The sequence below is a fragment of the Pseudorasbora parva genome, unplaced genomic scaffold (assembly GCF_024679245.1).
Source record: "Pseudorasbora parva isolate DD20220531a unplaced genomic scaffold, ASM2467924v1 scaffold_53, whole genome shotgun sequence".
NCBI lineage: Eukaryota > Metazoa > Chordata > Actinopteri > Cypriniformes > Gobionidae > Pseudorasbora > Pseudorasbora parva.
The window spans coordinates 66,804-138,892 of NW_027125107.1; the positions used below are offsets into that span (position 1 = coordinate 66,804).

Below are 72,089 nucleotides of genomic sequence, written 5' to 3' on the forward strand. Positions count from 1 at the left end.
GTATCTGGCAGCCAGGTTTGGGTTCGCTGGGCTTTCTCCGAGCAGGAGTGGGAGTTTGTCCATATCTGATAATTGAAGGAAGTCTTTCTGATGTCACTCTCTCTCTCTCTCTCTCTCGCTCTCTCTCTCTCTATATATATAAAAAAACATATATATATATTTTTTTTTTTGAAAGTCATTGCAAAAGTGACAATTAGTGGCCTACTCCAGGCTACTACCTTACATTTACATTTTTTGTAATTATCTCTATAGGTCTGCGACACGATCCTGGGACACAGTAGGGAGCGTTTCTCCTTCACAGACCACCTTGTTGCAGGGGGACAGGTTTGATGAGTACAAGGATACCTGTCCTGAAGATGCATTGAGCAGCACCATTAAAGCATACCCGATGCTCAGTGGAAACACGCTGAAGACAGAGCTCAGTCTCATCTACAGCAAGGAAGAATTCAAAGCCTGCCATGCTGCTGTGGACCTATTCCATATTTATGGAGAATAATCTCGAAGAAGTCCTTTCTGAAACCGTGACTCTCCTAAAAATTCTCATTACCACACCCATGACCACGGCTGAAGCTGAGAGGAGACACCAAGAGGCTGGAGAGGCTGAATGCACTTGCATTGCTGTCCATGGAAAAGAGACTTGTCACTGAGATGACTGACTTTAATCAGAGAGTAATTGAGACATTTGCTGGCCAGAGAGAAAGGAGAGCAAAATTTATGTTCAAGTAACGTTAGTCAACATGCCAGTCTGTTGTTGCTACTTTTGCTTTTTCCTTTCCTTGTTCAATTATATATGGGAAATAAATATGTAAAAAGATAAAAAGTGCAGACACTGTTTTCTCTTTAATGCTTGAATTAAGTCAACATGCTTCTTGGTACTGCTTTGTATTTATTTTACTTATTTGATTTATAAATAAGTAAAATAATTTATAAGTAAATTATACTTAAATTAACATAATTATTCTTAAATATACGTAAATTACCCCCCCCCCTCCCAAAAAAAAAAAAAAAAAAAAAAAAAAACCAGCCGCCACGACCAAATAGTGAACATTGATTCAACGTTGAAATTTGATCGACGACTGATACTGACCTTTACAACCAAAAATCAACGTTGAAAAGACGTCTGTTTGCTATCTGGGAGGTCTTTGCGGGAGGAAATAGGGACGTTACAAAGCGGATCAAATGCGAACTAAACAGATTTTCGCAGCGTCCGGTGGAAAGTCCCCTGTTTGCTGAGAAAAAGAAGAAACCGAAAGTGAAAGTCTGCCTTCATCTTCAGATAAGAGACGCAGTTTGAGCCCCGTGAACGTCTATTGGTAAGTTTAGTGATCCTCCTCATAATAACTCAAACATGATGTGTGATGTGTGTGTGTGTGTGTGTGTGTGTGTCTGCATTAGACGAGGTTATATCGAATGAGCACGACTGTGTGTTAGATTATGGGAGGAAAGACTGAATGAGCTGTAAATGCCCTTCATGTTCAGGCTTCAGGAGAATAATATAGCGCTGGTAAATCCAATTTATTCTATTGAATTGAATACATTGATGTGAATAAATTGATATTAATAAATTGATGTTGAATTGAATAAATTGAATTGAATAAATTGAACTCTTTTGATGTGAAGCTTTGGAAAGTGATTCATTCAAGAGAATCGGTTCATCTAGACGGTCCTCCTTTGATGTGAAGCTTTGGAAAGTTTGATTCATTCTAGAGAATCGGTTCATCTGAACGGTCTTCTTGCTCTAATGTGAAGCTTTGTGGAAAGTCTGATTCATTCTAGAGAATCGGTTCATCTGAACGGTCTTCCTACTTTTATTTTTTTTATTTATTTTTTTTATTCAACATTATAAAACATTACAATATCAAAGCATTACATATAGACATGGAAACACACACACAAAAAGAGACAATGAGATACAGAGACAAATAAGCTGCCAGGGTAACATAAAAAAATAAAAAACTACATAAAAAAACCCTACACCTTAAAGGGATAGTTCACTTTGAAATTAAATGTTGACATGTTTTAGCTAACCTCATGGGCATCCGAGATGTAGGAGTATTTGTTTCCCCAGTCGTTTCAATTTTGATCATTTTAGGTCAAACCGTTCTTGTCTGTGCCTCACATAATGCAGGTCTATGGTCACCACCTCAAAGAGCAGACACAGAGAAGTCCAAATTAAACAATCCCCCCATCGTAAGTACACACTGATGGCCTAAGACACAAAACCAGCGGTGTGTGTGAGAAAACCAACAGTATTTATATTGTTTTTACCTCTTGTACACCACTACGCCCGACTGATCCGAGGGCGTGCGTGTGTGTTTCCTGTGGTGTACAGGAAGTTTCCATATACTTCTCTAGATCATCTTTGAATAGAGAAAAGAGAGGTTTAGAGCCAGGAAATGTTTGCTTATGTATGTGGAATTTAGCTAGTAAGAAACTCAAATGAATGATATATATATTAATGATAATATTTCCCTATGCTCTCTTTTGAGTAGTCAAACAAACCAAAGAAAACGTCTTTAAAACAGAAAGAAAAGTCACTCACAAAATAAGACTGAATAAATATTAACAAATCTGACCAACATTTCTCAGTGTGAGTACATTGCCAAAACAAGTGAATGACATCTTCCTCAGAAGAGTGGCAGAAACTGCAATCCACTACAATGTCTGACTTATATTTACTAAGATTGACTTTGGTTGGGTACTATTTGTGAATTAATTTATGTTATTTCTTTTACTTAGTAAGCAGATACTTATGAGACAAAGACCATACTTTCTCCCACTGTAAATTCTCTACAATATTATTCCAGTATGGTATTATATAAGGAATTGTTATTATCTCTCTCTGGAAGAGAGCTCTGATTTTATGATTCTTTTTCTGTCGCTCTACAGAAAAGCATACATTTCCGACCATTGTGTCAGTTACGTTTAAAGAGTAAGTACATGGCCATGGAAATGCAGAACCTTGCAGAAGAAAACACACTCCAGAGGGAATAGCATTGAAGACAACAGCATATTCATTAGCAGTTATAGGAATGTTATATTTCTGTAAGAAATCTGAATAATTATAAAGTCTGCCCTGTGAGTTAAAAAGCTGTCCAACTAAAAGAAGGTCATTTTTGAACCAGTTGTCAAAGAAAAGTGATTTATTCTTGTAGAGAATATCCTTATTGTTCCATCAGTAATATCTGTGTGGAGAAAAGTTATGTTTGTACATTAGAGACCATGCCAAGAGCATCTGCTTATGGAAATTAGAAAGTGTAATAGGGATCTTTGTAACATTGCAGTTACAGAGTAGAAGAAATTCAGGCCACCAACTTTAGGGAAATTTTTTTTTAGTGATAATATTCCAAAGTGTGGGATTATTAAGGAAATTTCTAAGCCAATTAGTTTTTAAAGTGTTGTTTAAGGTAGGAAAAATCGAAATAAATGATATTATTTATGATGAGGATGAATCCCCCCCCCCCCCCGTTTTAATGGATTCATCATTACTGATTTTCTAATAAAGTGGGTTTTATTTTTCCAAACTAAATTATTTAACATGCTATCAACCTTTTTTAAAGTAACTTTATCATCCTCCAAGGAGAGAGATATATACGTTAGTCTGGACAATCCTTCAGCTTTAGAGAGAAAAATTCTTCCTCTTATAGAGGCATAGAGGTATGAAGAAGACGTACATAATATAATATAAACACTCTTTTTATTCTGGGCTCCGGGGAGTAATAATAATAATAATAATAATAATAATAATAATAATAATAATAATAATAATAATAACTGTAATTTATATAGTGCCTTTCACAAAACCCAAGGACGCTTAACAAACAGCAAGGGAAGGGGAGGGGGGCAGGGAGAGAAAACCGAGCAGCTATGGTCCATAGGCCTCAGTGAAAAGATGTGTTTTAAGCTGTTTCTTAAAGGTTGCTAGAGATGACGCAGAGCGGATGGAATGAGGAAGCTTGTTCCAGAGTGAAGGAGCACCAACACAGAAAGCTCTATCACCAAACGTCCATAGCCTGGACTTTGGGACAGCGAGCAGGTCCTTGTCTGAGAACCGCAGGGACCGGGCTTGGTTGTAAGGATGGAGTAGATCAGTCAGATACTGTGGTACAAGTCCATTTAGAGATTTGTACGTCATGAGGAGAAATTTATATTTGATCCTTAATTTAACTGGCAGCCAGTGAAGTTTTTTGAGGATTGGAGTACTATGAGATCCAAGTTTTGTGTGAGTAAGCATCCTGGCCGCAGAGTTCTGTACATACTGTAGTCTGTCAGTAGCTTTGCTAGGCAGACCAAACAGGATACCATTACAGTAATCAAGTCGGGACGTGATGAAAGAGTGGATTAGGGTCTCGGCTACAGAGTCAGAGAGGCAGTGCCGGAGTCTAGAGATGTTCTTGAGATGGTAAAATGCTGTTTTAGTAGTGTGCTTAATGTGTTGCTGGAAGGACAGAGTGGAATCCATAATTACGCCTTGGTTGCATACTTGAGGAGATGCTGATATTGAACAGCCATCCACATCAAGTCTGAAGTCATCAACTTTCTTGAGAAGTGACTGTGGAGCAAACACTAAGAGTTCTATTTTGTCTTTATTGAGTTTAAGAAGGTTACTGTCCAGCCAGAGTTGTATGTCCCTCAGGCAGTTGATGGGTGGCAGTGGTGGGAGAGGAGTGGAAGGCTTAGTACTGATGTAGAGCTGGGTATCGTCAGCATAGCAATGAAAATGTAAACCATGTTTACGGATGATCATCCCAAGAGGCAACAAATAGATATTAAACAATAGAGGGCCAAGTACCGATCCTTGTGGCACACCATGTAAGACCGGCGCCAATCCAGAGCAAATATCCTTAAGGGTGATGTATTGTTGCCTGTTGGTAAGATAGGATTTGAACCAGGAGTACACAGTGCCAGTGAGGCCAATGAGAGTTGAGAGGCGATTGAGAAGCATCCCATATGAAAAAAACCTATATGGTTCATATATAGCGACCATATATGTTTCTTACTTAAATCAGCCAGAATTATCTTATATGTTTAATGTAAGTCCCATATATGTCATACACAAAATCAGACCGTTTATGGCCCATTTCATACTAAAAAACACACAGAAAACTTTTGGGTCATGTATGAATACTGCAAAAATCTTATATGAGTTTTACATGTAAACTGTATGCAATGGTATATGGTATTAGTAGAAAATACATGATATTCATATACAAATCATATAAAGTTCTTATACTGAATTATATGCTAGTCATATTAAAGTCATATAGGATTTATTTATATTTTGTGTCATTTGTTTATATGCTTTTTATACAGATTTCATATTTTTTTAATAGGGAAATGGTGTGTTAGCTCTTCAAGTTTATATAATATACATATAAACTACATATAATAATCATACATGATTTCATATACTAACCATATATGATTTCAGTCAATATTACAACATCTCTGCATATACTAACCATATATGATTTCAATCAATGACATGCACAAATTTGTGATGGACACTTTTATTTCAACACAAAATGAAATAATCAAATTATACTCCACATGAGTCATTTACAATTCCAACTTGATAGCAAACTGAACTTTGCTCAGGAAAAAAACAAAACCCAAAAAACAACAACAAAATACACTGAACACAGTGTCATGGCCATCAATCAAAGATAATGAACGGATTAGTTCACACCAAAATGAAAAACCCCCATCTCATCCAAGATGTTCATGTCTTTATTTCTTCAGTGGAAAAGAAATTAAGTTTCTTGAAGAAAACGTTCCAGGATTGTTCATCATATAATGCTTTTCAGTTACAACCAAAATGTTGAAGGTCCAGATCAACGCCGTTTCAAAGGGCTTCATAGCCTCTGCGTAATCCCAGATGAGGAATAGGGTCTTATCTAGTCAAACGATCAGTCATTTAAAAAAATGAATATACTTTTCAACCTTAATTGTTCAACTTGCTCAGCTCTGCGAGGTTTGGTTGCAACTAAAAAGCATTATATGATGAACAATCCTGGAATATTTTCTTCAAAAAACTGAATTTCTTTTCGACTGAAGAAAGAAAGACATGAACATCTTGGATGAGATGGGGGTGAGTAAATTATCAGGACATTTTAAAAAAAATCATTTAATAAAGGCCTTCTGAAGAGAAGCTATGCATTTTTTATTAGAAAAATATCCATATTTTTGACTTTAGACTAAAATATCTATCTTCCGGCAGTCAACCGTGTGTGTCTACTTAGGCCAAAAGAGTGACCTCTGACCTGAAGCATGATGTATTGATGAATGCGGTTATGCAGAGAATAGAGGAAAACAAAACACTGGTCACGAATTTGAATTTAAAGAGGATTCGATAAAAGAGAAGCGCTTGATTTTGTTGCCCAGAGAGACGTTGAAGCTTACGCTACTCCTACATCGCATCACTCAGGTCACTCTCTGGTCGCAAGTCGTCTGCCATGAGCTGGTTATTTTAGTCAATAAGGTTATAAATATGGATATCTATATCAGTATCTATATCAATTACTATATTAACTTATTTCACATAGTAATTATAGTACACATATTAAAGCTTTATTAGTTGTGTTCTGAAAATAAATGAACGTCTTATGGGTTTGGAACGACATGAGGGTCATTTTAACAACATGCATTTTTGGGTGAACTAAACGTTAAAAATGGACAAAGTTTAAGAAATACTGTAAAATGTATTGCTCATTGTTAGTTCATGTTAGTTAATACATTACAATAAAGTCTCATTTGTTAACATCAGTTCAAGTCTTACAACCCACATTACATAAACTTCTTCAACACTTCCGCTTCAGAACTGAACCAGTCCTCATGGGATATTATATATTTATATATATATATATTTAAATATTGCTGATATTGCTGTTAACAAATAGTTTGTATGGGTAGAACATTACAAAACAAATATATGGGAATATACTGCAATTATATGCAAAATAGCCTATATTAAAGGAAATATAAAGGAATAAAGGAAACTAAAGCCTTTTTTAATATAGCTACTGCAATGTATGCATATTGACTATATTTATAAAATATGGCTATATTTTAACACATACAATATTTAGTAATTAAGATATAAATAGTATTACATGTAATATCCATTAAGTTGTATCCTTTATTGTGTAGCCTTACTGTAGATTGAATTTCCCATATTAATGTGAATGCATGTACACACACATAAACACTTTTACAGAATGAGTTACAACTAATTTCTACTTCCCATCATGCTTTACTTCTGATTTAAAGGCGGTTAAATGTTAAAATTAATTGTTATTTGATGTGTTTTTGCTCAATTTAAAAACCTGTAAAACTGTGTCACGTCACAGACAAGGGAAAATGGTGCGAGGACTCAAGTGCAGAAAATAATATATTTATTTATAACAAATAAAACAAACTCAAAACAAAACCCACGAGGGGGAAAAACACATAATAGAATAATAACATATAAACTTAAACAAACCAACAGAATCACGGGGAGGACGGAGGACGGAAGACGCAGACATTACACAAGGATCCAACACAGACTGACAAACACAAGGAGCTTATAAAGGGAAGAAATCAAGAGGGAACAGGTGGGAGAAATCAACACTAATCAGATAACAAGGGGGAGGGATCAGACAATGACAGGAGCACATGCAAGACATGACAAAACCCACATGTGCACACAAGACAGGACAGGCATGTGACATTACCCCCTCCTTAAGGAGCGGCTACCAGACGCTCCACTAGGGACGGGCGGGACAGACCAGGGCGGGACGGGAGGGACAGACCAGGGCGGGACGGGAGGGACAGACCAGGGCGGGACGGGAGGGACAGACCAGGGCGGGACGGGAGGGACAGACCAGGGGGGCACGGGAGGGACAGACCAGGGGGGCACGGGAGGGACAGACCAGGGGGGCACGGGAGGGACAGACCAGGGGGGCACGGGAGGGACAGACCAGGGGGGCACGGGAGGGACAGACCAGGGGGGCACGGGAGGGACAGACCAGGGGGGCACGGGAGGGACAGACCAGGGGGGCACGGGAGGGACAGACCAGGGCGGCACGGGAGGGACAGACCAGGGCGGCACGGGTGGGACAGACCAGGGCGGGACAGGGGAAACAAACAAGGAAGGAACAGACAAGGGAGGGGTCAACAAGGGAAACATGGGGAAAACAAAAAGTTCAGGAGGCCATGGTGGCACACAAAGTTCGAATGACCAGGGCGGCCCGCCGAAGTCGGGAGGCCCACCGAGTTCAGGTGGCCGGGGCGGCCCGCAGAGTTCAGGCGGCCAGGGCGGCATGGGTAGAGCAGGGCGCCAGGGAGGCGCGGTGAGAGCAGGACTCCTGGGTGGTGCGGTCAGTGCAGGGAGCGCCAGGGAGGTGCGGTGAGAGCAGGACGCCTCAGCGGCGCGGTGAGAGCAGGACGCCTCAGAGTCGCACGGAGAGCAGGACGCCTCAGCGGCGCACGGAGAGCAGGACGCCTCAGCGGCGCACGGAGAGCAGGACGCCTCAGCGGCGCACGGAGAGCAGGACGCCTCAGCGGCGCACGGAGAGCAGGACGCCTCAGCGGCGCACGGAGAGCAGGACGCCTCAGCGGCGCACGGAGAGCAGGACGCCTCAGCGGCGCACGGAGAGCAGGACGCCTCAGCGGCGCACGGAGAGCAGGACGCCTCAGCGGCGCACGGAGAGCAGGACGCCTCAGCGGCGCACGGAGAGCAGGACGCCTCAGCGGCGAACGGAGAGCAGGACGCCTCAGCGGCGAACGGAGAGCAGGACGCCTCAGCGGCGAACGGAGAGCAGGACGCCTCAGCGGCGCACGGAGAGCAGGGCGCCTCAGCGGCGCACGGAGAGCAGGGCGCCTCAGCGGCGCACGGAGACCAGGACTGCTCAGGGGCGCAGGGAGAGCAGGGAGCCTCAGGGGCGCAGGGAGAGCAGGGCGCCTCAGGGGCGCAGGGAGAGCAGGGCGCCTCAGCGGCGCAGGCAGGGCGTTGGGGAAACTTCTCCAGTCCAGCAGTATCCACCGGCACTGGGACCACCGGAATACGATCTGCTGGCATTGGGACCACCGGAACATGATCTGCCGGAACTGGGACCACCGGAACACGATCCACCGGCACAGGGACCACCGGAACACGATCCACCGGCACAGGGACCACCGGAACACGATCCGCCGGAACTGAGACCACCGGCACACGATCCACCGGAACTGGGACCACCGGAACTGCCTCCGGGGCTTCGGATAAAGCCCTGTGCTCCTTCCACGCATGCAGGACTGCCACCACAAAGCATCCCATCACAGCCCTCCAGGCCGTTTCCGGACTCGGGACCACCGGAACGGAGTCCACCGGCACAGGGACCACCGGAACACGATCCACCGGCACAGGGACCACCGGAACACGATCCACCGGCACAGGGACCACCGGAACACGATCCACCGGCACAGGGACCACCGGAGCACGATCCACCGGCACAGGGACCACCGGAGCACGATCCACCGGCACAGGGACTACCAGAGCACGATCCACCGGCAAAGGGACCATCGGAGCATGATCCACCGGCACAGGGACCACCGGAGCACGATCCACCGGCACAGGGACCACCGGCACATGATCCACCGGCACAGGGACCACCGGAGCACGATCCACCGGAACTGGGACCACCGGAGTGGTGGATGACACCCTGTGCTTTTCCCAAGCATGCAGGACTGCCACCACAAACCCTCCCATTACGGCCCTCCAGGCCATGTCTGGACTCGGGATTCCCGGACTCGGGACCCCCGGAACTGGCACCGAGGGAGAACTTCTCTGCTGAGTCCTCATAGTATGGTTGGATCCTTCTGTCACGTCACAGACAAGGGAAAATGGTGCGAGGACTCAAGTGCAGAAAATAATATATTTATTTATAACAAATAAAACAAACTCAAAACAAAACCCACGAGGGGGAAAAACACATAATAGAATAATAACATATAAACTTAAACAAACCAACAGAATCACGGGGAGGACGGAGGACGGAAGACGCAGACATTACACAAGGATCCAACACAGACTGACAAACACAAGGAGCTTATAAAGGGAAGAAATCAAGAGGGAACAGGTGGGAGAAATCAACACTAATCAGATAACAAGGGGGAGGGATCAGACAATGACAGGAGCACATGCAAGACATGACAAAACCCACATGTGCACACAAGACAGGACAGGCATGTGACAAACTGTTACTTTTATTAACAATAATGTCGGTGCACTTTTCAGCAGTTACAGCTCTTTGCTAAATATGTAGGAACATGCCAGTGTGCTTGACTTGTGTTATTGTTAACTGTGTGTGTGTGTCTATATATATATATATATTTTATTTTTTTGCGTTAGGGTTACCCATTTTTATTCGTTTTACTTGCTAATTCATTTACTAAAGTAAAATCTCACTGATTTGCAGGGGTTGTGTTTAACACAATCCACCATATATATTTTTTACAGTGTAGGACATATATGATGTATATGTGGTTTTTGCAGCATATATGATCCTTATAGTTTTCTGTTGGAACATATAAGAATCACATATGTTTTTAGCAAGACTTTTCCATATGGGATGACATGTGAAACCGTATCAAAGGCAGCAGAGAGGTCAAGAAGTATTAAAATGCTGACATGCCCAGAATCAGCTGCCATGAGAAGATCATTGGTTATTTTGATTAGGGCAGTCTCAGTACTGTGCTGTGTCCTGAAACCAGATTGGAATGGCTCATGGAGGTTGTGCTGTAGCATATGATGCGTGAGTTGGGAAGCCACAGCCCTTTCCAATAGCTTGGCGATGAATGGTAAGTTGGAGATAGGGCGGTAGTGACTTGGATCTTCGTGGTTCAAACCAGGCTTTTTAATTGTAGGGATTACCGCAGCAGTTTTAAAGCTGACGGGGACCACCCCAGAAGACAATGAGGTGTTGATGATGTTGACACGGGTGGGAGCCAGAGTTGGAAGGCAAGCCTTAACCAGTACGGTTGGCATTGGATCCTGTTTGCAGGTCGTAGCCTTTGCCTTTGACACTAGCTCCAGAACTTGTGCTGTGTTGAGCATGGTGAAACAGGAAAAGGAGTCCTCCGGTGTGAAGACAGTTGTGAAGTTTGTGTCAGGCAGTGGGAGGGATGTTGAATGTGAGGAGCTGGACTGCTGTAGCTGCTGGTGAATAGAATCCACCTTTTCCTGGAAGTAATCCTTAAAACTGGAACATAATCCAGGAACGTCAGATGGCATAGGGTTGTCAAGTGGGCGGAGTAGACGATTGATAGTGGAAAAGAGCTGTTTATGTTGATGCTGTAGGTTGCCAATGAATGTAGAGTAGTAGTTATTTTTGGCCTTGGACAGAGCATCTTTGTAGCTCCTAAGACACATCTTTTCCAATTGCACTTGACCAATACAGAATAGCACTTACCGATCACCACTGCAACAACCAAAAAGCGCACACTGCTGGATCATATCTACGTCTCTCATCCGGATTTGTGCCCTCAGGCGGGTGTGTTACATAACTATCATAATCCGGTGTTCTGTATTTTGCGTACGTGAGTTTTTGTTGTAGATGGCTATTGCTGCGCGTTTAGCTAGAATGCCATACAAAACCAACCCATTGGGCCACTGAATCCGCATTAACGACAACAGCTGGGGCAACAGCCTTAGGGTGTACTCACACTAAGCACAGTTGCCATGAACTGGGCCCGAGTACAAATGTCCCCCCTCCCCACTCCCCCGCTGGCCTGCACTCACATAGGGTTTCAGCATTCGTGTCGGAGCACGCTAACGTCATTATGGTGCGGCGGTTTGGGGTTTCAGCATTCGTGCCGGAGCACGCTTACGTCATTATGGTGCGGCGGTTTGGGGTTTCAGCATTCGTGCCGGAGCACGCTTACGTCATTATGGTGCGGCGGTTTCAGGTTTCAGCATTCGTGCCGGAGCACGCTTACGTCATTATGGTGCGGCGGTTTCAGGTTTCAGCATTCGTGCCGGAGCACGCTTACGTCATTATGGTGCGGCGGTTTCGGGTTTCAGCATTCGTGCCGGAGCACGCTAACGTCATTATGGTGCGGCGGTTTCGGGTTTCAGCATTCGTGCCGGAGCACGCTTACGTCATTATGGTGCGACGGTTTCGGGTTTCAGCATTCGTGTCGGAGCACGCTAACGTCATTATGGTGCGGCGGTTTGGGGTTTCAGCATTTGTGCCGGAGCACGCTTACGTCATTATGGTGCGGCGGTTTGGGGTTTCAGCATTCGTGCCGGAGCACGCTAACGTCATTATGGTGCGACGGTTTCGGGTTTCAGCATTCGTGCCGGAGCACGCTAACGTCATTATGGTGTGACGGTTTCGGGTTTCAGTATTCGTGCCGGAGCACGCTTACGTCATTATGGTGCGACGGTTTGGGGTTTCAGCATTCGTGCCGGAGCACGCTAACGTCATTATGGTGCGACGGTTTCGGGTTTCAGCATTCGTGCCGGAGCACGCTAACGTCATTATGGTGTGACGGTTTCGGGTTTCAGTATTCGTGCCGGAGCACGCTTACGTCATTATGGTGCGACGGTTTGGGGTTTCAGCATTCGTGCCGGAGCACGCTAACGTCATTATGGTGCGACGGTTTCGGGTTTCAGCATTCGTGCCGGAGCACGCTTACGTCATTATGGTGCGGCGGTTTCAGCATTCGTGCCGGAGCACGCTTACGTCATTATGGTGCGACGGTTTGGGGTTTCAGCATTCGTGCCGGAGCACGCTTACGTCATTATGGTGCGGCGGTTTCGGGTTTCAGCATTCGTGCCGGAGCACGCTAACGTCATTATAGTGTGACGGTTTCGGGTTTCAGCATTCGTGCCGGAGCACGCTAACGTCATTATGGTGCGACGGTTTCGGGTTTCAGCATTCGTGCCGGAGCACGCTTACGTCATTATGGTGCGGCGGTTTCGGGTTTCAGCATTCGTGCCGGAGCACGCTAACGTCATTATGGTGCGGCGGTTTCGGGTTTCAGCATTCGTGCCGGAGTACGCTAACGTCATTATGGTGCGACGGTTTCGGGTTTCAGCATTCGTGCCGGAGCACGCTTACATCATTATGGTGCGACGGTTTGGGGTTTCAGCATTCGTGCCGGAGCACGCTTACGTCATTATGGTGCGGCGGTTTCGGGTTTCAGCATTCGTGCCGGAGTACGCTAACGTCATTATAGTGCGACGGTTTCGGGTTTCAGCATTCGTGTCGGAGCACGCTTACGTCATTATGGTGCGACGGTTTCGGGTTTCAGCATTCGTGCCGGAGCACGCTTACGTCATTATGGTGCGACGGTTTGGGGTTTCAGCATTCGTGCCGGAGCACGCTAACGTCATTATGGTGCGACGGTTTCGGGTTTCAGCATTCGTGCCGGAGCACGCTTACGTCATTATGGTGCGACGGTTTGGGGTTTCAGCATTCGTGCCGGAGCACGCTTACGTCATTATGGTGCGGCGGTTTCGGGTTTCAGCATTCGTGCCGGAGCATGCTAACGTCATTATGGTGCGACAGTTTCGGGTTTCAGCATTCGTGCCGGAGCACGCTAACGTCATTATGGTGTGAAGGTTTCGGGTTTCAGCATTCGTGCCGGAGCACGCTAACGTCATTATGGTGCGACGGTTTCGGGTTTCAGCATTCGTGCCGGAGCACGCTTACATCATTATGGTGCGACGGTTTGGGGTTTCAGCATTCGTGCCGGAGCACGCTAACGTCATTATGGTGCGACGGTTTCGGGTTTCAGCATTCGTGCCGGAGCACGCTTACGTCATTATGGTGCGACGGTTTCGGGTTTCAGCATTCGTGTCGGAGCACGCTTACGTCATTATGGTGCGGCGGTTTCGGGTTTCAGCATTCGTGCCGGAGTACGCTAACGTCATTATAGTGCGACGGTTTCGGGTTTCAGCATTCGTGCCGGAGCACGCTTACGTCATTATGGTGCGACGGTTTCGGGTTTCAGCATTCGTGCCGGAGCACGCTTACATCATTATGGTGCGACGGTTTCGGGTTTCAGCATTCGTGCCGGAGCACGCTTACGTCATTATGGTGCGACGGTTTCGGGTTTCAGCATTTGTGCCGGAGCACGCTTACATCATTATGGTGCGACGGTTTGGGGTTTCAGCATTCGTGCCGGAGCACGCTAACGTCATTATGGTGCGACGGTTTGGGGTTTCAGCATTCGTGCCGGAGCACGCTTACGTCATTATGGTGCGGCGGTTTGGGGTTTCAGCATTCGTGCCGGAGCACGCTTACGTCATTATGGTGCGGCGGTTTGGGGTTTCAGCATTCGTGCCGGAGCACGCTTACGTCATTATGGTGCGGCGGTTTGGGGTTTCAGCATTCGTGCCGGAGCACGCTTACGTCATTATGGTGCGACGGTTTCGGGTTTCAGCATTCGTGCCGGAGCACGCTTACATCATTATGGTGCGACGGTTTCGGGTTTCAGCATTCGTGCCGGAGCACGCTTACGTCATTATGGTGCGACGGTTTCGGGTTTCAGCATTTGTGCCGGAGCACGCTTACATCATTATGGTGCGACGGTTTGGGGTTTCAGCATTCGTGCCGGAGCACGCTAACGTCATTATGGTGCGACGGTTTGGGGTTTCAGCATTCGTGCCGGAGCACGCTTACGTCATTATGGTGCGACGGTTTCGGGTTTCAGCATTCGTGCCGGAGCACGCTTACATCATTATGGTGCGACGGTTTCGGGTTTCAGCATTCGTGCCGGAGCACGCTTACGTCATTATGGTGCGACGGTTTCGGGTTTCAGCATTTGTGCCGGAGCACGCTTACATCATTATGGTGCGACGGTTTGGGGTTTCAGCATTCGTGCCGGAGCACGCTAACGTCATTATGGTGCGACGGTTTGGGGTTTCAGCATTCGTGCCGGAGCACGCTTACGTCATTATGGTGCGGCGGTTTGGGGTTTCAGCATTCGTGCCGGAGCACGCTTACGTCATTATGGTGCGGCGGTTTGGGGTTTCAGCATTCGTGCCGGAGCACGCTTACGTCATTATGGTGCGACGGTTTGGGGTTTCAGCATTCGTGCCGGAGCACGCTTACGTCATTATGGTGCGACGGTTTCGGGTTTCAGCATTCGTGCCGGAGCACGCTTACGCCATTATGGTGCGGCGGTTTGGGGTTTCAGCATTCGTGCCGGAGCACGCTTACGTCATTATGGTGCGACGGTTTGGGGTTTCAGCATTCGTGCCGGAGCACGCTTACGCCATTATGGTGCGGCGGTTTCGGGTTTCAGCATTCGTGCCGGAGCACGCTTACATCATTATGGTGCGACGGTTTCGGGTTTCAGCATTCGTGCCGGAGCACGCTTACGCCATTATGGTGCGGCGGTTTCGGGTTTCAGCATTCGTGCCGGAGCACGCTTACGTCATTATGGTGCGGCGGTTTCGGGTTTCAGCATTCGTGCCGGAGCACGCTTACGTCATTATGGTGCGACGGTTTCGGGTTTCAGCATTCGTCCCGGAGCACGCTAACGTCATTATGGTGCGACGGTTTCGGGTTTCAGCATTCGTGCCGGAGCACGCTTACGTCATTATGGTGCGACGGTTTGGGGTTTCAGCATTCGTGCCGGAGCACGCTTACGTCATTATGGTGCGACGGTTTGGGGTTTCAGCATTCGTGCCGGAGCACGCTTACGTCATTATGGTGCGACGGTTTGGGGTTTCAGCATTTGTGCCGGAGCACGCTTACGTCATTATGGTGCGGCGGTTTGGGGTTTCAGCATTCGTGCCGGAGCACGCTTACGTCATTATGGTGCGACGGTTTCGGGTTTCAGCATTCGTGCCGGAGTACGCTTACGTCATTATGGTGTGACGGTTTCGGGTTTCAGCATTCGTGCCGGAGCACGCTTACGTCATTATGGTGCGACGGTTTGGGGTTTCAGCATTCGTGTCGGAGCACGCTTACGTCATTATGGTGCGACGGTTTCGGGGTTTCAGCATTCGTGCCGGAGCACGCTTACGTCATTATGGAGCGACGGTTTGGGGTTTCAGCATTCGTGCCGGAGCACGCTTACGTCATTATGGTGCGACGGTTTCGGGTTTCAGCATTCGTGCCGGAGCACGCTAACGTCATTATGGTGCGACGGTTTCGGGTTTCAGCATTCGTGCCGGAGCACGCTTACGTCATTATGGTGCGACGGTTTCAGGTTTCAGCATTCGTGCCGGAGCACGCTTACGTCATTATGGTGCGACGGTTTCGGGTTTCAGCATTCGTGCCGGAGCACGCTTACGTCATTATGGTGCGGCGGTTTCGGGTTTCAGCATTCGTGCCGGAGCACGCTTACGTCATTATGGTGCGACGGTTTGGGGTTTCAGCATTCGTGTCGGAGCACGCTTACGTCATTATGGTGCGACGGTTTCAGGTTTCAGCATTCGTGCCGGAGCACGCTTACGTCATTATGGTGCGGCGGTTTCGGGTTTCAGCATTCGTGCCGGAGCACGCTTACGTCATTATGGTGCGGCGGTTTCGGGTTTCAGCATTCGTGCCGGAGCACGCTTACGTCATTATGGTGCGACGGTTTCGGGTTTCAGCATTCGTCCCGGAGCACGCTAACGTCATTATGGTGCGACGGTTTCGGGTTTCAGCATTCGTGCCGGAGCACGCTTTCGTCATTATGGTGCGACGGTTTGGGGTTTCAGCATTCGTGCCGGAGCACGCTTACGTCATTATGGTGCGACGGTTTGGGGTTTCAGCATTCGTGCCGGAGCACGCTTACGTCATTATGGTGCGACGGTTTGGGGTTTCAGCATTTGTGCCGGAGCACGCTTACGTCATTATGGTGCGGCGGTTTGGGGTTTCAGCATTCGTGCCGGAGCACGCTTACGTCATTATGGTGCGACGGTTTCGGGTTTCAGCATTCGTGCCGGAGTACGCTAACGTCATTATGGTGTGACGGTTTCGGGTTTCAGCATTCGTGCCGGAGCACGCTTACGTCATTATGGTGCGACGGTTTGGGGTTTCAGCATTCGTGTCGGAGCACGCTTACGTCATTATGGTGCGACGGTTTCAGGGTTTCAGCATTCGTGCCGGAGCACGCTTACGTCATTATGGAGCGACGGTTTGGGGTTTCAGCATTCGTGCCGGAGCACGCTTACGTCATTATGGTGCGACGGTTTCGGGTTTCAGCATTCGTGCCGGAGCACGCTTACGTCATTATGGTGCGACGGTTTCAGGTTTCAGCATTCGTGCCGGAGCACGCTTACGTCATTATGGTGCGACGGTTTCGGGTTTCAGCATTCGTGCCGGAGCACGCTTACGTCATTATGGTGCGGCGGTTTCAGCATTCGTGCCGGAGCACGCTAACGTCATTATGGTGCGACGGTTTGGGGTTTCAGCATTCGTGCCGGAGCACGCTTACGTCATTATGGTGCGACGGTTTCGGGTTTCAGCATTCGTGCCGGAGCACGCTTACGTCATTATAGTGCGACGGTTTCAGCATTCGTGCCGGAGCACGCTTACGTCATTATGGTGCGGCGGTTTCGGGTTTCAGCATTCGTGCCGGAGCACGCTTACATCATTATGGTGCGGCGGTTTCGGGTTTCAGCATTCGTGCCGGAGCACGCTTACGTCATTATGGTGCGGCGGTTTCGGGTTTCAGCATTCGTGCCGGAGCACGCTAACGTCATTATGGTGCGACGGTTTCGGGTTTCAGCATTCGTGCCGGAGCACGCTAACGTCATTATGGTGTGACGGTATCGGGTTTCAGCATTCGTGCCGGAGCACGCTTACATCATTATGGTGCGACGGTTTGGGGTTTCAGCATTCGTGCCGGAGCACGCTTACGTCATTATGGTGCGACGGTTTCGGGTTTCAGCATTCGTGCCGGAGCACGCTTACGTCATTATGGTGCGACGGTTTCGGGTTTCAGCATTCGTGCCGGAGCACGCTTACATCATTATGGTGCGACGGTTTCGGGTTTCAGCATTCGTGCCGGAGCACGCTTACGTCATTATGGTGCGACGGTTTCGGGTTTCAGCATTTGTGCCGGAGCACGCTTACATCATTATGGTGCGACGGTTTGGGGTTTCAGCATTCGTGCCGGAGCACGCTAACGTCATTATGGTGCGGCGGTTTCGGGTTTCAGCATTCGTGCCGGAGCACGCTTACATCATTATGGTGCGACGGTTTCGGGTTTCAGCATTCGTGCCGGAGCACGCTTACGCCATTATGGTGCGGCGGTTTCGGGTTTCAGCATTCGTGCCGGAGCACGCTTACGTCATTATGGTGCGACGGTTTCGGGTTTCAGCATTCGTGCCGGAGCACGCTAACGTCATTATGGTGCGACGGTTTGGGGTTTCAGCATTCGTGCCGGAGCAAGCTTACGTCATTATGGTGCGACGGTTTGGGGTTTCAGCATTCGTGCCGGAGCACGCTTACGTCATTATGGTGCGACGGTTTCGGGTTTCAGCATTCGTGCCGGAGCACGCTTACGTCATTATGGTGCGACGGTTTCGGGTTTCAGCATTCGTGCCGGAGCACGCTTACATCATTATGGTGCGACGGTTTCGGGTTTCAGCATTCGTGCCGGAGCACGCTTACGTCATTATGGTGCGACGGTTTCGGGTTTCAGCATTTGTGCCGGAGCACGCTTACATCATTATGGTGCGACGGTTTGGGGTTTCAGCATTCGTGCCGGAGCACGCTAACGTCATTATGGTGCGGCGGTTTCGGGTTTCAGCATTCGTGCCGGAGCACGCTTACATCATTATGGTGCGACGGTTTCGGGTTTCAGCATTCGTGCCGGAGCACGCTTACGCCATTATGGTGCGGCGGTTTCGGGTTTCAGCATTCGTGCCGGAGCACGCTTACGTCATTATGGTGCGGCGGTTTCGGGTTTCAGCATTCGTGCCGGAGCACGCTTACGTCATTATGGTGCGGCGGTTTCGGCCGGAGCACGGAGCACGCTAACGTCATTATGGTGCGGCGGTTTCGGGATAAACAGGAAGAGCGGCGCTCTCTGAACAAAATGGAGTCCATCTCTCTTTTTTTCTTAGTGGATAATTTTGTGTCGTTTGGTCCACGTTGGTCCACAGCCCTCGCACAGCCTGTTGTTAAACAGATGTGTCGCCTTAGTGGCGCGAAAATGTTCACGTAATCCTGCTGCTTGTATGAGGAGGTTTGCAAGATACCATCTGAAGTGCAGCAAGGACTTTGCAGCTTTGATTACGGACTCCAGCGCGGTTAGCGCTCACACTGCATGCGAACCGCGCTCGAGTCCAACTGAATCGCGCTCTGGCCCACCTCTTCCAAGTGGGCCAGGGCCGGCTAATCGAGCCGCGCCCGGGTACGGTTCGGAGCACTCACACTAGTCAATTGAACTGCGCTTTGGTAGTCAAACGCGCTCGGGCACAGTTCAAACTGGCTAGTGTGAGTACACCCTTAGTCCTAATGGGTTGTTATCATAGCTATCAAAATCCAGTGTTCGGCATTTTGCGTACGTGAGTTTTTGTTGTAGATGTCTATTTAAAAAAAAAATAAAAAATTGTGTACTGTGCTAATTAATTGAGATTTCTTCGACCTACAAAATAAATGTATTCAATTAGTTATGAAATATACAAAACACTAAAGACTCTGCATGATATTTTGGAGTACACCTTACAATATGAAAAAGACAGCTATGTTTGTTATAATTTAGTTATTTCTTTATTTATATAGTTAATTTTTGTCGTTACGTTTGGTTACACATTTCATTTAGTTTCTGAGTGTGTAGTAATATAATAAAACTAAATATACAACACAATGTGTCTGCCAATTTAATGTGCCCCACAACCTCTCCTGTCCATCTGTGGCTAAGCTTAAGTAAACATTTGTCATTCTACTTATAAACGTGTCACAAAAATGTACCTGCATCTTGCAGTTTTTAAACATTTTATTAGGACATTTCTAACTAATGTGTGAACTTTTTCATTAAGGCAATGTATAAACGTCCAGGCTGGTGTGTTGAGGCAAGTCCTGGTGTATCGTATACCGTTTAATGCACATCAACATCAAGATGGAAATAGTGTTAATAATAATCGTATTTAGAAGAAGAAAAAAAAAACATTTCAACGCTAAAAAAAAAAAAAAACAATCAACTTTACATACCTATCATTTTACAACAAGTTAATGTGCAAATTATCTCTAACTTCTTTGGCAAAGGCCGTTAATAATAATCGCATTTAGAAGAAGAAGAAGAAAAAAAACAATAAAACACATTTTAACGCTAAATAATAGGAAACAAACACCTTCACATACCTGTGCTGCGTTCCAGTTGGTTTTTATTATGCCCTTCACTCGCAAACTTCCCTCCGTCTCGTTCACTCGGATGTGCGTCATGCCTACGCTGCATGAGTGCCCACTACTGGCGGAAATTTTGCAAATGGACTGAACTGGAACACCCTAAGCCCTTGATCACTTGGAATCCACTATGGAGTTGATTTATTATTTATTTTTTACCTTTACGAAATTGTTTAATGCAGCATTCTATATGTATATGGATGTGTTTGGGTTGTTTTAAATGTTTTTAAAAATAGTTATAGTTATTTGTGGTGGGGTAAATTAAACGCGATATGTGGTGACGTCACAATCGCGTTGCATTGTGGTATATGAAGCTGCCTGAAGTGTACATATGAAGTAGACTCGCTCACTTGGTCAAAATCGAGGGAGCAAGGCTCTGTCCATATAAACTTCCCTTGTCCACTTCACGAAAGTGGAACGCACTTCAAAATGGCCGCAGGGATTCCCCCAAGGGGAAGTGCTTAGGGAAGTTTGCAAGTGCGTGTCTTAAAGTGGAGTGGAACGCAGCACTGGAATCCTCCCACTTGCCTCTGCTCTGCCATGCTTGATCTCCGTCTCCAGCCGATGACGTATTTCGTGGGGGCGTGCCCCCGTTTCTTGACTCCACCCCCACGTCAAACCAGTGCCACAAAGAGAACCGTGCAGAAAAGTGCAGTGCAAAGGAAACCCAGTACCGTGAGCGCACGCTTGACTCAAACGCAGAATAAAATGAGCGTTGCAAATGATTTAGTAGGTTTGAGCATGAAAATATGTGGCAAAGATAAAATAGGATTACAGCTGTCATTGAATTTTGTAATTGAGTATATTTTTTATTTTTGCACAACTTTATTTTATTATTTGCAATTTATTATTTTTGTTTGCAAAACTTATTTTTTCCCGCTCAATACTTTATTTTTCCTTTGCAAATCTTTATTTTTGTTTTCAAAACATTTTTTTCTTCCTCAATTCTTTTTTTTGTTTTGCAAAACTTTATTTTTGTGCAAAACATTAAGGCATTATATTGACTCCATACTCAGGCAATCTTGCTTATTGTCACAGCTCTTCTGTGGCTCCTGCACTGAAGCGGCAGTCTTAGATAAACCCAGGCTTCAGCCAACGTCAAATAACTTCTCTGGTTAATACTTTTAAAGACAACTTGCCTTGGCCATAATGTCAAATCAAATGAAAGAATGAAGGTGATTCTGATAACAAACATTTATTAAACAGAAGAACAACAAATCAAGAACAAGAAAACAGGAAAAACCCTCAGGAAATTCAGGATTTACATTTCACTTATAATTAGCTGCACAATTAACTTTTTGTCATGCAAAGCATAGCATAAGCTACAAAATAAATTTATATATTGAAATATTTTAAAGTGGTCATATGACCTACACAAATAATAATAATAATAATAATAATAATAATAATAATAATAATAATAATAATAATAATAGATTTTATTTATAACACACTTTACATTCCGAAGAATCTCAAAGTGCAACAATGTTAAAGGGAAAAACTAACAAAAAACACATAACACATAACAGTTAAAAGCTTTTCTGAACAGAAAACAGAGCTGATAGTGGAGGTCGCTATAAGCTCCACAGAACACTGGGGTCCACTCCATGTTTTACATTTCTCCCACCGCTAGAGGCTCCATATTCCCAATTCGGCAGTGTCCTGATGACGTCGCCCAGGCACTTCTGTGGACATACCGGGGTCGGTACAGTAGTCCAAGCCGTTCCACGGACGCAATGCAAGACGGAACAGCGACGCAGCCGAGACTCAGCAGCCGCAGCGAGTAACACCAAATGTCCTTCAAACCAGAAGCAACCGCAACAATTCAAACAAAAACAGCAGAGAAGCGGTGGAAAACGGCGAACGGCGAACAGCGTCCTCTCAGTGGCTGCCAGCAATCTGCAACAGTCCCAATTGTAGCTCTGACTATTTGACTAGTCAGTCATAATAAAATAAAATAAAATCAAAATCTAACAGTACAGTTAACATGATTTTTGGGTGGAGAAGCGGCAAACAGACAATGCCAGCGTCCTCTCCCCCTCGTTGCTAGGCAACCCCAATGAACAAATGAACATTTAAAAACAATATGCAAAATCAAAATGGAATAGCTCCGTAACGGATTGTGAAAATTGCAAACTAGTCATTAGTAGAGTTGGTAAAATAACAAAATTATCATTTTTAAGTACCATTTTTTTAAATGTAAAGAGATATAGTAAAATGAAAATTGCTTAAAAGTGCATAACTCTTCTTAGTGGAAAAAAATCTAAGTTTTTTCCCTCACGTGCAACCTATTGGAAAGTGCAGAGATATAGTAAAATATATCCTTCAACTCCTCCCAGCTGTCGATAATCGATATTATCGTCCATTGCGATGTTTTACTGTAAACATCATCAACTGACAATTTAGGGGACATTGCCCAACCCTGATATGGAGATGTAGGACAGCCTTGTCTTACTCCACGTGACGAATTGAATCTTGGTGAGGTTCCAAATTTTAATTGAATAACACTTTTATTATTTCTATATAATGTCCTGATGGCTCTACAAAACAAATCTTCTAACCTAAATTTGGCAAGAGTTTGAAATATGAAATTATGCTCAAGTGAATCAAAGGCTTAGTAGAAGTCTAAGAGCAGCAAGTAGCTGAGAAAAGAGGTCGTTCTGTCCCGCTCCTCTTTTTCTGTATGTCCATGAAACAGTTTCAAGTAATTTAACATAGGCAAATGTGTGCATGGTTTGGTGTCCCAGAATGCGCGCAAAGTGCACTCCCTTAATAATTCCTATGAAGCTGACATCTCAATTTTTATTGCGATCTCACAAAGCTCCATTATCACTGAAGCTGACTACACAATGACTCTTCCATAATGTACACTTTCTTTGTTATAATAAGAGGATTCGCTAGTATTCAGAATTCAGCTCAAGCTATGCTTGCGCCTTTAAATTATTTTTATTTTTGTTTTAGTGGTTCTTGTTATTTTTGTGCAATAGATGAATAAAATGTATTTGTTTTTAGATGTCTTATATTTAGTTATTTCTTTTTTGCGGGACTCCCGCAAATAGTTTTATTATCCCACAACCCACACACACACAATTACCTTACTACCCGGGCCATCAAATCTAGTCCCGTGCTGTACTCTATTGCATTGGGTTCCGCAGGAGTGCAGATCTTTATTTTGAGTCTCTTTCACAGCGTTCACGGTCGCTGGCATGACCGTGAACCTATAGGGGTTAAATGTCTAATGTATAAATATCCCCATTGTTCACTGTTATTTACTGCAGCCATGGCATCAGAGACCATTGAAGTGGCAGCTCTAGGAAGACCTCTGTATCCCGGTATGCTGTATGACTGCCGCAAGGATACCTTCATTCCAGGTGCTGTACCATACCCAATAAAATGCTTTTTATTCCCCTTTTACCCAAATGTGAATTAGTAAAATAGTACATGCGTGGTAATTTTGAGACATAAGATGATGTAATTTCTCATTTCAGGTGTTACTCTGTGGGATAAGGAGTCACTGAGTAAAGACTTGGACACCCATCCAAAGCTCATGACAGATGTGAAGTTCAGTAGCTCCGACTCTCTGTCTAGTAAGGCCAGTCTCCTGGATGTAAGTGCTTCCCTGAAGGCCAGCTTCTTAGGAGGGCTGGTGGAGGTGGGAGGATCTGCCAAGTTTCTGCATGACACCAAATCCTCAAACCAACAGTCCAGAGTAACAATGTCTTACAGTGAAACCTCCAGATTTGATCAGCTCACTATGAGCCATCTGGGCCAGATCACCTACCCTCAGGTGTTTGACCAGAAAACTGCAACTCATGTGGTCACGGCTGTACTCTACGGAGCTCAGGCCTTCATGGTGTTTGATCGGACATTTTCAGAAGAGGAAGAAAAGCAGGAGATTGAGGGAAAACTGAATGTCATGGTCAAGAAGATTCCTAAATTTTCTATTGAAGGAGAAGGAGCTGTAGAAATGACAGATGATGATAAGAAAAAGGTTGAGAACATTGATTGCACATTTTATGGTGACTTCCGCCTTGATCAGAACCCCACCACGTTCATGGAAGCCGTAGACATGTACAAGAAGCTCCCCAGTCACCTGAAGGACAATCCACAGAATGCAGTTCCAATCAAAGTCTGGCTCTATCCTCTTTCTCTACTGGATTCAAAAGCTGCTCGGATGGAGAGAGAAATCACCACACGTCTGGTTTCCAAAACTGAAGATATAATAGAGGAGCTGGGAGAAGTAGAGAGGACCTGCAATGACCTGTCCAGAAACACACTGGTAAATGTTTTCAGAGACATTAAAGAGAGGCTTCGCTTATTTCAGAGCTCATTTAGCATTTACCAAACAGTGCTCATGAAAGAAGTGGCCAGGGTCTTGCCTGCTATACGAGGAGGAGAGATGGAGGAGAAGTCACTGGAAGACATCCTGATCCACTACAACAGCTCCCCTTTTACAGCTGACAGGCTTAACCAGTGGTTAGATGGTGCAAAGGCTGAACTTAACCTCTTGAGTTCCCACACCAATGAGCTTGAGGGAATAAAAACTCAAGACTTAAACCATCTCAACAGCATCCTCCTTAATCCTAATATTAATGTTGTGGTGTGCTTGACCTTCACATCTCTGAGGTATGAAGACCCGTATCTTTCAACCCTGAAGGAGTTTCTGGAATCTGAAGAGTTTAAAGAGCTAGATGTGGTAAAGAAACTGTGTTCTAGCACACAAACATCAGAAGAGTGGTTCAACGATCCTGAGGTCATCTTAAAGATGCGAGAGAACTTATCTCTTTTCAGAGGTTTTTCAGAGGCTAATAAAGAGGAAAAGAGATACAGATTCATCATGTCTGCCATCTCCGATCCATCCAGCCCAGGCTCCTCCATCCGTCTGTATGAAAAAGGGAAGCTGACAGACACTCAGTTCCAGCCCGTGTCGAAGCCTCCCCCACCGGAAGTGAAGAAGGTCCTGGTGCGCAGTGTGACCCTGAAACTGCAGAAGTCCCCAACTGGAGAAACTCTGCAGTACAGAGTGGAGTACCGGCAGCTGACAGAGGAACAGTGGCATGCCATAAACACACCTGATGAAGACTTTACTCTGACTGGATTGGAGTCTGGACAGCAGCACTTGATCCGCTACAGGATAGTGGGTAAAGTGGGAGTGAGTGAAGCCAGTGACGCTATCGGCCCCATACCCTCTTCAGGTGAGCGTTGTGTACCGTTACACCCCTAGTATTAGGGCTGTGTTGAAAAAAATCGATTCACCAATTCTGAATCGATTTTCATATTAATTTGTAAAGATCGATCCGTAACTCAGAGGATCGATTTAATAATAGGCCTACATTGAATTTTAATGCCGCGTCATTGAATTCACGCATGCGCGTGAGGTGGAAGGACATTAACACAATGAACATGGCAGCTTTGAAAACTCCAGAAACGCCGCGGACAGAGAATACTTGCTGGCGTTTTCAATTGTTTTTAATGAGAGCGCCGTGTTTTTAGAACACCTGACATCTCAATTGTCAGCGCTCACGCGCTGAGCGCTCAGCGTTTTTTACTGGTCGCCGAGAGTTGAAGAATGTTCAACTTTGAGTAAAACGCAGCGCTCATCACTGTCACTTTTCACCCAGCTGTCCAAACACAGTGGAGGAGGGGCGGGACTAATACTACACAGACCAACTTCCACATTCTGCGTGTCGTCATCAGATGACAACAAGCAATAATAACAGAACAAAATGATTTAAAACAAATGCCAGAGCAAATACTTTACATTGTATCTGCAATTTTATATAGAATCAATACAGGAACAAACTACCTGTGAAATTAGAAAGACCTCTGCGGATTTTCCGTATCATAACAAAAAGCAAGTCTCAACTGAGGAGAAAAAACGCTGCCTGCTAAAACGCTCTCAAGCGCTCAGTGAGGAGTTTTCCGCTGAGCGCCTAGCATTTTCAGCTGGCAAAAAACGCTTTGGTGGACACACGGCCTAACGTTATACCGCCGTCGCCGCACTGAAGACCACAGCCGTTCTCACTGCAGCACGCTTTTACTGCCAAGGAAGTTGTGACGGCTGCGTTGTCATGATGGCGCGCGACAGCACAGCTCCACAGTGCGCGTTCGCTGACTAGAGCACTCTGGAAGGGGGATTGTTCTTTACAACCATCAATACTCCATTAATTTGCAGTTGAATGTGTAATGGAAAAATAATTAACTCCGTCGCTTGACTGAATAAGAGACAAACATTAGCCAATTATAATTATAAAGGTTTATTTAATAAAAAAGTTTCTTGCAAGAAAGAGGCACGGTTGATGCAACCAGCAGGCTACACCAAGCGTACACTGAAGTCATAACAGAAGTCACAATCTCTTATACTGTTGGCAGCATCCTCCCCTCTCAGTACATTTCCATACAGGCCGTTGTTTAAGTCAGGATGCCACGTAGCCCATGTATAGCTCATAGTACACGCATGTCATGTCCTGCATATCTCACACCATGGGAAGGTAAACATATGGTTATACCAAGAATGTTAAAAATCAAACTAAATCTAAACTTAAAGATTAATGCTAAATGTTATAAATGTAAAACTAAAATCAGACTTGAGCAAATGCTCTTATATTGTTAAATTAATACTGATTAAATGAATTAAACTTAAAAAGTTAAAGATTAAATGTTATAAAATCAAACTAATATTAAACTTAAAAGTTAAAGATTAAATGTTATAAAACCAAAATCTACCTAATTCAAAACTAAAGATTAAACATGATAATAAAAACGACAATAAAAATGACAATAAAATATAAAAATTGAAATAAAATACAATCAATAATTCAAGCAAATTCAAGTTACATCACACTTATACCCTTCCTCTCTGATTTGTGGTCATTAGTGGTCACCCTCTCGAATTTGTGAAGGAAGGCTCTATTTTCATAGCAAGCATAGTATAGTCTAAAGTCAGAAAGAAAATTAATCCAAGTAATTCCCTAATCCTTAGGGTTCCCGTCATTAGGCCTATCTAAGTCGTCAGTCATATCATAAAATTCGTCCATCCATTTTCATATTCATCATTTACCGTCACTTTAGCCATTTGAGGTGATACTATTGATGTCACCAGTCTTCTTACCAGTCCTGCTACTCATTGAAAAAAGCATGGTAAACATATCAATATCAAACAATTATAATTATTTATATTATATATATATATATATTTTTAATATACAGCCATGATTGGCAATACAGTGTATCCTAACATCCCTCTAGGCTTGCTATCCACCCAAACCATGTGTCATCAGCTTCCACAGGTTCCTTCACTGCCATCCTCATGTGATCAATGACGTTTGTGATATTGCTGCTGTAATCTGGAATGTGAAAACAACATGACAGTCCCAACATTTTTCAAACTCCCTCTTTTTCTGCTCTTCACATATCTAAACTAATTAATTTCCTCATTCACCATTGTTGAAACATATTTAGTGCTGTTAGCTATTGCTAGTACAGTCCACGCCAACCCATTCCTTTAGTTTATAGTCACTGCTGTTCCCGTTTGGAGTGTGTGGGCTACTTTTGAGCACACATCAAGGATGCTCGGATCTCTTATCACTAGCTCTTGAAATTGTCTCTGGTTTCGACTTTTCACAGAAACAGTAGCTTGATATCTTTCAATAGGCTCTAACTTGAATGTTGGCTCTCTCAGTACCACTCTTGGCAGATGTTCCTGCTCCTGTATCGATCATGGCAGGTGATGTTTATGTTTGACCTCTGCACGCACCGACATGTGCTTCCTGTTGCTCTCCTCTCGGCTGCTCCTCCTTGGTCACCGCTGGGACCTTTCTGCAATGGCTTGCATGTACCCACGTCGCTCTCTCTGCGACCTGATGGCGGTGTGTGTCGTCAACAGCACCACGAAAGGTCCTAGCCACCTTTTCACCTTCCAGCTACTCCTCAGTGTCGAATCACCACAGAATCACCCAGTTCGATATTGTATAGAGGAATTTCTGCTGGCTTTCCCTGAGTCGCCTTTACCTGCACACAGATAACACAGACACAGACACAGACACAACACATTTCCTTTCAATAGTTCAACAAACACACTCTCACACAGATCTGTGGATGGAAGCTGTTGTTTACCCCCTTTCATGCCCATAAAAAGTGGTTCTCCAAAGACTATTTCAAACAGACTTAAATTTGCTTTGGGTCTTTTTCTCATTATCATGTACATTAGCACAATTGGTAGGGCCTTAACCCATGTGAGTCCAGTGTCCTCACAGCATTTTGCCAATTTGTTCTTTATTTTTGTGCTTTCTCGCTCTACGGCGGCTCCTTAGGCCGAATGGTAACTGCAGTGTGTTCTCATGTCTATTCCTAAAAACTGACCCACTTGTTTGATTGCCTCATTCACGAAATGTGTTCCGTTATCTGAACTGCTCTTTTTTTGTAATTCCCCACCTGAGAATGATTTCAGTCAGCAAGGCCTTTGCCACTGCTGCTGCGTCTTGTTTGGAGGTTGGGAATACCTCTACCCATTTTGACCACATGTCAACCATCACCAGGCAGTATTTCTTACCATCACATGGACTCAACTCAATGAAATCCATCATGAGGTACTTGAATCATGAGGTACCCGAATGGCTCTTCTACCGGTGGGTGTGATGCCAAAGGCATTTTACTCCCCTTGCCACATTGTATGCGTTACAAATCACGCATCTGTTAGAAAAAATTGCAGCGCACGTTGTAAACCCCTTTGTGAACCACATGTCTTTCATTTGCAATATCATCCCCCCTTTGGCTGCATGGTCTTTCCCATGTAGCCACTTAGCATAATGATGAAAGAAATGTCGAGGTAAACAAGGCTTGCCATCTTCACTCAACCACACATCATTTTGGACGGTGCGGCCACAGTTGTTTTTCCCCTGTCGTGGCGAAGGTCTGCATACTCTGTAAGGAAGACAAAACATTTGTGTTTATTTCAGATACCAAAAGACACTCTGGTTCTTTTGGCTTTGTTGCCGCCGCGGCCTTCTGCTCTCACATTGCCTGTTGAGATAAAATCTTTGTTGTTAGTATGCGCTGCGCATTTACAGATAGCAAGTTCTTTTGGCAAGAGGATAGCGTCTAGAAGAGAAGAGACAGGAGAAGCATTTAAAACTGGACGTCCATCAGATTTCAGAAATGTCCTGTGTTTCCACAACGCCCCAAAATCATGCGCTACCCCAAACGCATATCTCGAATCTGTGTAAATCGTTACACATTTCTCTTCCATTAGTTTGCACGCGTCAGTCAGAGCTACGAGCTCCGCTGTTTGAGCCGAATAATTGTGTGGCAAGCTGCCCCGAACTCAAAGTGTCAAAGTCGGTTGTTACTGCGTAACCCACTTTGCTTAAACCTGTTTGTGCATCTCTGTAAGCAGAGCCATTCACAAAGAGGACATTGTCACAATTTTCAAGAGGTGTGTCCAAAAAGTCTGGACTCGGGATACACACCTGTTCAAGCGCTGTAAGGCAGCAGTGGTGCAGGGGTTCAGCACTGTGCAACGTTTTACGGTGATGTTTGCCATGTCAAGCAAAATCGTATGATACCTCAACCATCGTGTTGCTGACAAATGGTATGTCTTCTGTTCTTGCAGTATCAAAGTCACCATTAGTGTTACAGAGCTCTCAAGTCTCACGCATTGTGCGTGAGACACACGCATTTCAACCCGTTCACACGTTCACACGCCACACCTTGTATTTCTCACGCAGAGAAATCGCCAGGGTAACACACACTAAAGTTGCGCGCTATTAGAGGAGTCAAGCGAGTTCCCCTTAGAGTTCTGACGGCCCTGCCACGCACCAGTTAATCTAATAAAAATAGAGACGAACAGCCAATCATAAAATAGATTTGCTGTATCTGGGTAAGATATAGATATTCCCTCCACTCAAGAACGTTTACGTTCTGATTCCAACGTCACATTCTGTGATTCACGCCACGGCCTCGCTCATTGAATCAAATGCTCGCTGAAGTACCGTTAGTTGGCAACTAGAAGCCCCGATGACAGACGCAGAGACACAAAGATAACGGTGTCAAGTTAAGTTTCTGACAGCACTTTTGGATGGGATTTTTTTTTTTTTATCTCACTTTCATTAATTAATTGATTAAAAGTAACTCCATTTTGTAAGATCATTTTCATCTAAGTAATTCCAAACATCACGAGGCAGACGACATTAGTGATCAAATACAGTCGAGTTATTAACCCGCTCCACAGCACCACCCAGTGGATTTAGTTATAACTGCGAGATTTAGAGGGATGTATAATGGATTCACTGCATTTAGGCCAGCCAAGCAATATAGTAAAATTTCAATATTATTTTTATTTTTCGAATATTAATTACAAATCGAATATATTCGTGCTCACCCCTATTTATGGAAGCTGAAGTGTAGCGGTATAAAATTTGCAATGCAATATGTAAAATGGCAATGCATTTCAAAATTTACATTTACATTTTCCATACCATGTGTGCAACATTTGGAGCAAAATACTAATTCAAATTGAATAATATAATTTACATTTGCTATTTCCTACACTAGTTTTAACATAAAATTTAAACATAAATTGTTTATTGTGTAATACTTTATATAAGTTGCAAAATTAAAATTAAAATGTATTACAGAAATAATTAGATGTGTTTAACATGTTCAAGCAAAAACTGTAGCAAAATGATCATTTAAATGTTATTTTTCTAAATTGTATTTAAACTCCCATTTAAGATTCTTGCGATTGCATTTTGATTATATATCCTGCAATGAATGGAGCAAAATTCAATGAGGAATTGAAAATGCAAACCTCCATCTCGCCTAAGGCAACCAAAGAGCTAGAGCCGGCCCTGCCGCTGTCATAAAGAGAGGAAACAATACAACCATACTGAAATAGCAAACAATAATTATAGGCAGCTTGTCTAAGATTATCTGAGAGTAAAATAATCTCTGTTGTAAACCACAGCTCGCTTCAGCGCGACCGTGCTCATGTTAAGGTGCCACCAACCCCTGGGCTGAAGGCCTCAAAAACCTGCTACCAACACCAATAAACAACACTAACCATTCTCTCTCTCTCTGTCTCTCTCTCTGTCTCTCTCTCTGTCTCTCTCTCTCTCTGTCTCTCTCTCTGTCTCTCTCTCTGTCTCTCTCTCTGTCTCTCTCTCTCTCTGTCTCTCTCTCTGTCTCTCTCTCTCTCTCTCTCTCTCTCTCTCTCTCTCTCTCTCTCTCTCTCTCTCTCTCTCTCTCTCTCTCTCTCTCTCTCTCTCTCACAATAATTAAATACATTTTTTTTTTATTTGTACGAATGTGTCATTTTTCATATCAGACCCCCGTACCCAGCCAAACCCCCGTTGCTGCCGCCATGGCCGAAATCTCACTCTGAACTCAGTTCAAAACTTGAGAGCCCTGGTGTTACGCCAGAGTATCCCACAAATTCTCTAGAGGCCATCACGGCCTGCTCAGCTGCTGCCACCGCCCTCAGACAGCGTGGCAGTCCCGCTGCAACTGGATCTAATTTGCCTGAGAAATACCCCACTGGACGCTGTCTGTCCCCATAGTAGGGAGGTTAAGTGACTTTTGACTTCAAGTCATGATGCAAAGGTCCCCTTTGGTATGGAAGTACCTTAGGGTCATACAAATAAATTTATCCTAAGACACAAGTGAGATCACACTTTTTATCAGAAATAAACAGGTTTTTTTAAAAATGGCCGCCAATGTGCCGAAAATACTCTAGAGCCCATATCTTTGCTTCTGTTATCGCTATAATGACACATTTGGTGTCAAAGTGTACATTTTTGGGGTCAGGGAATCCAATAAAATTGGTTTCAGGTTTAAAAAAACAAAATATTTCCCCATACTATGACAACTGGGGGTAAAAATGCACATTTCACATAAAAATGATGTCATCAGAGTGACTTTTTAATTATATTTTCCTTCAAAAACTTTAATTTTGTATTTAAGCAGTGCAGCTACTTCTGTACATTACATTTGTCCTAAGTAGCATGAGATTTCGACCAGTCAGGAGTAGCCTATAGCAGATCAGTTCCTGCAACAACACATCCCATCTGCACCAGGAGCTGTGACAGCTGGTAAAGGTCAGAGGTGACAGGTTAACACTTTGAGGTTCGAAGGACTTTCTTATTAAATAGAAACATGTTTTTAATGTTAGATAACTAATAACTAGCTAGCTAGTAACTAGTTAGCTTCATCATAACTGTATTCATTTTTATTGAAGCAAGCACATAGCCTACTAGTCCAGGCGTTTAAGGAAACAAGGGTGAACAAATTGCAACAGAATCAAACTCAACTGATTTTGTATCCTCAATATGTGCTGAGTAAGAAAGAAAAAAAAGCCCAGAAGAATCCCATTAGGGGAAATTTCAGAAAAAGACCCAAATATAACATATTCATACGCCTATTCATTATTTTTCTCACATGAATAGGGTAAAACGTTTAACCTTTAGATATCGCCATGAAAATTATTGAATTGATTACTTATATCAAGACAAACAAAAAATGTATTACAAGTTTTTTTTTAATTGTTTGTTAACATGGACAAACGGTGCATAATCGTATTAGCACATCCTCTAGTTGCTCTGGGGTCAGTCAGATCAGACCACAACATCAGAAAGTTACTATGTCTAATTTCGAAACAATTGACCGTACAATTTTAGAAGAAATGGTACAGCACCTTAAAAAAAAAATCAACCTGTGCCCTAGACACACTCCCCACTTCTTTTTTTCAAAAGTGTGTTTAACTGTTTAGAAGCAGATCTCCTAGAAGTGATAAACTCTTCACTTCTCTATGGGACTTTTTCGCTTATATTACGCTTAATTCGCTTAAATACTGATACAGGCAAAACATCAATTCTGGTTCTACTCGATCTCAGTGCTGCATTCGACACTGTTGACCACAACATACTTCTAGACCGGCTGGAAAACTGGGTCGGGCTTTCTGGGATGGTCCTCAGATGGTTCAGATCATACTTAGAAGGGAGAGGTTATTATGTGAGTATAGGAGACCATAAGTCTGAGTGGACATCCATGACATGCGGAGTCCCACAAGGGTCAATTCTAGCACCTCTCCTGTTTAACCTGTATATGCTGCCACTGACCCAAATAATGAAAAAGAACAATATTGCTTACCACAGCTATGCTGACGACACCCAGCTCTACTTAGCACTGTCATCTAATGACTACAGCCCCATTGACTCCCTGTGCAAATGCATTGATGAAGTTAACAACTGGATGTGCCAAAACTATCTTCAGTTAAACAAAGACAAAACTGAAATCACTACATTTGGAAACAAAGATGAAATTCTCAAGGTGAACGCGTATCTTGGGGTGAAAGGTCTGATAACAAAAAATCAAGTCAGGAATCTTGGTGTGATTTTGGAGTCAGACCTGAGTTTCAGTAGTCATGTCAAAGCAATAACTAAATCAGCATACTATCATCTGAAAAATATTGCAAGGATTAGATGTTTTGTCTCCAGGCAAGACTTAGAGAAACTGGTTCATGCTTTCATCACCAGTAGGGTGGACTATTGTAATGGCCTTCTCACCGGCCTTCCCAAAAAGACCATTAGACAGCTGCAGCTCATACAGAACGCTGCTGCCAGGATTCTGAGCAGAACCAGAAAATATGACCATATCACACCAGTCCTCAGGTCTTTACACTGGCTTCCAGTTACATCTAGGATCGATTTTAAAGTTCTACTACTTGTTTATAAATCACTCAATGAGCTAGGACCTCAATACATCGCAGATATGCTGATTAAATACAAACCCAACAGATCCCTCAGATCAGCAGGATCAAGTCAGTTAGAAATACCAAGAGTTCACTCAAAGCAAGGAGACTCTGCTTTTAGCTATTACGCCAGCCGCAGCTGAACCAGCTTCCTGAACAGATCAGATGTGCTCCAACAGTAGCCACATTCAGATCCAGACTCAAAACACATCTGTTCAGCTGTGCATTTACTGAATGAGCTCTGAGCACTGTACGGCCGACTGATTGCACCCTATCTATGCATCATTTTTTATTCTTTTATAACTGTTTTAGTTTACCTGTTCTTTTCTTTGGTTATTATTATTTTATATATACACTACCCTAAAGGATTATTAGGAACACCCGTTCAATTTCTCATTAATGCAGTTATCTAATCAGCCAATCACATGGCAGTTGCTTCAGCGCATTTAGGAGTGTGGTCCTGGTCAAGACAATCTCCTGAACTCCAAACTGAATGTCAGAATGGGAAAGAAAGGTGATTTAAGCCGTTTTGAGCGTGGCATGGTTGTTGGTGCCAGACGGGCCGGTCTGAGTATTTCACAATCTGCTCAGTTACTGGGATTTACACACACAACCATTTCTAGGGTTTACAAAGAATGGTGTGAAAAGGGAAGAGCATCCAGTCTGCAGCAGTCCTGTGGGAGAAAATGCCTTGTTGATGCTCGAGGTCAGAGGAGAATGGGCCGACTGATTCAAGCTGATAGAAGAGCAACTTTGACTGAAATAACCACTCGTTACTATACTAAAATGGCCGCCACAGTCACCAGATCTTAACCCAAAAGAGCATCTTTGGGATGTGGTGGAACGGGAGATTCGTGCCCTAGATGTGCATCCCACATGCTTTCCTGTCAATATGGGCCAACATTTCTAAAGAATGCTTTCAGCAGCTTGTTGATCAAGGCTACGTAGAATTAAGGCAGTTCTGAAGGCGAAAGGGGATCAAACACAGTATTCGTATGGTGTTCTAATAATCCTTTAGGTGAGTGTATATATCATCATTTTATTCTTTTTAATTCTCTTTGCAACTGTATATTTCTATTTCTTATGCATCGGTTGATTATTATTTTTGGTTAGGGCTGTCTAAGTGGAAGAGATTGGAAAAGGAGAGCAGTGTGCTTCGCTTTTTTCTGCTTGTGGTAGCAGAGAGTGTAAAGAAGCGGACTCAAGAAAGGGGTGACCCTGCGGGGCATCGGTAACGTCCCCTACAGGAGGCCATCTTGGACCGACTTGTAAGGTCCAGGAGACATTGTGAACCTGCTCCATCTCTTCCATCTCAGACAGGGGAACCAGAATTTAGAATCAGGCAGATAGGGATCTGTTTCTCACCATTATATTTTAATTGTATTATTATTATTTTCTCTTTAAAACCATATTAATTGTCCTTGTTTTTATTTTATTTTTTTACACATGGTATTCTTATTTCTTATGCATATGTTATCACTATTTTAATTCATTTCTATGTGAAGCACTTTGAATTGCCATTGTGTATGAAATGTGCTATACAAATAAAACTGCCTTGCCTTGTCTACAGATGTGCTAATTTGCATTAATACCCCAACAGATCTAAACATTGGGTACAGCGTTTTTAAAACATTCAGTCAGTCATTAATTCAAGGTCCACTCAACTGTCAACTTTCGGATGAAATACATTTGATTATTCATTAAGAAATCATACCTGGTGATCAACTACAATTTATTGGGAACATCTGGGTGTGTGTTGAGCTGTTTTAAAACTATTTTTGGTGAAACAATGTCAAGTTTAGGATTAGAGAATAGTATAGTAGTAATATAATTAGATAGCTAACACGGCAATCAGCACCCAATAACTTGTTAGCTGTCTTAAGATATGGATGCATGGATTGTTGTAGGAATTACACAGCCATGTAGGCTATTTAATTCAAGTCATTAATCTCAAGTAAGGGATAATGTATAGCGAGGCAGTAGTTATAGCAAATATTAACCCCTTCAGGCTGATTCAAGACCCCTCCATGACCGACTGAATCTCTGAATGTTTTAAAAACACTTTACGCAATGTTTAGATCTGTTGTGGTATTTATTCAAATTAGCACATCTGTAATTAGATTATACACCGTTTGTCCATTTTAACAAAACAAAAAAACTTGTAATACATTTTTTGTTTGTCTTGATATAAGTAATCAATTCAATAATTTTCATGGCGATATCTAAAGGTTAAACGTTTTACCCTATTCATGTGAGAAAAATAATGAATAGGCGTATGAATATGTTATATTTGGGTCTTTTTCTGAAATTTCCCCTAATGGGATTCTTCTGGGCTTTTTTTTCTTTCTTACTCAGCACATATTGAGGATACAAAATCAGTTGAGTTTGATTCTGTTGCAATTTGTTCACCCTTGTTTCCTTAAACGCCTGGACTAGTAGGCCATGTGCTTGCTTCAATAAAAATGAATACAGTTATGATGAAGCTAACTAGTTACTAGCTAGCTAGTTATTAGTTATCTAACATTAAAAACATGTTTCTATTTAATAAGAAAGTCCTTCGAACCTCAAAGTGTTAACCTGTCACCTCTGACCTTTAACAGCTGTCACAGCTCCTGGTGCAGATGGGATGTGTTGTTGCAGGAACTGATCTGCTATAGGCTACTCCTGACTGGTCGAAATCTCATGCTACTTAGGACAAATGTAATGTACAGAAGTAGCTGCACTGCTTAAATACAAAATTAAAGTTTTGAAGGAAAATATAATTAAAAAGTCACTCTGATGACATCATTTTTATGTGAAATGCGCATTTTTACCCCCAGTTGTCATAGTATGGGGAAATATTTTGTTTTTTTAAACCTGAAACCAATTTTATTGGATTCCCTGACCCCAAAAATGTACACTTTGACACCAAATGTGTCATTATAGCGATAAGAGAAGCAAAGATATGGGCTCTAGAGTATTTTCGGCACATTGGCGGCCATTTTTAAAAAAACCTGTTTATTTTTGATAAAAATTGTGATCTCACTTGTGTCTTAGGATAAATTTATTTGTATGACCCTAAGGTACTTCCATACCAAAGGGGACCTTTGCATCATGACTTGAAGTCAAAAGTCACTGAACCTCCCTACTAAATGTAAATTATATTATTCAATTTGAATTATCATTTTGTTCCAAATGTTGCACACATGGTATGGAAAATGTAAATGTAAATTTTGAAATGCATTGCCATTTTGCATATTGCATTGCAAATTTTATATCGCTACACTTCAGCTTCCATAAATAGGGGTGAGCACGAATATATTCGATTTGTAATTAATATTCGAAAAATAAAAATAATATTGAAATTTTACTATATTGCTTGGCTGGCCTAAATGCAGTGAATCCATTATACATCCCTCTAAATCTCGCAGTTATAACTAAATCCACTGGGTGGTGCTGTGGAGCGGGTTAATAACTCGACTGTATTTGATCACTAATGTCGTCTGCCTCGTGATGTTTGGAATTACTTAGATGAAAATGATCTTACAAAATGGAGTTACTTTTAATCAATTAATTAATGAAAGTGAGATAAAAAAATCCCATCCAAACAGCAGTCGATGAGGACAGCTGTCCATCACCGCATTCACGAGTGCAGAAGAGCACAGATGGTCACTGAGTGAGAGCGCAATAACGTACGATAGCAAAATGCATTTCATGCAAATCATGATTGAGCTTCCTTTAAATTTTGTTGAGGGATTAAGAACAGAAAACACAAAGTGCTGTCAGAAACTTAACTTGACACCGTTAACTTTGTGTCTCTGCGTCTGTCATTGGGCTTCTAGTTGCCAACTAACGGTACTTCAGCGAGCATTTGATTCAATGAGCGAGGCCGTGGCGTGAATCACAGAATTGTGACGTTGGAATCAGAACCTAAACGTTCTTGGGTGGAGGGAATATCCATATCTTACCCAGATACAGCAAATCTATTTTATGATTGGCTGTTCGTCTCTATTTTATATTAGATTAACTGGTGCGTGGCAGGGCCGTCAGGGAACTCCCAACTTAGTGTGTGTTACCCTGGCGATTTCTCTGGTGAGAAATACAAGGTGTGGCGTGTGAGCGGGTGAACGGGTTGAAATGCGTGTGTCTCACGCACAATGCGTGAGACTTGAGAGCTCTGGTTGTATACTGCCATGTGTACATGGTTAACTTGCACTAATAAAAGGTGGAAACTATCTGATGACTCCTCTCTCTGATCAGAGTGCTGAAGTGGTAAACACTATTAAAGAATCGCAATCAGTGGGCAATCCCCAACAGTTATTTTTAGCCTATAACGTTCCGGCCACTGATTTTTGTGTCAGTAAGCGCTGTATACTTTAAACGCTTTACTATTCTGTTTTAAGCACTTCATTTTTATTTTGAACGCACTAATATCATGCTTTAGCATTTTCTGTCATAAGGAAGGGTTAAACTTCAACTTGGACTATACCTTTCCTTGTATATACGCAAGTTTTTATAATAATATCATAATGAATGATTATTCGACTAATCGCTAAATGCAGGAGTGTTAAGGCCCTTTCACACTGGACCGCGATTTTGACGTGCGAATAATTCAGCGCAATGGTTTTTTCTTTTCTTCGAACAGCTGTGTGTGTAATGAGCGCTTCCACACCGAACGCGAATGTGCTGAGGCGAAAAACGACATTTATTTTTTTCGTTTCGTTGTAGATTTTTTTTTTTACTCTAGCGGCGACAAATACGGCTTCAACCAATCACATAAAAGGAAACAAAGGTGACGAAATGTCCAGTTGATGTCACGAGCTATTCAATCAACTCAACCTTTGCCAGGCATGGCATTTCTCATGAGATTACAACTGTAAGCTGTACAGCTGCAGCTGCGTTTGCCCACTGCATGATACAGACAGCAATAACTTAACTTATGAGTTAGTATAATAACTTATAAGTTATTACCTTTTATAAATAGTTGATTTTTTTCTAAACATTGTGTCCGCGATTATGGAAAGTGAACGTGTAGCCATCAGAGGCTACGTCTGTGGCACTGAAATGTTTACATGTGACTCGACTGGACACATCTGCTCGGATCGATTGGTCCCAGAAGTGCGCGGTTTGTCTCGTCAGATGCGCTGCCGTCTCTGGAGGAGATCCTCAAATCGTCCCACAGACTTTAGAAAGTGGAGGTGCAGAACCAGCCATGATAAGCTTTTAGCTCCTGTAGAGATTAGCATCCTCCCTTCAGACTCTCTGTCTTTAAGACTGGAGCACCCAAACCTTCCTCTCAGTTCTTTAAATAAATGAAAAGCTCGTCTTCACTGAATGATGAAGTGCCCCTGTTTTCTCAGCTGTCGCTGCGAATGTTTTGTAATGTCGGAGCTCTGAAACGTCGCAAATTCGTGTCGCGGGCTGATGTGAATGGTTTTGACGCGAAATATTCGCATGCGAAATATTCGCTATTTCGTTACGTGCCGGTGTGAAAGGACCTTTAGTCCGACTAGGAATATCTTTAGTCGGGGGCAGCCCTACAGACCTCCGTGCCCACATTTGTCCACGGACGAACAATTATGGGCTGTTAAGTGAACGGGGTAAGGGGGTTAAAAGGGCAAAGGATTTCTCAAAAGCATGGAGACTAGCTTCATTCCTTGAATTAAGACCATTCCACTGTTGTAGAGATTGATGGTTTGGAGCTGTGAGGAATGCTCAGCTGAGTCAAAAACAATGATCTGGCAACCTTTGCAGATCCCCCTCTTCTTAGTGTATGGGAAATAGTCACTTATTAGCACTTTTCCAGATGTGGTTCCCTCTCTGTATAGAAGATCAGATTAGTCTTGTGGTTTTGAGATGTCAGATCACCATAGAGCGACTCGGGGGTTCATGTAACACTGACTGTTTGAACGCTTTTCTTTGATCTCCTTTGATGCCGGCAGGATAAACAATCTCCATGGCAACCGCTGAATGCGTTCGTTATTGACAGTTGGGTGATGTCAGCAGTTGTTATTAATAAACAAAATAACAGTAATATAAGTACAAATCTTCTTAAATCTTCTCCTTGACGTACTGTATAATCTTGTGCTGATGTGTGTCCTTGTTCGCAGCTGTACATGCAGTCAGCTGTGGTGTCTGCGGTGCTCATCTCTCCTCTCTCTCTCCTCTCTCTCTTCTCTCTCTCTCTCTTCTCTCTCTCTCCTCTCTCTCTCTCTCTCTCTCTCTCTCTCTCTCTCTCTCTCTCTCTCTCTCTCCCTCTTCTTCTCTTCTTCCTCTCTCTCCTCTCTCTCTCTCTCTCTCTCTCTTCTCTCTCTCTCTCTCTCCTCTCTCTCTCTCTCTCTCCTCTCTCTCTCTCTCTCTCTCTCTCTCTCTCTCTCTCTCTCTCTCTCTCTCTCTGCGCATGCGTGGCGTTTGTGGAGTGTGTGCGAGCAGTGAGAGTGAGCGTGTGTATTTGCTTTCCTTTTGTGTTTCTTTCGTTCTTTTCTTTTTTCTTAGTTTGTTTATTTGTTTTAGTATTTATCTTGTGTGTTGTTTGTTTGTGCTGCCTGCTTTCTTAGAAAGCATGGCAGCTCAGGGTGGGACTGGGGATTGATTTCCTCACACGGCGTCACGGAGTTAAGATAGTATCCGTGGCGAGTGTGGAGGTTTGCTGTCTGGGTGTAGGAGAAGTGGTTGGTCATCAAAATATTCTCTCTGCATCCAGAATGAATGGCGCGACCGTGATTTTTTTGAATTCGGTGGAAAGGGCAAACGAGGTGGTTGCGCGTGGTATAATCATTGACGAAGCACTTACACCTGTTTGCCTCTGTTGTTACCGTCAAAAAAAGTCACAATATCAAACATCCCTCCGTTCCTCAGTTGATGATATTTTGACACAAGCGCTTTCACGTTATGGAAAGTTGGTTTCGCCGATCAAAAAGATTGCAATTGGGTGCGAGTCTCCTTTACTGAAGCATATTGTTTCATTTAGGAGATTCGCTTTCATGATAATCAAAGATGACGCTGAATTAGACTTGGCACTAAATTTTCGTGTGGACGATTTTGAATATGTAGTGTTTGTGACTTGTTGTGGCTGACAACTCTTAGTTGGGACGTATGCTTAGCTTCTTTGACAAGCTATTTCGACTCATATAAATCTAAATTGTACCTTTTGTTGTGGATGAGACAGGTTCCAGCCGATGGTGTACAGAGCAGGTGAGTAGAGCAGGGCAGGTGAGTAGAGCAGGGCAGGCAGCAGACGGGTAAGCAAGTGGATATTAGCAAACAAACATGGACTCCAGTAGTCCAACAAACGGTTGTTAAAAAGTTGAAGATGGGTGGTTGAAGGCACAATTTAATATCAACTAAATGTCAAAAAATTTCAACAATGATTCAAATAGCGATTGTAAAGAACTGTGTGCTACACATTCCAACAGCTTCCTATGTTCCTTTGTTCCTTTTGAAAGTGAGAGGCGGCCATTTTCTTTACTCAAATATTCTCACCACCCATCAAAATAAAAGTCCCTACAAAATAAAAGACCCTAATCTAACAAACATACCCGTGCTCAAATAGAAAATAATTTAGATTAACCCAAATGCAGAAATGGCTCCTACATAGCCGGCCCCTTATAGCTATTGCGGGAAGCAAGCTATAACTAAAAAATAAACTTTCCAAGGAGCCATATATTATTCCCTTATTACAAGGATAAATGAGTGCAAAGATTCAGTGTATGCATCTGTATGCCAATGTATGCACGTGCGCAAGTCCAGTCAGATTTCACTCAGTTTAAGATTGCTGGGCTTCTACTAGCAAGCAGATCTTACTGATAGGTCTTTCAAGTAGGCTTGTTTTGGTTTGAAGCCGTACACTGCGGACCAAGCCTTTGGAGTCAGGGAAGGTTTCAGTAACTCTAGCCAGCATCCATGATCCTCTTGGCGCTGTGCTATCAGCTACTAGCACAATGTCTCCTGGACAGAAGTTGCGTCTGGCACGAGACCATTTTTGCCTTACTTGCAGAAGAGGGAGATACTCTCTGACCCAGCGTTTCCAAAATAAGTCTGCGATGTACTGGATCTGTCTCCAACGACGTCTGGTGTAAAGATCTTCCTTTACGAACAAACCTGGAGGCAGAACAGGCTGTACCTTAAGCTGCAGTATATGGTTAGGCGTTAACGGCTCCAAGTCATTTGGGTTATCAGAAACAGTTGTGAGTGGACGGCTATTGAGAATGGCCTCAACCTCACACATCACTGTCTGAAGGCCTTCATCATCCAGATACTGCTGGCTGTTGACTGACCGTAACGTTGTTTTGATCATGCGAATCAACCTCTCCCATATCCCTCCATGATGGGCGCCATGGGGAGGGTTAAATGTCCATTTCACTCCCTTTTGGAGCAGGCTTTTTTCAATTTGTTGCATATTCCAAGATTTCAAAGACTCTTTTAGTTCCTTTTCTGTGGCAACAAAATTTGTTCCATTGTCTGACCGCAACTCAGACACTGGACCTCTTCTGGCAATGAAACGTCTAAATGCATGAATGCAAGAGTCAGTATCAAGGGGATGTGCAACCTCCAAGTGTATTGCACGGCTGGCAAGACATGTGAAAATCACGCCATATCGTTTTACAATGCTGCGGCCTCGTTTCACCTCTAATGGCCCAAAATAATCAACTCCTACATGCGTGAAGGGCGGAAGGTCAGGGGTCAATCTGTCAACTGGCAAGTCTGCCATCTTTTGTTCACCTGTACTCAACTTAATTCTTCTGCATTTGGTGCATTCATACACTACCTTTCTGGCCAGAGTGTTGGCGCAAGGAATCCAATATCTTTGTCTGAGTTTGGAGAGCATGAAATTTCTTGCACAGTGTCCAACTTCTTGATGGATGTACTGAAGTAAGAGTTTGGAAACGTGATGGTCCTTAGGGAGAATAGCAGGGTGTTTCTGCTCAATGGGCATTGACATTTTACTCAGACGCCCACCAACTCTTAAGATGCCATTGGCCATCAGAGGATCCAACCTGTAGATGGAGCTTTTTCTGGTTACATTTTGCATGCCTTTCTGCAAACGGGCCATTTCCTGTGGGAATCCCTGCCTTTGGCAAAACTGTATGATTGCGACCTCAGCACGCTCTAGATCGCTGATTGATAGAACATGTGGACCTGTCTTTTCATGGTTTCCTTTTCTTTTGGTCATGACATGTCTGTTTAGATCTTTCTTGCCATTCTTAAGTAATTTCAACAGGGCAGACTTGAACCTCAGGAACCACGCCACAGCTTTCTTAAGCCTCATCCAAGTTGAGAAGTAATTCATAAGGTAAGTAGTGGCGTCACAGTTTTCCTTCACAGAAGCATTGACAGTGACAACTCCTTTTCTTAATTCAGGGTCATCTTGAGAGAGAATGGGTTCAGATGGAATCTCTGGCCAGTGATGAGATGGTTCCTTTAGAAAGTCTGGGCCACCGATCCATGTTGTTCCTTTCAGGAATGTGCTGACATGTAGTCCCCGAGAGGCACAATCAGCGGGATTGAGTTTGGTGCCTATATACCTCCATTGAGAGACATCTGATGCACTTCTGATGACATTTACACGATTTGCCACAAAAGTTAGGAATCTTCTGCTTTCATTCCGGATGTACCTTAGAACAGTCATGCTATCCGTCCAAAACAGAGACCTTTCCAATTCCATATGCAACTCCTCAGATAGCATCTTGTCTATTCGTACGGCCAAAACTGCAGCAGTAAGTTCCATTCGTGGTGTAGTCATCTGTTTTAAGGGAGCAACTCTGGCTTTTCCCATTAAAAAGGTGACGTGGACCTTGTCGCTACTGGTCAACCTGAGATACGTGACCGTTCCATACCCAAGGTCACTCGCATCACAGAAGTGGTGCATCTGTGCTGTTTTGACATCTCCAAAGTTGTTTGTTACAAGACATCGATTGACTTTGAACTCCCTCACTCTTGGAAGATCTTGCCACCATCGTTTCCAAGCTTGAGCATGGACCTCTGGCAGTTCTTCATCCCATCCAATGCTTTGCTTGCATAATTCCTGCAAGATGCGCTTTGCCGGAAAGGTGAGAGGTGCAATGAATCCAAGTGGGTCATATATAGAACTGACCATGGACAGAATCCCACGTCTGGTGCATGGATGCTCCTTTATTGTCACCTGGAATGTGAAAGTGTCTTCTTTTACACACCACTGCACACCGAGAGCTCTTTCAACTGGCCAATCCTCTATGTCAAGATCAAGATTTTTTATGTCTTTGGCCCTTTCTTGCTCTGGAATAGAGGCCAATACAGCTCTGTTGTTACTAATCCATTTGGTCAACTTAAAGCCTCCAGTTGCACAGAGTGATTTCAGCTCTTTACAAAGTCTAATGGCATGGTCCTCTGTGTCCACTGCCTTTAACAAATCATCCACATAGAAGCTGTTCTTAACTGTGCTAGCTGCATCAGCTGAGAAGCACCCTTTGTTATCCTCAGCTGTCCTCTTTAAAGCATAATTTGCACAGCTAGCCGATGATGTTGCGCCAAACAGATGTACAATCATTCTGTACTCTTTTAGTGGCTGACGAATGTCCCCATTTGGCCACCAAAGGAAGCGCAAGAAGTTCACATGATGAGATGGGACCTTTACTTGATAGTACATTTTCTCCACATCAGCCATGATAGCAATGTTGGCAAGACGGAAACGGACTAAGACCCCAATTAAGCTGTTTGTAAGATTAGGACCTTGAATGAGTTCGGCGTTCAGTGAGGCACCCTGATAAGCTGCAGAGCAGTCAAATACCACACGCAAGCTCCCCTTCTTTGGGTGAAACACACCATGGTGTGGAATGTACCACACTTTTCCATTTTCCTGCATCAACTGGTCTTGGGGTACAGGTTCAGCATATCCGCATGCTAGGACTGTTTCCATGAATGCCCTATACTCATTATGAAACTCAAGACTCCTTTGCAACTTTCTTTTTAAAGACAAAGCTCGTTGCTCTGCCATGTGACGGTTGTTTGGCATCATAGGATTATCCTTCTTGAATGGCAATGGCAATTGATAATGTCCATCCAAAATTTCAACGGAGCTGTCCATTATCTGCATGAATATGTGATCTTCTACCGACATTTGTTTCTTCTCCTCAAAAGTCTTTTCTGGGAAATCATGGTTGTATTGCTGAATTAAAAGTTCACTCAGGTTATCAACAGAAATCCGATGTGCATGAACATATTTCTGACCTTGCTTGTTGATGCATGCTTCCTCATTGTGGAGAAGTCCATTCACCACCCAACCTAGCAGTGTTTTAATAGCAAAGGGTCCATTACCCTGGCTATTGATAATTCTCCAAGGTTCCATCACTTTGGGTGCATTAATCCCAATCAGAAGGTCAATTCCAGCATTAATGTTGGGAATATCAATGTCTTGAAGATAAGGCCATTTTCGAATATCTTCTTGTCTAGGGATATGTTCCCTGCTGACTGGAATTTCTTGCTGAGTGTAAACTTCAGGTAGCTTTATGAACTCCTTTCCGTCCAAGCTACACACTTCCAGTCCCTTGACTACCAGGCTGTTAACAAATTTATTTTGCCCCATAGTGCGCAGAAGTATTTGTTGATGTTTTCCATTAGCATTCAAGTTTCTCCTCAGATGTTCTGTGCAGAATGTTGCGGAGCTCCCTGGGTCAAGGAAAGCATATGTCTGAACTACATGATTTGAATTACTCATTTTGACTTGAACTGGTACTATTGCAAGTGCACAGTGTTCATCACTACAATCAGGTGCTTCTGCTTTCATTGAAACCAACCCGCTGCTTACCGCCCTTTTGTCTGAAGGACCTGCATTACTCTGCTCTTTCGATACATTTTGAGGAATATGCAAGATAGTGGGATGTAATTTTGAACAAACTGAACATGTTTGTCTATTTTTGCAAGTGAAACTCATGTGCCCTTTAACAAGACAACCAAAGCAAATGCCTTTAGTCTTTAACAGCTCAACTCGTGCGTTGTGAGACTTCTTCGTCAACTCTTGACATGACACAATCTAATGCTCACCATTACAGAGAGGACAGAGTTTTGATGAACTGTTTTTGGGCACATTGGTTTCTTGCTTTGTGCTCTGTCTGTCGTTCCTTGGTGCAACTGATACTGTTGTGGCGAAACTGCTCCCTCTGTTCTTCTGCATGGCAATCGTTGACTTGTTACTATCAGCAGCTGCTTTTGGTGACCTTCTGTTTGAGGAGCCGTCTTGAAGGTTACCAAACACTGAGTCTTGTAGAATCCTGGCCTGCCTTTCCAAGAAGAGGACAAGATCAGAAAACGTGGCTCTTGCTCTTGTTCGTTCCATGATGTCAAAGGCATGTGATCTCCATTTTTCTTTTACTTTGTAAGGCACCTTGGAGATTAAAATCCTCAGGTTTAATGGAAGGTTCAGCTCGTCCATGTACCTTAAGGTACGCATTACATTGCAGCATCCACGGAGGAAAAGAGCATAACTGTAGAGAGCTTCTCCATTGTCTGATGGGATGTTATTCCAATTTAAAGCCTTATCCATATAAGCATTAGTAATTTTAAATTCATCTCCAAAATGAAGTTCCAATAGTCGTTTTGCCTCTGCATATCCTCTATCTGCATCCATATGAAGGCAACTTCTGACCAGTTCCTTTGGTTGGCCAGAGGTGTATTGCTCAAGGTAATACAGTCTGTCTTGGCTATTGCTGGTATTTTTCTCAATAGTGTGTTCAAATGCCTGCATAAATGGTTTGAAGTTCAGAGGTTCACCGTTAAACATGGGTAGATGTCTAGTTGGAAGTAATGTCATTTTCTGCTGCTGTGCAATAAGATCAGCAACAGCACCCAGGTTACTGGTATCTGAGATTAAAGTCGTATGTGGAAAGGAAGTACCTGTAGCTGCTTGACTGGTCGGATTGGCTTGAAAGGTCTGAACAAGCCTTTGTGACTTCTTCGGTCTTGTATCCTGTGTAAAAATCTTTTGCAATGGTGTTTTGGGAACATTAGAAATTTTTGCATACTCCACTGGTGAGAGTTCTGCATGAACATGTTCCTTGGCTCTTTCATAATTCCTTGCCAGATACGAATTCATGCCATTTCCTGGCAATTCTGAAACAGAATTCATAGATTCAGCATCAACGCTCCGTAACACTTGCACCTTTGCATTAGCTGCAGCCAACTCGGTTTCAAGTTCAACTCTTTCGATTTCATTTTGCACTTTAATTTTTTCCATTTCCAAGGTGTGCCTTTTCTTCAATCCTTCAGCTCGTTGCAATAGAGCTGCCTTTTCAGCTTCAGCTTTTAAACGTGCAGAAGACACTGACGAAGACTTTGAGCCAACACCGGCACCAGAACGTGAAGGTTGTAACTTACTGGAATGTGCTGCCACAATGGATATACTGTCATAAGGAGACACCTCCGTTTGGGATTTATAGCTTTGAGCACTCTTCCACATTTCTACATCATTCAGAAATGTTTCAAAAGTTTGCATCTTTGGTTGATACCAATCATCATTGTCACTTTTGCGTTCCTCTTCCTCATACAACACTTGCACAGATTGATGCACATCTTTAAACTCGTCCAGTGCCACATGGAGCTGTTCAATGCCTTTGTCAACGGCTTCAATATCTCCACCTTTTATTAATTCCTTTAATTCATTCATTTTGCGTGTACACACACCAAGTTTTCCTCTGCGTGTTGCGCAAAGCTCTTTAAGTTTGTCATCAGCCATTTTTGAGAACAAAACAAAACAAAAACTTCTTTTCTTAAAAAAAAAAATGAACAGCAGTTATCTTCAACTCAGTTGATTCTCATGTCTTTGTTTAAGCTGTATATGCATGAAAAACTAAATCATGGACCGCTCCAATAGCAAATCCAGTAGCAAACGATAATGCACTCCAATAGTGAACTTGAAAAAAGGTAATTTCTCAAAAAATCCAAACTTCGTCAACTCCAAAGTATCAAAAGAAAACCAACTTGATTGTGAAGCAATGTAAACGGTTGCAGAGTTCTTTACTTATGTTGTGGCTGACAACTCTTAGTTGGGACGTATGCTTAGCTTCTTTGACAAGCTATTCGACTCATATAAATCTAAATTGTACCTTTTGTTGTGGATGAGACAGGTTCCAGCCGATGGTGTACAGAGCAGGTGAGTAGAGCAGGGCAGGTGAGTAGAGCAGGGCAGGCAGCAGACGGGTAAGCAAGTGGATATTAGCAAACAAACATGGACTCCAGTAGTCCAACAAACGGTTGTTAAAAAGTTGAAGATGGGTGGTTGAAGGCACAATTTAATATCAACTAAATGTCCAAAAAATTTCAACAATGATTCAAATAGCGATTGTAAAGAACTGTGTGCTACACATTCCAACAGCTTCCTATGTTCCTTTGTTCCTTTTGAAAGTGAGAGGCGGCCATTTTCTTTACTCAAATATTCTCACCACCCATCAAAATAAAAGTCCCTACAAAATAAAAGACCCTAATCTAACAAACATACCCGTGCTCAAATAGAAAATAATTTAGATTAACCCAAATGCAGAAATGGCTCCTACATGACTACTGACAAAATGAAATGTTTTGGATGTGGTAAATCGGGCCACTTAATCCGTTCATGTCCTGATAAAACTAACGCAAATGGAGGTAGTAAGGATGCTGTACATGAGGAGCGTACTGTAAAGCCGTCTGAGGTCGGTTCGGCCGAAGCAGTGCCGACCGCTGATAAAACTGCTGGCGAAGGAACATCTGTTACGGGGCCTGTGGCGGCTGGATCGACCTCAACGGAGTCAATGAATGAAGGTAGGGATACTTCAGAAACCCCTGTATTTGCAGAACCATTGTTGAACAGTGATGTAGAAGAGGATGTGTCCGAGTTAGAAGCAGAAATGACGTTCAAAGTACCAAAAAAAAGGAGGAATGTTGAAACGATCAGTAGTGCGAAGTGTTTTAAAAAAGGTGTGTTTGAAGATCAGAACGAGTCAGAAAGTGAAAGTGAAATGTCTGATTCAAGTACAGTGTTGTCACAGACTGAAGGCATAAACAGAAGCTATGATGTTGATGACATAAAACGGTTCCTCAATACCACAAAAAACAAAAGAGGTGTGATTGTAAAGGAATATTTCCCTGATCTGAAACAATTCCATGATAAAGCCAAAAGCTTAATAGCAGAAGGTTGCCTTTCAAATAAGGAAATGTACCGTTTGAAGAAAATTGTGAGGAAGGTTGGCATAGTTTTAAATGAAAATGAAGACTAAGAATATTGGCAACCTTGGGTTGCTTGTGTTTTTTTGTTTGTTTATTTATTTTAGTATGGCTGAAGTGCGGATTGCCTCTTTAAACGTTAATGGTGCAAGGGATTACAGGAAAAGAGCTGAGCTGTATGAAATTATCAAACAGAAAAAAATAGATGTTACTTTGATTCAAGAAACGCATAGTGATGTGAAAAATGTAAAGGAGTGGATGAAGGAATGGGAAGGTTTATCTATTTTCAGCCACAACACAACTTTAAGTGGAGGTGTAGCAATATTATTTGCAAAAACCTTTAATCCAATCTCGTATCAAGTTGAAGAGTTCTTAAAGGGTAGACTTTTAAAAGTGAGAGCACAAGTGGAGAATTATAATTTTGTTTTTATTTGTGTGTATGTCCCCAACTCAACAATTGATAGGATGTTGTTTTTAGACACACTATGTTCTGTTTTACAAGATGTTTCTGATGATGACTATTTGTTTTTGGGGGGTGATTTTAACTGTACAGTGAGTAATTGTGACAGAAATCACATTGAACCCCATATGCCTTCAAGAAAACGTCTTATTCAAATAATCAATAAGCATGAGTTAAGTGATGTGTGGCGTTTTTTTCATGAAGATAAAAGACAATATACTTGGACACATGCACGTGACAATGTTTTATCTCTGGCAAGATTGGATAGATTTTATGTTTTTAAGCATCATGCTGGTATTTTTAAAAATTGTTGTATTTTTCCTGTTGGTTTTTCGGATCATTGCATTGTACAATGCTCTTTTTTGTTAAATTCTGTCAAGCCTAAAAGTGCCTACTGGCATTTTAATTTAACTTTTTTAGATAATAAGGATTTTATTTGTACTTTTAAATTGTTTTGGGCTGATTACCGAACAAAAAAAGAATCCTTTCAATCAGTACAAAAATGGTGGGATTTTGGAAAAGTACAGGTTAAACAGTTTTGTCAGCAGTATGCTCATAACAGCACTAAGGTTTTAAATCAGTCAATGAAAGACTTAGAGGCTGACATTTTTAGAGTACAGGAATTGGCAGAATCTACAAAACAACAAAGTTATTTGACAATTCTTTCTAAAAAAAGAATCAATTGGCAGAATTATTAGGGGTTAAAACACAGGGGGCGTTGGTCCGGTCAAGATTTGTAAGTCTTGACCAGATGGATGCACCTTCGAAGTACTTTTTTAGTCTTGAAAGGAAAAATGGACAAAAAAGAATCATTCACGCCTTACGGTCTGAAGAAGGGATGATATTGTCCAATCCTGTAGTAATTAGAAGAAGGGCAATTGGTTTCTGTGAGAAGCTATACAGAAGTGAATCAGGACCAGATTGTAATAATGAGAGCGTCTTCTTTAAGGATTTACCAAAGGTTTCTGATGAAGCTAATGCGGCGATTTCGGGTGCGCTTAGCCTGGGAGAACTGCATAAGGCTGTTCAGAGCATGGAATCCGGAAGGGTGCCTGGAATTGATGGCATACCAATAGACTTTTATAAATGTTTTTGGGAAGTAGTAGGGGAGGACCTCTTAGAAGTACTCAATGGTAGTTTAGATGAAGGTCTTCTACCTTTGAGTTGCCGTAGAGCAGTCCTGACCCTCCTTCCAAAAATAGGAGACCTCATGGAGATGAAAAACTGGAGACCTGTTTCACTTCTGTGCAGTGACTATAAAATTCTTTCCAAGATTTTAGCAAACAGGTTATCTCCAATTTTGAATAAGGTGATCCATCCGGACCAAACCTATTGTGTCCCCAAAAGATCAATTTTTGATAATATTTCCCTTATTAGGGATATATATGATGTCTCTAAGTTATCAAATAGTAACATTGGATTGATTTCGCTGGACCAAGAAAAAGCTTTTGACCGAGTTGAGCATGCATACTTATGGGAAACCTTAAAAGCTTTTGGTTTTAGTAAAAGTTTTATAGACAAAATTAAGGTTTTGTATAGTGATGTTGAGAGCATACTTAAAATTAATGGTGGCTTATGCACTCCTTTTAAAGTTTTTAGAGGTGTGAGACAGGGATGCCCGCTTTCTGGAATGCTATATTCATTAGCAATTGAACCGTTGTTGCAACAGTTGAGAATGAATGTACAAGGTTTTAAATTGGCTAATTCTGGAAATAGTATAAGTCTCTCTGCATATGCTGATGATGTTTTAGTGTTTGTTAGTCAACAGAGTGATGTGCGGGTTTTAATGAGTGTGCTTGATGATTTTAAAAAACTGTCCTCTGCTAAAATTAATTGGGAAAAAAGTGAGGCACTACTAATAGGGGATTGGAAAAAAAACGTTTTCACCCTTCCTCCTGGTTTAGTATGGAAGAGAGGAGGTTTTAAGTATCTAGGGGTTTTTTTGGGAGATGAAGCAACTGTACAAAAAAATTGGGAAGGAACTCTTGAAAAAGTTAAAGGTCGACTGGAAAAATGGAAGTGGTTAATTCCTAATATGTCATATAGAGGTCGAACCTTAGTTATAAATAATTTAGTAGCATCCTCTTTATGGCATAAGCTAACCTGCATAGATCCTCCTATGCGTTTGTTAGCACAGATTCAAGCGACGTTGGTTGATTTCTTCTGGGACAAGTTACATTGGGTTCCCCAGAGTGTATTGTTTTTACCCAAAGAAGAAGGAGGGCAGGGACTGATACATCTCCAGAGTAGAACAGCAGCTTTTCGTTTACAATTTTTGCAAAGACTTTTGAATGGTTCAATAACGTCAAGTTGGAAAGTAGTTGCATGTAGAATACTACAAAAACTTGGAAATCTGGAAATGGACAGAAATCTTTTCTTGATGGACTTGTCAAAACTGAACATTAATGAAATGCCTATTTTTTATAGGAACATTTTTAAAGTGTGGAATGTGTTCAGAGTACAAAGAGATGAACATTCTAAATCTCTTTACTGGCTCCTCGAAGAACCACTAATATATGGAGCACGCTTTGAGTTAACACACAATGACTGTAAAATCCCTGGACTCACTGAAACACTTATGGCTTCCAAAATTTGTACAATGAGGGGTCTAGTTATTTTGACTTTGTGAACACGGAAAGACTTGCTTTAAATTTGAACATTAAGTCAAGACGATTTGTTTTTCATTTATTAGAAAAATGGGAAAAAAAACTGACTTCTGATGAACTGAAACTTTTGCTGGACTACTGTGAAGGAACAAATGTTCCTAATGAAGGAGATGTCTTGTCTGATTTTTCTCTTTTACCTGTTTTAGATGATGTGTCAGGAATGTTTTTAAGCTCTGGAAAATCCCTGTGTCTTAGTTTCTTTTCAAGTACTGGCAAATCTTTTTATAAAGCTTGTGTTCTGGTTTTTAACAAGAAAGTGCTTAACAAGAGGGTTGACACACCATGGCGTAATGTTTTAAAAATGTGTGATGATGATAAACCAGAATGGAGATCATTGTATAAGCCACCTTTAAGTAAAAGAGTTGGGGACATACAATGGCGACTTTTACATGGTGCAATAGCAGTCAATGCATTTATTTCGGTTTTAAATCCTGATGTCACTATAGAATGCCCTTTTTGTTCAAAGAGAGAAACTGTGTTTCATGCTTATATGGATTGTTTTAGACTGAAACGGTTGTTTAGTTTATTACATAATTTATTTTATAGTTTTAATGAAACCTTCACTATAGATGTATTCATTTGTGGTTTTAGATATGTTAGAAGAAATAGATATATTTGTCAGTGTTTAAATTTTATTATAGGTCAAGCAAAGTTGGCAATCTATATGAGCAGAAAGAACAAAATAGAACTGGGTGTAAATCAAGATATTAATACTCTGTTTTTAGCTACAGTAAAATCTAGAATACTCATTGATTTTTATTTTTATAGATCCATGGAAGATATTGTCACATTTGAAATGAAATGGTGTAAGAATGAGGCTTTGTGCACTGTTATTGATGGTAAAATATTTTTTTCTTTTCTACTAATGTAGGAAAAAGTTTTAGTTAATTTCTTGTGGTATAAAAGGTACATGTAAAATGTAAAACGTTGACTGTTGGTAAAAGTGTTTCATGTAAAAATTTGTAATAAAGTCTTTTTCAAAATTCAAATTCTCTCTCTCTCTCTCTGTCTCTCTCTCTCTCTCTCTGTCTCTCTCTCTCTCTCTCTCTCGCTCTCTCTCTCTCTCTCTCTCTCTCTCTCTCTCTCTCTCTCTGTCTCTCTCTCTCTCTCTCTCTCTCTCTCTCTCTCTCTCTCTCTCTCTCCCTCTCTCTCTCTCTCTCTCTCTCTCTCTCTCTCTCTCTCTCTCTCTCTCTCTCTCTCTCTCTCTCTCTCTCTCAATTCAATTCAATTCAATTCAATCAATTCAATTCAAGATTGCTTTATTGGCATGAATGTAAAAATACAATATTGCCAAAGCGAATTACATAAATAATAATACACATTGACATAAATAATGATAATTGATAGTAATAAGACAGAAAATATTACAACACCGTATATCTTAACTTGAACTTAAATAACCGGTGTAACAAATTAGAACATTTGATACCACAGTGTTTTAACATATATATACACACAATCACACATTCAGGGGGTCACTGTGATGGACAGAAGGGACACACACTGAGGTCAGATGCATTACACACATTACACACACACTCACCTGCTGTCTCTCAGGCTGTGGCACGCACACACGTATCTCGCAGCCAGTGCGGCTGTCTGTCCCTCTCCTAGTATTATGTTTATTTGTTCTATTTCAGTCATGGCTGTAAAGTTATTCATTAATGTATTAAATTTATTAAAGTATAGGTCTCTTATAGAAATGTATTTATGACAGTGAAGGAGGAAGTGCGTCTCTGTCTCGATCTCTCCTGTCCTACAGTGAACACACACCCTTTGCTCTCTGGGTAACCAGCTCTTTCTGTGCCTGCCCGTCTCGATGGCCAGACTGTGCTCACACACACACACACACACACACACGTCTCGATGGCCAGACTGTGCTCACTGAGCCTGTACTTGGTCAGGATCCGTCTCTGCTTTGTGTCTCTGACACTCTGGAGATATTTTTCCAATTCATAATTTGATTTTAGAGTTCGATAGAATTGTAATTTACTTTGTGTTTTAGTTTCCTGATCCCAATGTTCCAGATATGTATTCTTCAGTTGTTTGGTAATTTGGTTTGTTCTGATGTTCGTGTGAGAAGCAGTGCTGGTCTGAGACTGGTGTGTGTTAGTGGAGTTAGTCTGGTTAGTAAGTCTCAGGACCAGCTGACTGAGGGGACTTTTTTCGGGGTTCAGTTCTTGGGTTTGTAACGCTTTAAAATGTAGCGATTCTGTGGGACTTGATTTAAGGTGCATCCAGAATTTGAGGGATCTTTTTTGCATATTGATAATCAATGGAAATCTGCCTAATTCTGCCCTACATGCATTATTGGGTGTTTTTCTTTGTAATTTTAGGATAATTTTGCAGAATTCAGTGTGTAGGGCTTCTGTTGGATGCCTGTCCCATCTAGTGTAGCTCTGATCACTGAGTGGACCCCAAACCTCACTTCCATACAGCGCTATGGGCTGAATCACACTATCAAAGATTTTAATCCAGATTGGAATCGGTAAATCAATGGTTTGAAATTTTTTCTTAATGGCGTATAGAGCTCTTCGAGCTTTGTCTTTGAGAGCATTCACTGCCAAACTGAAACTCCCCGATGCAGTGATGACCAGGCCGAGGTAAGTGTACTGCATCGTGTGCTCTAGGGCGGTGCTGCCTAGACTGAACTGGTGTCTGTGTTCCTGACATCTGGGCTTTTTCTGAAAGACCATAATGTTGGTCTTTGTGAGGTTGACTGCCAGGGCCCAGTTCTGGCAGTATTTCTCCAGCAGGTCCAGGTGCTGCTGTAGTCCCTGTGCAGTGGGGGACAGCAGCACCAGGTCATCTGCGTACAGCAGGAGCTTTACCTGTTCGTCTCCTAGAGTGAGTCCAGGGCCTGTAGACTGGTCCAGCTGCACCGCTAGTTCATTAATGTAAATGTTGAACAGCGTTGGACTCAGGCTACAGCCCTGCCGCACTCCTCTCTTCTGGGTGAAGAATTCTGTGTGTTTGTTGCCAATTCGTATTGCACATTTGTTGTTCGAATACATTGATTTTATAATGTCATAAACTTTACCCCCTACACCGCTTTGTAAAAGTTTGTGATATAATCCGTTGTGCCAAATAGAATCAAATGCTTTTTTGAAATCGACAAAGCATGCAAATATTTTTCCGTTTTTGGTCTGTTTGACGTGTTTATTGATTAGGGTGTGTAGGGTGTAAATGTGATCAGTAGTTCTGTGATTTGGAAGAAAGCCAATCTGACTCGGACTCAGGACATTGTGTTCGTTAAGGAAGTTTACAATTCTATTGTTTAAAATACTACTAAATAACTTCCCCAGATTACTGCTCACACAAATGCCTCTGAAATTATTAGGGTCCAATTTATTTCCACTTTTGTGGATTGGGGTAATAAGTCCTTGGCTCCAGATGTCAGGAAAACAGCCTGAACTAAGTACAATGTTGAATAATTTGAGCACAGCCGTCTGCAGCTCAGGGGTGCTGTGTTTCAGCATCTCACCCAGAATGCTGTCAGGACCACAAGATTTCTTACTTTTCTGGCTTTTGAGTTTGTTTGTCAATTCTTCATGTGTAATTGGGAAGTCAAGAGGATTCTGATTATTTTTAAATGTGTCTTCATAAATTTGTAGATTTAGTTTGATCTGATTATAATTCTCATTGAGGTGTTTTGGTGGAATTTCTTTATATAATTTTTCAAAATGCTTCATCCAGATTTCTCCATCTTGTATTGGCAGATCTTGTGGTTTTGTTGTGCTCAGATTATTCCACATGTCCCAGAACTGATTTTGATTGATTGAGTGTTCAATTTCCTGTAAACTTTTGGTCAGATGGTGTTGCTTTTTCTCTCTAATTGTGTCTTTGTATTGTTTTAGTTTTGAACAGTATTCTGTTCTTATGTCTGTGTTGTCTGGTTCTTTATGTTTCAGATTTGATAATTTTCTAAGTTGTTTTCTTAATGTTTTGCAGTCTGAGTCAAACCATTTTTCATCTTTTGATGTTTTTTTAGTATATTTTTTGACTTTCTTTTTCAATTCACTTTTATATGCTGCCTTTGTAAATATGTAATTTATTTCATTTGTAGCCATATTAACACCATCTTTAGTTGTTTCGAATTGTGTAGTCATAAATGTATTTATCAGATGTTTTACTTCTTCCGAATTGAGGGCTTGGATAAATTTGTCTGGGCTGTCTTGAGCCCACCTGTATCTCTGCTGGACCTGATGCATTTTGCAGGTTTCCAGCCTGTTTTGTTCTGGTGTGTGGTGTGTTTTGATATAAATATTAGTTTGGTTATGGTCAGAAAGTGGAGTTTGCTGTTTGACAGTGAATGCACTGAAGGAGGATGGGTCCATGTCAGTGATGGCGTAGTCAACTACACTAGCTCCAAGAGCTGAACAACACGTGAACCTCCCTAAAGAGTCCCCTCTGATCCTGCCGTTGAGCATGTACAGGCCCGAGGCTCGGCAGAGGTGCACTAACTCTCTTCCGTTTTTGTTCACTGTTTGGTCTAGATTGTTTCTTGGTGGGAGATTTTTTGTGAGACTCAGGGGGTTGTGGCCAAACACATATTCATTGCCCTTTGGATCTATGTTATCTGGTTCAGATCCAGTTCTTGCATTAAAGTCTCCACACAGCAGCACATTTCCCTGGGCCTGGAAATGGCTGGTTTCTGTGTGGATGTTGCTCATGTATTCCTCATCATGGTAAGGGGAATCCGCAGGAGGAATGTAAATGGCACAGAGATATGTGTCTGTGTTTGAAATACTAATTTGGTTGTTTAGTTTTAACCAGCAATGAAACTTACCAACTGTTATAACAGAAATGTGTTTGGCCAGATCCTCTCTGTACCACACCAGGATTCCTCCCGAGTCTCGTCCACGATGGACTGTATTTAGTTTCACTGAGGGCACAATTATTTCATAAAAGCCTGAGGGACAGTAGGTAAGCGCATCATTTCGACACCAGGTTTCCGTTAAGATTGTAATATCAGCATCTTTGATATTTTTAAGAAATTCTGGGTCTGTGCTTTTAGAACCAAATGTTGAAGAATGAAGACCCTGAATATTCCAACAACTTATTTGAAAAGAACGCATCAGTATTTTTAAAGATAGACCTATGTGGTAAGACAGAGAGAAGATAACTAATAACTAATAATATAATATAGCATATGAGGCTAGTGTATCTACATGTGCACACATACATAGTAGCGTACAAAAAATACAGTAGTATGTTTTTTTTTTTTTTTTTTTTTTTTTTTTCACAATAGAGCACTGTGTTTGTGTGTGTAGTTCTTATCTGCTCAGGAGCTGGTTGCACAGTGTGTGCAGCATCTCTCTGATCTGGCTCAGCTCGCTGGCAGAGGTGGAGGTGGAGGGCGGAGCAGGAGGCCGGGCTGCAGCTTCAGCGTAGCTCTGTGCTCTCGGGTGCAGGGGTTTCTCCTGGTGTGGGTGTGTGGGGTGTTTTGGTTTCTTCCTCCTGATGGGGGCTTGATGGTCAGCCGGTGGACGTGGAGTTGGTGACTGCAGGTTCACTGCTGGACGACGTGTGGTGCTCATCCAGCCGGGGTCTCTCCTCACCGGGGTCGGAGGTCTGGGCATGTAGGGGTGAATGGGCCGGTAGTGTTCTGGAGTCGGCAGCAGGGGTCTCGGTGATGTTGGACTGCGGCCCAGGGCTGCATCTTTTAGGGTCTTCGCAAAAATCCGCACTGCATCTTTGTGTAGGTGAAGGCCATCATATAGGTGATGGAGGCCGATGTGGTGGTGGTGGACCAGATGCACATTTGGGAGTGAAGAACATCTGCGGGAAATTTCAGCATTGATGCTGTAGATGATGTGTGGTGGTGTGTCATGTCGAGGGAGAAGTGTGGAGATGACAATTCGGGATTCTGGGAATTTTTTGTTGGTGATTTCCGCCATTTTCCTGACAGCTTCAGCCGTGTTGTTGCGCAGCGAGTGAAGGTCGTTCGTCCCGGTGTGGATTATGACACACGAGGGCTGTCCTGTGAAGTCTCTGATGATCTGGTGGGCGTGGCCTGTTGTGCTGCATCGTTTTGCAGTGACCTTATGATGTGGGAAGAGTTTCTGTGGGTCCACAAACTTCCCATTAGAGTCCATGAGAAGGAGCACATCTGGATCAGGTGCTGGAGGGTGGGCAGGGGAGGTTTGTGAGGTTTGTGTAGGTGTCTGTGTGTTGGTGGCAGGCTCGCTGTCTGTAGTAGGAGATGTACTGCAGTGAGGAGTGTTATCTTTACTGTTTTTCTGTAATTGCTCTCTCATTTCTTGCAGCTGTTTGGAGAGGTTCTCTTCTTTTCTCTCTTTGTCCTCCTCCAGTTTGCATATCTGTAAACGTAGAGTTTGATTTTCTTTTTGTAGATCTCTGAGAGCTTTTTTGAACTCTGTGATGGAGGAGTTGGTGTCTTTCTTCAGCTGCCTGAGTTCATCTTTGAGCTCTTGGATGTGGATGTTTGTGTTGTGTGTGTCTGAAAGATTGGCTTGAGTGTGTTCTTTAAATTCTGTGTAGTCTAGTTCCAGCAGGGCTAAGCTGTCTCTCAGTCTGCGGTCGGATGGGGGAGGGGAGAGAATGGCTGGGCCGTCCTCCTCAGAGTCTGAGCCGTCTGCATGAGGCTGGTCTCTCTCCTCCTCTACTCTCTCTCTCTCCTCAGAGTCTGAGCCGTCTGCATGAGGCTGGTCTCTCTCCTCCTCTACTCTCTCTCTCTCCTCAGAGTCTGAGCCGTCTGCATGAGGCTGGTCTCTCTCCTCCTCTACTCTGGTCTTCAGCAGGGGAAAGATCTCCTCGAAGGAGTTCAGGCTTGCCTCATTGCCTTGCAGGAGGAACGTGCCTTTAGTGTAGTATGTGATGGTGAGAATGGGGTTGTCTGTGTCCAGCATTTCATCTTTACATATGGTTAGTCTTCCACCTCGACCAATTCCTTCTTTAAAGATGTGCATATATTCCTCACAGATGGCAGATTTCCATGCATTAATCAGAGTTGTGTAGTAGATGAGGTTGTTCTTTATTTTCTTCCCGTTTAGGTGGATGTAGTCTGCGTACAGTACATCAGGGTTGTCTCTGAGAGTTTTCTCCTTGTGTTTTTTTCTGGCCTGTACACTTCTACACTTCTCAGGGTAACACACCTCCCTGCACTCTGTGTGCGCCGGGGTCGCCATGGTGACCAGGACTGGGCACTGAGCCAAAACTGCAGCTAACTTTAGCTTTTAGCTTCTAATAGTCAGAGATTTTACTAGAAATAAATAATAAAAAATATACAGTTTTTGTCAAAAAATGTTGTCAAATATAGCTCACCTCTCTGTTTAGTGGCTGGAGATGAACAGTTGTCTGGTGTTTTTCATCTGTGGTTCCTTTAAGAAACCTTTGAGTGTTTTGGAGGGAAATCTGTAGTTAGCCTGCAGAGTGGTGATCCAGCAGCCAGATGCTAGTCCACAGGTTCCAATCTTCTTTCTTTAATTAAAAGTATTTTCTAGAAAAATGCAGTCTTTACCCGAGTCCAAGTTGTTCCTCTGTTGTTTTTACTCGTTTTCTGTCGTTATCTCATTCTCTGTCTTACTTTTTGGGTTAATCTTTTTAAAAAATTTAGGAGCTCATATTTAGAGTGGCTGATGGTCTGATTCTCTCTCTCTCTCTCTCTCTCTCTCTCTCTCTCTCTGTCTCTCTCTCTCTCTCTCTCTCTCTCTCTCTCTCTCTCTCTCTGCGCATGTGTGGATGGTGAGAGCGTGGCGAGTTGACTGCTGTGAGTGAGAGCGCTCCTAAGTGAGTTTCTATTTCCTTTTTTTCCCCCTTTTTTGAGTTGTAAAAATTGTGGCATATAGGTAAAGTTTTAAAGTGTTTCAGCTGACTTTGGTCGGCGTGCTCTGAGCAATGGAGGTAAACGCGGGGAGCTTCCTCGGCATGACTGTCAGGCATGGCTGTAAATGTATGCCTGACGCGTCAGTGTCGGTGGAGGATTGTTTATTAGCTGTGAGTTCAGTGATCGGTGGAGCCAACATAAGATCGGCGTCACGCATGAACAAAGCCATAGTCCTTTTTTTGAGTGAAACTCAGTTGGTGGATGACCTGATTGAGAGTGGTTTAACGATCAAAGATACGTTTGTAAATGTTATGCCCTTGTCAAGTCCAACCAAAAAAGTTGTCCTTTCAAACGTGCCGCCGTTTGTTAGGAATGATAAATTAGAGGAGATTCTTGAGCGGTACGGGAAGCTAATGAGCCCCGTAAAGATGATTCCTCTCGGCTGTAAGAATGCCGAACTCAGGCATGTGATGTCGTTCAGACGACAAGCCATCATGATTTTGAAATCACAGAATGAGGCTCTGAATTTGTCCGTAAAACTGAGTATTGATAACAAGGACTACACGATTTTTATCAGCTCAGAGACGATGAAATGTTTTGTGTGCGGAGAGTTTGGGCACGTTCGGCAGAACTGCCCAAATAAGAACGGTGCAAATGTAAACATTGCCGCTGCCGCTGTTAGTGAAGAGGTTAAGAGTCAGGCAAACAGTGATGTTAATTCGGCTGCATCATCTGAGCCGTCAGCTGTTGAAAGATCCACCCCGGGTCCCTCGCATGAGGAGAGTGTGGTGTCTGACAGCTCAAGAGAGGCTTCTGTAAACGTCTCTGAGAACAGGGCTGAAGCTCAAGAAGACACTGATCATGATCTTCAGAGTCAGGTAGAGCAGGCTCAGTCTACTAACACAACGCTAAACACTGAGGAAATGAACTGTCAAAGTATAGAAGATGTGGACAGCCAGGAGTTGAGTGTATGCATACAAACTGATGACTCTGACATTGAGGATGATGACGTTGAGAGTATTTTAGATGAGAACAGTGGTGCTGATAGCAGGCAGAAACTCTATTCACTTAAACAAATCAATGATTTTTTAGATTGTACTAAAGGACTTCGTAAGCCCAAGATTGAGACCTTTTTCCCTGATTTAAGTTTGTTTTTGACATCTGGCACGACTGCTATGAAAAAATCTTCTTTTGATGAGCTGGATAGACAGAAACGGTACCGTCTTAAGAAGATCCTGAGCAATGTTAAAGCTTCCCTGCAATCACGTAAAAAATGACTGGTCTAATTTTATCTGAATTCATTTTTCTTTTTCTTTTTGTTTCTTCTTTTCTTTTTTCCTTTAGCATCATGGCACCTTTACGTTTTGGTTCTTTAAATATCAATGGGTGCCGTGACGCTGTGAAAAGGGTTTCCCTTTTTGATTATACGATTATGAAAAACTGTAGTGTAATCTGTTTGCAAGAGACTCACACAGATGTGAATAATGAGGTTCAGTGGCAGAGTGAATGGTGTGGACAGGCCGTTTTAAGCCATGGTTCTAGTAATAGTGCAGGAGTCGCTATTCTTTTTGGATCTGAATTTAAGGATCAGAATGTGATGGCTTTTGATATTTTACCTGGAAGAATGCAAAGAGTGGATGTTACCTTGCATGACGTTGATTTTACATTTTTTAATATATATGCCCCTAATGTTGGGACAGAACGTAGCTTGTTCTTTGAGAAGCTCAATAGAGCATTAAGCAGTGTTCCACAGGGCAGGAGTGTTGTACTGGCTGGAGATTTTAATTGCACCTTAGATCACACGCTAGACCGGAATCATGAAGAACCTCATAGTTCATCAGCAGATGTTTTTAGAAAATTAATCATATACCATGATCTTGTAGATGTGTGGAGAGAAGCTTTTCCTGATGTAAAGCAGTATACATGGATGAAAGTAAACACTAATATGATTTCTGCAGCAAGGCTTGACAGAATTTATGTGCAAAGAACTGCCAGTGACAAGTTTTCAAATAGTCGTATCACTCCCACTTCTTTGTCAGATCACCATTATATATCTGTTAATGTCACTTCTGCACAGAGCACATTCACATGCCCATACTGGCGCTTTAATAATAAGCTGTTACAAGATCAACACTTTTCACACTCTTTCACACTCTTTTGGGAGGCATGGAGAGAGAGAAAACCTCAGTACAAGTCCCTGAGTCAGTGGTGGGACATTGGCAAAGTCCAAGTCAAACTCTTCTGTCAGAAGTATTCTGCACACAACAAGAACAATCTTGAAAATAAAATGAAACAACTTGAACAAGACATTTTGCAGTTGGATATTGAAGACTCTGATGGAAACACTGGTGACGTTTTGGAGAAGAGGAAAATTCTTCTCCATAATCTCTTGGAAGAGAGAGCTAAAGAGACTTTGGTTCGTTCAAGGTTCACGTCTTTTAATTGTATGGATGCTCCAACGTCATTCTTCTTCAACTTGGAAAAGAAAGTTGACAACAGAAAATTTTTAAGACGTCTGAAACTTCCAGAAGGAGGCGAAACAACTGACGAGCATGAAATAATTGCACATGCACTGAGTTTTTATGAAAGTCTTTACAGAGCAGAACCATGTGATGGAGAAATAGCAGAAACACTTCTCCAGGATCTGCCTCATCTGACGGAGAGAGATCACTCCAAACTTGATCAGCCTTTGCTGATGGAGGAACTGACTGCTGCTATTAAAGACATGCTTTCAGGAAAAGTTCCAGGTCTGGATGGTTTAACCGCAGAGTTTTATAAACAGTTTTGGCCAGTCATTGGTGAAGACTTGTTCTCAGTGTTTTTAGAGTGCTTTGATCGTGGAAGCTTACCATTGAGTCTACGGAGAGCAGTGATCACCTTGCTACCCAAGAAGGGGGATCTTGCAGACATAAGAAACTGGCGACCAGTGTCTCTGCTTGGAGTGGATTACAAAATTTTCTCCAAAGCGTTAACTAATAGAATAAAACTCTACATATCAACCATAATTCATGCAGACCAGTCATATTGTATTCCGAACCGGACAATATTTGACAATTTGTTTCTGGTTCGTGACTTGATCTCATTTGCTAGAGACAATAATCTTAATGTAGGGTTTTTATCTTTGGACCAGGAGAAAGCCTTTGATCGTGTAGATCATGATTTTCTTTTTAAATGTTTTGAAGCTTATGGATTTGGCCCTTTATTTATTTCCTACGTTAAATTATTGTATGCTGATATATACAGTATTTTAAAAATTAATGGTTCATTGTCAAGGCCTTTTTTAATGGGCAGAGGTATACGGCAAGGATGCAGTATGTCTGGCATCTTATACGCCATTGCCATCGAACCATTACTGACTGTTTTAAGGAGTCAACTACGTGGAATTTCAACTATCGACGTTTCTTCTTCAGAGACGGTGACTGTTAAACTCAGCGCTTATGCTGACGATGTCACTGTTGTGATCAGATCCAATGAAGACGTCTACAGTTTGGAGGCGGCTCTTGAGACTTATCAAAAAGCTTCCTCAGCTCGAATTAACTGGCAAAAAAGCTCATCGTTGCTTCTAGGCCAGTGGGAGGGAGAAAGCGTTCCCAAGCTTCCTCAGCACTGCCCCTGGAGTTCAGAGGGGTTTAAAGTGCTGGGGGTCTTTCTGGGAACAGAACAATATATGCAGAAGAATTGGGAAGGCCTCTATGAAAAGGTGGCTGGACGGTTACAGAAGTGGAGATGGATCCTTCCCCGAGTGTCTTATAGAGGGAGGGTCCTTGTGGTGAACAATCTAGCAGCATCTATGCTGTGGCATCGCTTGACTGTCATTGATCCTCCTGGAGATTTACTACAAAAACTACAAAAGGTTTTTGTTGATTTCTTCTGGGATGGTTTTCACTGGCTTCCTCCTGGAATTTTATACTTGCCAGTTAATGAAGGAGGACAAGGATTAATTGAGCTAAGAGCCAAAGTTAGAGCCATGAGACTAAGATCTGCCCAAAAACTCCTTTTTTCTACAGAGTTTATCCCCTGGGTGTCATTTGGACTAACGTTATTGCGATCGCTGTGTGGCATTGAGCTTGACAAGCAACTGTTTTTAATGGTACCTTTTAATGGAAAGGTCACGTCTGGTGTTAATTTTTATGCATCGGTTTTAAAATCTTGGAGAGTGTTTAATGTGTCCAGGTCCGAAAATGATCATTATGGGATGAATGAACCATTGTTTTTTAATCCTTTTTTAGGGAATGTTTGTCTGTCCAATAATATAGTTATGCAATGCATGAGGAAAGGTTTGACTAAAGTTGGACACTTGATTGACTTGGACTCAAAAGAGTGGAGAACAGCAGAAGAGGTTGCTAGACAAGTCGAACTAAGGTCTGTGAGAGTGGTGGAGCATTTGCTTTTAGGTTTTAAATCTGCTCTTCCTTTTCCTCTCTTACAGTTTTTAAATCATTCCTTGGAGGGAGGGCCTTTACGGGTCTTCTTCCCTGAGTTAAGTGTGTCGCCTAAAGTTTTCTCTGAAACCAGCCAAGTTGGAAGACTATTAAAATTTGAGAGACTAGAAGAGCTAATCTTTCAAACAACTGGTAAAAAAGAGATGTATCAGGTCTGTGTAAAAACTGCTTATTTTAACGATCTTCATGTAAGAACTGATACGAAATGGAGAGAAAAGCTTGCAGTGGCAGACCATATTCTCCCTTCCTGGAGGCTGTTTTATAAAAGTCCTCTTCCCAAACGCTCAGGGGATCTCCAGTGGAGAATACTACACTGTGTGTTAGCCACTAATACTTTTGTTTCTAGAATCGACTTAAATGTTTTGCCAGTGTGTCTTTTTTGTAACAGTAATGAAACTGTTTTTCATGTTTTTATAGAATGTCCAAGGTTGGTCCCACTTTTTACATTACTGGAGAGGACTGTTACAGGACTGGGTTTTGATTTTAACCAAGTTATTTTTATTTTTGGATGTAAATATTCCAAAGCAAACAAAGAAAGATGCACGGTTGCTAATTTTATACTTGGGCAAGCAAAACTAGCCATCTGGAAGACTTGCAGACTTGCTCTTGAAGGGCGAGTGGTTGATGTGCTCAGAATGTTTACAGCATTAGTTGAATCCAGAATCAGAGTTGAATGTGCGTTTTTTAGCAGCACCGGAAACATGCTTGATTTTATGCGTAAATGGTGTGTAAATAGTGGTTTGTTTGTGTTTTATGAAGAGGACCTTTTATCATTTATTTGGTGATTATTTTTGAATAATTGTTTTTTGTAAACTATTCCACTGATTAAAGATTTTATAAACTCAAACTCTCTCTCTCTCGCTCTCTGTCTCTCTCTCTGTCTCTCTCTCTCTGTCTCTCTCTCTGTCTCTCTCTCTCTCTCTCTCTCTCTCTCTCTCTCTCTCGCTCTCTCTCTCCCTCTCCCTCTCTCTCTCTGTCTCTCTCTGTCTCTCTCTGTCTCTCGCTCTCTCTCTCTCTCTCTCTCTCTCTCTCTCTCTCTCTCTCTCTGTCTCTCTCTCTCTCTCTCTGTCTCTCTCTCTCTGTCTCTCGCTCTGTCTCTCTCTCTCTCTCTCTCTCTCTCTCTCTCTCGCTCTCTCTCTCTCTCTCTCTCCCTCTCTCTCTCTCTCTCTCTCTCTCTCTCTCTCTCTCTCTCTCTCTCTCTCAATTCAATTTCAATTCAAGAAGCTTTATTGGCATGACAAAAACATACATTTTGCATTGCCAAAGCATTAAGACAACATAAAGTGATTTGTAACAACTGATCATAAAAAACTTAACAAAATATTAATAATAAAATAAGTTAATAATAAAATAAATTAATAATAGAAACAACACAAAATTCAGAGTAAAATAAATTAATAATAAAAACAACAAAATATGAATAGTAAAATAAAATCAAAAATCAAGCTAATTTTAATATAGAAAACATGTAAAGGCTGAACATATATACACTATATACATGGGTGCAGGTCTAAAGGGAGTGTGTATTGGCTGTGAGAGAGTGTGTGTTTATGGGCTGTGTGTTTGCTCGTCCCTCAGGAGATGGCAAGAGGATACAAATCTTGCAGCTATATTTGAGCATTTGGCTTCTTCACCAAGAATGTAGCTCAGTTTTTGGGTTGGGCTACAGGTGCTGAAATGGGGGAATATTTTATTAATTTGGCGGTAATAATGATCTCTAATATTTTTGTATTTTGTGCATTCTGTGAGGAAGTGCAGCTCGGTCTCTGTCACTCCCAGAATGCAGTGCGAGCAGAGTCTGTCCTCACGGGAGAGCCAGGTCTGTCTGCGCCGGCCCGTCTCTATGGCCAGACTGTGCTCGCTGAGTCTGTACATCGTCAGGGTTTTCCTGAGGCTCACGTCCCTCACTGAGCTCAGGTACTGCGCTGCGCTGTATTCTCGATTTAGGGCCGAATAACATTCCAGTTTGTGCTGGTTTTGAATGGTGTGTGTCCAATGGGTGATGTACTTTTCTTGTTCTGTGATGATAATTTTTGAGGGCCGAATGTGTGCGAGTGTGTGTGTGTCCTGAGGCCGGCTGATCTCTGTGTGTGTGAGCTCAGTCAGTCTCAGCACCAGCTGACACAGGGGACTCCTCGTCACGCTCAGCTCTTGGTGTTTCAGGGCTTTGTAATGGTATGTGTTGGGGTCACTTGTTTTCAGGTGTTTCCAGAATTTGATGGCTCTTTTTTGGATGTTTAGAAGGAGAGGGTATTGGCCTAATTCTGCCCTGCATCCGTTGTTTGGCGTCTTTCTTTGGACTTTGAGGATTCTTTTACAGAAATCTAAATGTAGAATTTCAGTCGGATGTTTTTCCCAATTTAAGAAATCAAATTTTATAGAAGGACCCCACACTTCACTGCCATATAAAACAATTGGTTCAATTATAGATTTGAAGAGTTTGAGCCAAATTTGGATTGGGATGTCGAATTTAATGGTTCTTTTTATGGCATAGAAAGCCCGTTGAGCTTTCTCCTTGAGTTCATTCACAGCCAGAGTAAAGTTACCCGTTGGAGTTATTTTGAGGCCGAGGTAAGTGTATGCTTTGGTGGTCTCAATGGTTCTGTGTGACAGTGTGAACGTGTGTGTTGGTCCCTGGGATCTGGAGCGCTTTTGGAACATCATGACTCTAGTTTTCTGGAGGTTAACGGTCAGGGCCCAGGACTGACAGTAATCCTCCAGCAGATCCAGGCTGTCCTGAAGCCCCTCTTTAGTGGGCGACAGGAGAACCAGGTCATCTGCATAGAGAAGACACTTAATGTCTGTGTCGTGTAGCGTGAGACCTTGAATGGGAGCATCTTCTAATATGTTGGCCAATTGGTTGATGTAGATGTTGAAGAGGGTGGGGCTTAAGCTGCAGCCCTGTCTCACGCCACGCCCCTGGGGGAAGAATTCTGTCCTTTTGTTTCCGATTTTAACAGCGCATTGGCTGGCCGTGTACATTGATCTGATCAAATCATAGAATTTTCCCCCTATTCCACTGTCAATAAGTTTTAGGTATAATCCTGTGTGCCAGATTGAATCGAATGCTTTCTTGAAATCAACGAAACAAGCAAAAATTTGTCCTTTGTTTTGGTGTACGTATTTATCAATTAGTGTTTGTAGTGTAAAAATATGGTCAGATGTGCGACATTTTGGAAGAAAGCCGATTTGACATTTACTCAAGGCATTGTGCTTCATAAGGAAGTCTAGAAGTCTGGTGTTTAAGACACTACAGAGGACCTTCCCCAGGTTACTGTTCACACAGATGCCTCGGTAGTTGTTAGGGTCTAATTTGTCTCCGCTCTTGTGGATGGGGCTGATGAGGCCCTGGTTCCAGATCTCAGGGAAGAAGCCGACACACAGAACATCATTGAACAGCTTTAGCATGGCCAGTTTGAAGCTTTGGTCTGTGTGTTTCAGCATCTCGTTCAGGATGCTGTCAACACCACAGGCTTTCTTGGGCTCAAGGGCCCGTAATTTGTCTTCCAATTCTTTCATTGTTATGGGGAAATCTAAGGGGTTTTGGTTTGCTTTAATTGATCTTTCCAAATTGTCTAGTTTATTATTTATATTATTTTGGTTAGAATTTTGGATTTTAATTGGGCTATATAATTCTTGGAAGTGGGTTTTCCATGTCTTCCCATCTTGTATTGCCAGAATTTCTTGATTTGGTTTGTACAATAATTTTAATTTTTCCCAAAATTTGTGTGAATTTGTAGATTTTTCTATTTCTTCAAACTGGTTTTGCAAAAACTGTGCTTTTTTCCGCCGCAGTGTGGCTTTATATTGTTTTAGCGCCTCACAGTAATGAAGGCGGAGCTCCGGATTGTCTGGTTGGCGGTGTTTTTGATTTGATAAATTTCGGAGGTTTTTTCTCAGAGCCTTACAGTCCAAATCAAACCATTTGTCTGTGTCTAGATGTTTTTTCTTTCGTTTAAAAAAGGTCAAATTACTCTTTTGTGCTGTTTTGTAGAATAGATTGTTAAGATGTTGAACTTCCTGATTGATGCCGAATTGATTTTTAGGGAATACCTGTGTTTGAAATGAATTTAAGAGGGATTGTATTTCTGTGGATTCGACAGCGTTGGTGTAATTAGTGGCGCTGTTTTCTGTCCATTTAAATGACGTAATTTTGCTCATTTGATATGGTGTCCTAATTGGTTTGGGTGATGTTTCAGATTGTTTTACATAGAGTGTGATTTGGCTGTGGTCTGAGAAAGGTTTCAGGGGTTTGACTGTGAATGCCCTCAGGGAGGAAAGCTCGAGGTCTGTGATGGAATAGTCCACAGTGCTGTTACCAAGAGCTGAGCTGTAGGTGTATTGGCCGAGCGAGTCCCCGCGCAGTCTCCCGTTGGCGATGTACAGAGCCAGTCCTCGGCAGAGCTGCAGAAGCTGCCGTCCGTGAGCATTCACGGCCTGATCGCGGCTCTGTCTGGCAGGGTAAGAGGGGTACAGGTCATTATAGCCAGTAATAAATCTATTGCCTTGTGGATCTAAAAAATCAAATTCCTCTCCTGTTCTGGCGTTTAAATCACCCATCAGCAGCACATTTCCCTGGGCCTGGAAATGGCTGATTTCCCCTTCTAAGTTCTGAAAAGTTTCCTCTTGGAAATAAGGAGACTCGAGGGGAGGTATATATATGGCACAAAGGAAGACAGGCTGGGATGTTGAAATTATTCCTTTGTTAATTTTCAGCCACAGGTGGTACTGGTCTTTTTTAACTAGTTCTATGGCCAGGTCGGCTTTGGTCCAGATTATCGTCCCCCCCGAGTCTCTTCCCTGTGTGACTGATGGGTGTTTAACTGATGGTAGTAATATCTCTCTGTATCCTGAGGGACAGCCAGTAAACACATCTGCTCTACACCAGGTCTCCTGTAGGATGATGACATCTACGTCTTCTAGCTCACGCATGAAATCAGGGTTTCTGCTTTTAAGGCCAAAGACTGAGGAGTTTAGACCCTGGATGTTCCATGATGAAAACCTAAGGGATTTCATCATAAATGTTTACGTTGAGGTAATCTATGTATGGTAAGTTTGCCTATTTGAGAAATAAGAGATGGATATTATTATTTAATTTTTTTCAACTACAAAAAATCTAAGGAAACAATGAATAGTTGAGGTCAATGTTAAATGAATGCAAAACATCGATAGATGGATTATACACTACTAGTGCTAACAGTGGTCATAGTAGTGTGTGAAAATCATTATTTTTTTTTTATTTTTTTTTTTTGTTTGTTTGTTTGTTTGTTACCACTGTCCACTGTGTGTAAGTAGGTGGGAGCAGATGATACCCAGCATATGTTGGATGTCGTGGAGTTCAGTGTTCGCTCGGGTCACTCCTCCACTGACCGCTTGGGCGTAGCTCGGTCTGCTGGGCTGGGCTGGGCTCTGCTGTGGACGGGCTTCGGCTGCTGGAGCTGTGGGGCTGCTGTAGGGCAGTCTCTGCCTGTATGGATCCGGTCCAGGTGCTGGAGCTCTGTGCGGTGTTCTGGGAGGGGCTCTGGATGGGGCTCTGGGTGGGGTGTTGGCTGGGGCTCTGGATGGGGCTGGGATGTAGTTTCCTGGGGTGTGTCTCATTGGCTTGGCTGGGCTAGGGCTGGTTCTGCTCCACCTGCTAATGTTTGTCTGGTTGGTCCTATTTAGGGCGACATCTTTGAGTCTCTTTGCAAGTATATGTACTAGACTCTTGTAAAGGTGGACGTGGTCATATAGGCAGTCGGTGTCCAGGTCTGGATGGTGGGCCAAGTGGACGTTAGGCAGGAGGGCACAGTGTCTGGAGATGCTGGAGTTTATTTTAAGAATTGTGTTGGGGTGGAAGTCTTTCCTCTGGAGAAGAGTGGACAGGATGATTTTTGAGTTGGGGAAGGTTTTTCTGGCTTTCTCCACGACCGCTCTGAGGGAGTCGGACACTCTGTCTTGTTGTCTCCGCAGGTCGTTTGTGCCAGTGTGGATTATGATGTGGCTGGGCCGGCCTAGCTGTGATTCTGTCAGAAGCTCCAGGGCTTTGTCAGTGGTGGGACACCAAAATTTAACCGCTTTGAGTCGGGGGAAAAGTTTCTTAATGTCAATGAATTTTCCATTTGAGTCAATGAGCAGGGCTATTTGCGGTTCCTCTGTGCTGGATGGAGCTGGGCTGCTGTGGGACGAGGGCTGGTGCTGTTGTGCTGAAGAGTCAGACAGGGGGGGCTGTGATGGCTGAGAGCTGTCCGGGTCGGGTCTCTCTGCGCTGACGGGTCGGTGCTGAGGCTCTGGGCTGGAGGACAGTGTTTGGACTCTGTGGGTCTCTGGGCTGGAGGGCAGTGTTTGGACTCTGTGGGTCTCTTCTCCTCTGGCCAGGATGAGCTCTCTCAGCTGCTCTCTCAGGGCCTGGAGCTCACTGCTCTGCTGCTCTCTCTCCTCCTGTATGTCTCTCAGCTGCTGCCTCATCTCTAGCGTGGCCTGTTCTCTGTCTTGGAGCTGGAGTCTCAGCGCGCTCAGCTCACTCTGATAGCTCTCCTTCTCTGACTGAAGCGTTCTGGTTTGCTGTGTGAGGGCTGTCAGTCTCTGTGTTAAGCGCTCTGTGTTCTGCTGGAGTTCAGCATGAGCTGCGCATGTGTGTGACTGCGGCTGCTGTTTAAGCACAGTTTCTCTGAGCTGCACCATCTCCATCTCCAGCTTTGTGAAGTGCTCCTGGAGCAGGGGTATGGATTTGAGCAGGGCAGATGAGGGCTTCTCAGTTATATCTGCAGAGGTGGGCCTGGGGTCTGAGGTGCTCGTCTGTGGGTTCTGATCAGAGGACAGCCTTTCAGACAGTAAGGCTTTCTCATGTCTCACGGTGTCTCCTATTGCTCTGAAGTCGGCCTGGAATAATGTCAGGTTCCCCTGTACCATGACTGTGCCGTTCTTGTAGATGTTTACAGTCATCACTGTGCTGTCGGGGTCTTGTGCTTCTCTGATTTTGACTTTCCAGCCATTACAGATTCCTTCTTTCTTTACAGAGGGGTAATGGCTGATGATGGCTTTGTGCCAGGCACTGGGGTGATCAGAGAAGAAGATGAGGTTGCAGATTTCTCCCGTTTTAAACCGATCTGCGAACAGAGTCTCTGGACTGTTTGTCAGGAGTTTCTGCTTGAAGCTTTTCCTTGCAGAGTCCGTTGTGACCTCAGAGGGGTACTGTATGGGGAGGGGGGCGCTCGTCTGCACATCACAGTGGGGGGATGGGAGCTGCTGCTCTGATTGGCTCATTCTCTCTGGCTCATTTAAATTGATACATTGAGGAATGCCAGAGTGTGGGCTGGTCATAGCTTTAGCATTTTAGCATTTTAGCTTGTAAAATTATGAAAAAGGTCAATTTTATGCCCGTATATCAGGAAAAAACAAGCAGTTAAGCCAAAAAAGGGTTTCCAGTGCAGTTGTAGCTGTACTCACTGCTTCTCCCTGTGTGGATAGCTGGATCTTCTCCTGTTTTAAATTTCCCTCCAATTTTGCAGCAGGCCTGCTGCTAGAAGTCTGATCCTCTGGTC

The 72,089-nt window shown here is 42.9% G+C and overlaps 1 protein-coding gene across 1 annotated transcript; it reads left to right on the top strand.

Moving 5' to 3' along the window:
- Positions 1–1,031: 1,031 nt before the first annotated feature.
- Positions 1,032–31,873, top strand: LOC137067442 (stonustoxin subunit alpha-like). Its single transcript, XM_067437345.1, has 5 exons — positions 1,032–1,313; positions 23,597–23,689; positions 23,807–25,513; positions 29,569–29,653; positions 31,642–31,873. The coding sequence occupies exons 2-5, from the start codon at positions 23,599–23,601 to the stop codon at positions 31,871–31,873; spliced, it is 2,115 nt and encodes a 704-aa protein (XP_067293446.1). The 5' UTR covers positions 1,032–1,313; positions 23,597–23,598.
- Positions 31,874–72,089: the final 40,216 nt, after the last annotated feature.

Excerpts from the sequence above, each read along its gene's own strand:
- LOC137067442 (XM_067437345.1), top strand. The coding sequence starts at position 23,599 with ATGGCATCAGAGACCATTGAAGTGGCAGCTCTAGGAAGACCTCTGTAT. Across the intron at positions 25,514-29,568 it reads CGGCCCCATACCCTCTTCAG|TTTGCACGCGTCAGTCAGAG; the intron begins GTGAGCGTTGTG and ends CTCTTCCATTAG. Across the intron at positions 29,654-31,641 it reads CCCGAACTCAAAGTGTCAAA|ACCCCCGTACCCAGCCAAAC; the intron begins GTCGGTTGTTAC and ends TTTTCATATCAG.